This window comes from Symphalangus syndactylus, chromosome 19, assembly GCF_028878055.3.
Source record: "Symphalangus syndactylus isolate Jambi chromosome 19, NHGRI_mSymSyn1-v2.1_pri, whole genome shotgun sequence".
Lineage (NCBI taxonomy): Eukaryota > Metazoa > Chordata > Mammalia > Primates > Hylobatidae > Symphalangus > Symphalangus syndactylus.
This window is the reverse complement of record NC_072434.2, coordinates 29379151-29451239: the sequence shown is the minus strand read 5'-3', so window position 1 is coordinate 29451239 and position 72089 is coordinate 29379151. Positions and strand designations below refer to the sequence as shown.

At 38.7% G+C, this 72089-nt stretch overlaps 1 long non-coding RNA gene across 1 annotated transcript; it reads left to right on the top strand.

Moving 5' to 3' along the window:
* The first annotated feature begins 23900 nt into the window (after positions 1-23900).
* LOC129458775 (uncharacterized) lies at positions 23901-41356 on the top strand. The gene is made up of 3 exons (XR_008649730.2): positions 23901-24043; positions 26009-26144; positions 40222-41356. It is a non-coding gene; the product is annotated as an uncharacterized lncRNA (long non-coding RNA).
* Positions 41357-72089: the final 30733 nt, after the last annotated feature.

Below are 72089 nucleotides of genomic sequence, written 5' to 3'. Positions count from 1 at the left end.
TATTTATTCACAGTTATGATGGGTAGGAGTCTGAGCACAGTTTAGCTAGGTCCTCAGCTCAGGGTCTCACAAGTTTACAAGATTTCAGTCGAGTTGTCATCTGGACTTCATTTCCATCTGGAGGCTTGGCTAGGGAAGAATCTGCTTCCAAGTTCATTTTTTATTCATAATTTATTCCTGTTTTTGAGACTGTCTTAATTTCCACATGGCTCTTTCCATAAATAGTTTATAATATGGCTATTTGCTTCTTTAAGGCCATCACAAAAATATATTTCTGTAGTCTACTACGAAAAGTCATGTATAGTGAAACATTGTAGAGAGCTGCAAAGGGATTGTGACCAACTCAACATTCCACTGGAGGCTATATGATCAAATAGCAAACTGTTTATCATGAATGCAGGATGTGGGCAAACTTACTTCTCCTCCAGCCACCAGAAGGTTTGCTGAAGGCAATCACTTCCTGGCACCATGCTCCTTGAGGTTATCTACTGAGACACCTAGAGCCTATTGTTCAAAGAATGCAGTCTGGCAAGCCTGCTGTAAATCAAACTGCCAACCAATAATCACCCGACAATTACCCTCGCTTCTTGCTATCTCTTTTACCTAATAAATATGGAGAGCTGAAAAAGCTCAGGGCCCTTGTTCACTAGAAGCAAGGAGGGCCCTGACCCCTTCTTCCAAATATAATCTTGTGTCTTTGTCTTTATTCCCGTGTTCATCATCCTTTGTTCAGTCCAACAGGGATAGGGTCTACGGCAAAACATAATCACCTTTATGATTACATTTATAATTCTATTTTATGATGGGAGTGACATCCCATCACCTTTGCCATATAATGTAACCTAACCAAGTAAGTGACATCCTTTCATCTTTAGTTAGAAGCAAGTTACAGGTTCCATCTGCATTCCAGGAGGAGATTGACACAAAGAAGTGACTCACTGGGACCACTTGAAGGTTTATTCACCAAGAAGACAGTAGATGGGAGGGAAGCATCAGATAATTTTTTCCCTTTCCCTATGGGTCTGTCCAAAGACAAAGACAGCTATTGTTCTTATCCAAAGAAGCCGCTTGAAGTAGAGTAATCAGTGGCACTTGTTAAGAAGCTGTGTGCAGTTCAGTGTAGTACTTTCTGTTTTTAATCTCTTTCTCTATCTTCCATTCCCTCACTACTTAACCCTCCTTTTCTGGGATTGCATCTTATGACTGCGTTAAAACTTCATAAAAATTAAAAAAGCAGGCTCAAGACACTTAGTTACCCAGTTTTGGAGTGTTAGGAATGCCAGTGAGCCTTTACAACAGGAATAAAGGAGACTATTATTTCCTGTAGTTGTGAGGCAGACTTTTCAAAGGATCAGGTTTATTTATTTATTTATCAAATCGACTATTTTTGAAAAATTTACATATAAAGTTATATGCATGTATTCTGTACAACATAATGTCTTAAAGTACAGTCATGTGTCACATACTGATGTTGTGGTGAACAATGGACTGCTTATATGATGGTGGTCCCATAAGATTATAAGGAGCTAAAAATTTATATCACCTAGTGATGTTGTAGCTGTCATAATGTAGCACAGTGCATTACCTTTTCTATGTTTAGGTATGTTTGGATACACAAATATTTACCATGTGTTAAAATTGCCTACAGTACTCAGTATAGTAATATGCTATACAGCTTTGTAGCCTAGGAATAATAGGCTATACATATAGTCTAGGTATGTAGTAGTATATACCACATAGGTTTGTGGAAGTACACTCTCTGATGTCCATACAATGACAAAATTACCTAATGATGTATCACTCAGAACATATCCCTGTCATTAAGCAATGCAGGGCTAATTAAATACATTGTGTTATGGTTAAATCTAGCTAATTGACAAGTGCATTGCCTCATATTGTTATCATTTTTATGGTGAGAACACTTAATATCCACTCAGAATTTTTAAAGAATACAATATGTCATCATTAACTAGTTACCATGCTGTCCAATAGATTGTTTGAATGTATTTCTTTGATCTAACGATCTAACTGTAAATATGTATCCTTTGACCAATATTTCCCTACCCCACTCCCCAAGAACTCCAGCTTCTGTTAACAACCATTCTAATCACTACTTCCATGAAATCAGCTTTTTAGATTCCACATATGAGTATGATAATGTGATATATGTGTTTCTGTGCCTAGCTTATTTCATTTAACATAACGTCCCATAGTTTCATCCATGTTGCTGTAAATGACAGGATTTCCTTCCTTTTTATTGACTGAATAGTATTCCAGTGCACATTTTCTTTATTCATTCATCCACTGATAGACATTTAGGTTGATTTCATATTTTGGCTACTGTGAATAGTGCTGCAATAAACGTGGGAGTGCAGATATGTCTTTGACATACTAATTTCATTTCTTTGGATATATACCCAGTAGTGGGATTGCTGGATCATATGCTAGTTTATTTTTAGTTTTTTGAGAACCCTCCATACTGTTTTCCATAATGGTTGTACTAATTTACATTCCCACCACTAGTTTGCAAGAATTCCTTTTTTCTCTACAACCTCACCAATACTTTTTAAAATCTTTTTTCTTTTTGATAATAGACATTCTAACAGAAATGTGGTGCTATCTCATTGTGGTTTTAATATGCATTTACATGATGATTAATAATGTTGAGCATTTTCTCATATACCTGTTGAGTATTTGTGTGTCTTCTTTTGAGAAATGTTTCTTCAGGTCTTTTTCCCATTTTCAAATTCAGCTATTTGTTTTCTTGCAATTGAATTGTTTGAGTTCCTTATTTATTTTGAATATTATCCCCTTATTAGATGGATAGTTTGCCAATATTTTCTTCCATTCTGTATGTTGTCTCTTCATTCAGTTAATTGAGTCCTTTGCTGTGCAGAAGCTTTTTTAGTTTGATCTTCTTTGTTTGTTTTGAGACAGGGTCTCACTCTCTTGTCCAAGCTGGAGTGCAGTGGCATGATCCATGGCTCGCTGCAGCCTAGACCTGCTGGGCTTAGGCAATCTTCTTGCCTCAGCCACTGGAGTAACTGGGACCACAGATGCATGCCACTATGCCGAGGTAATTTTTTTTATTTTTTGTAGCAATGAGATCTCACTATGTTGCGCAGGCTGGTCTTGAATTCCTGAGCTCAAGCATTCCTCCTGCCTCAGCCTCCCAATGTGCTATGATTACAGGTGTGAACCCTGGCACCAAGCCAGTTTGATCTTACTTGTCTATTTTTGCTTTTGTTTACTGTGCTTTTGAGATCATATATAAAAAAATCATTGCCAAGGCAAATTTCATGAAACTTTTCCCCCTGTGTTTTCTTCTAGTAATAGCTTCAGGTCTTACACTTAAGTCTTAAATCCATTTTGAGTTGATTTTTGTATATGGTGAGAGAGAGAGATCTAATTTCATTCTCTTGCATGTGAATATTCGATTTTATCAGGACCACTTATTTAAAAACCAATCCCTTCCCCATTCTGTTTTCTTGGCACTTTTGTCAAAAATCGGTTGGCTATAAGATTGTGGACTTATTTCTAGGCACTGTATTCTGTATTATTGGTCTGTGTGTCTGTTTTTATGCCAGTACCATGCTGTTTGGTTACTATAGCTTTATAATATGTTTGAAGTCAGGTGGTGTGATGACTCTGTGTTCTTTTAGCTCAAGATTGTTTTGGCTATTTGGGGTCATTTGTGGTTTTATACAGATTTTAGTTTTTTTCCTATTTCTGTGAAGAAAGTCATTGATATTTTGATAGGGACTGCATAGAATCTGTAGATTGCTTTGGATAGTATGCACATTTTAATAATATCAATTCTTTAGATCCATGAACATGATATATTTTTCCATTTATCTGTGTTTTCTTCAATTTGTTTCTTCAATATTTTATAGTTTTAAGTGTAATCTCTTACCTCCATGATTAAATTCATTTCTAAGTAATTTTTTTTGCTGTTGTAAATAGGATTTTAAAAAGTTTTAGATAGTTCATTGTTAATTTATAGAAACACTGCTGATTTTTGTGTTGATTTTGTATCCTGCAACTTTACTGATTTTGTTTATTAGTTCTAATAGTTTTTTGGTGGAGGCTTTAGGGTTTTCTCTATATGAGATTATGTTGTCTGCAAACAAGATATTTTAGCTTCTTCCTTTCCAATTTGGATGCCCATTATTTCTTTCTCTTGTCTAATTACTTTAACTGAGACTTCCAGTACAATGTTGAATAGAAGTGGCAAGAGTGGACATCTTTGTCTTGTTCCAAATATTAGAGAAAATTTCAACTTTCCCCATTCAGTATATTCAGTATATGGGTTTGTGGTATATGGCCTGTATTGTGTTCAAGTACATTTCTTCTACACCTAAAGAGTTGAGAGTTTTTTTTTTTTTTTATCATGAAGGGATGTTGAATTTTGTGTAATTCTTTTTCTGCTTCTGTTGAAATAATCATATGATTTTCATTCCTCAATTCTGTTAATGCCATGTATCACCTTTTTGAATTACATATGTTGAACCATCCTTGCACCCCTGAGATAAATCTCACTTGATCATAATGAATGATCTTTTTAATGTGCTGTTGAATTTGGTTTGCTAGTATTTCGTTGAGGATTCTTGTTTCAATGTTCATCAGGGATATTGGCCTTAGTTTTCTTTGTGCGTGCGTGTGTGTGTGTGTGTGGCCTTGTATGGTTTTAGTATCAGGGTAATGTTCACCTTGTAAAATGAGATTGGAAGTATTTCCTTCTCTTTAATTCCTTGGAGGAATTTGAAAACAACTGGTATTCATTCTTCTTTGAATGTTGGTAGAATTCAGCAGTGAAGCCGTCAGGTCCTGGGCATTCCTTTGATGAAAGATTTTTAGGCCAGACATGGTGGCTCATACCTGTCATCCCAGCACTTTGGGAGGCAACAGCAGGCAGATCACCTGAGGTCAGGAGTTTGAGACCAGCCTGGCCAACATGGTAAAACCCTGTCTCTACTAAAAATACAAAAATTAGCTGGGTGTGGTGGCAGGTGCCCGTAATCTCAGCTGCTCGGGAGAATCACTTGAACCCTGGAAGCGGAGGTTGCCGTGAGCCAAGATCGCACTCCAGCCTGGGTGACAAGAGTGAACTCTCTCTCAAAAAAAAAAAAAAAGAAGAAGAAAGATTTTTATTACTGATTCAATCTTACAGGTTGTTTGTTTGTTGAGATTTTCTGTGTCTTCATAATTCAATCTTGGTAGGTTGTATGTGTACAGGAATGTATCTATTTCTTTCAGGTTATTCAATTTGTTGGTGTATAATTGTTCATAATCATCTCTTATAGTTTGTATTTCTGTGGTATCAGTTATAATGTCCCCTATATCAATCTGATTTTATTTATATGCTTCTCTCCTTTTCTTAGCTTAACTAAAAGTTTGTTGATTTGTTTATCTTTTCAAAAAACAGTACTTCATTTTATTGAGCTTTTCTATTGCTTTTCTAGTCTCTATGTTATTTCTGCTCTACTGTTCATTATTTCCTCTCTTCTACTAATTTTGGTTTAATTTATTCTGATTTTTCTAGTTCCTTAAGATTCAATGTTAGGTTGGTTGAGATCTTCTTTTCTGATGTACTGTACTCCATACATTTTGGTACGTTGTGTTTCTATTTTCATTTGTCTCCAGAAATTTTAAAATGTCCCTTTTAATTATCTTTTCATTGACCCATTGGTTGTTCAGTAGCATATTTTTATTTTTATTTATTTATTTTTTATTTTTGTTTTTTGAGATGGAGTCTCACTCTGTAGCCCAAGCTGAAGTGCAGTGACATGATCTTGGCTCACTGCAACCTCTGCTTCCAGGGCTCAAGTGATTCTCATGCCTCAGCCTCCCGAGTAGCTGGGACTACAGGCGTGTGCCACCATGCCCGGCTAATTTTTTGTGCTTTAGTAGAGATGAGGTTTTACCATGTTGCCCTGGGTGGTTTCGAACTCAGGCGATCTGCCCACCTCCTCCTCCCAAAGTGCTGGGATTATAGACATGAGCCACCGCACCTGGCCCAGTAGCGTATTTTAAAATTTCCATGTATTAATAATTTTTCTGAAATTCCTTTTGGTATTGATTTCAAGTTTTATACCATTGTGGTCAGAAAAGATAATTGATATGATTCCAATCTTCTTAAATTTTTAAAGACTTGTTTTGTGATCTAACATGGTATATACTGGAGAATGCTCCATATGCAGTTGAGAGAATGTGTATTCTGCAGTTGTTGGATAATAATGTTCTGTTATATATCTGTTAGGTTTATTTGGTATAAACTGGAGTTAAAGTCCTGTGTTTCTTCATTGATTTTCTGTCTGTATGATCTGTTAATTTCTGAAAGTGGGGTATTAAAGTATCCTGCTATTACTGTGTTATTGTCTATCCTTTCATATTTTAATATTTGCTTTTATATTTAGGTACTCTGATGTTTGGTGCATGTATATTTACAATTGTTATGTTTGCTTGCTGAACTGACCCTTATTATTATACAATGACCTTCTTTGTCTCTTTTTTCTGTTTTTGATGTAAAGTCTATTTTATCTGATTAAGTATAGCTATTCCTGCTCACTTTTGGTTTTCATTTGAATGAAATATATTTTTCCATTTCTTCACTTTCAATCTATGTGTGTCCTTATAAGTGAAGTAAGTCACTTGTAGGTCACATATAGTTGTGTCTTTTTTTTTATTCATCCCTTCTATTTTTTTATTGAATAATTTAATTCATTTACATTCAAGATAATTATTGATAGGTAAGCACTTACTAGTGCCATTATGTTTTTTCTAGTTTTTTTGGTAGATCCTTTCTTCTTTTCTTCTCTTTCTTTGTGGTTAAGTGACTTTCAATAGTTATTGTTTTGATCCCTTGCTTTTCATTTTTTGTGTATCTGTTATAGGTTCCTTATGGTTAGCATAAGGCTTACAGAAAACATAATTATAACTGGTTCTTTTAAGCTAATGACAGCTTAATTTGATTGCAAAAGTACCCTCTATACTTTTAGTCTACCCTCCCCCTTTTGAATTTTTGATGGGAAAATTTATATCTTTTTATTGCATATTCCTTAACAAATTATTGTAGTTATTATTTTTAATAGTTTGTATTTTAACCTCTATACTAATAATATAAATAATGTACACAGTGCCATTATAGTATTAGAATATTCTGAATTTGGCTTACTTCTTTCAGTGAGTTTTATATTTTCATTATTTTTGTGTTACTCATTAGCATCATCTTTTCTTTCAGGTAAATAACTTTTTTAGCATTTCTTATACGGCAAGTCTGGTGGTGTTGAACTTCCTCAGCATTAGCTTCTCTGGGAAAGTCTTTATCTCTCCTTCATTCCTGAAGGACAGCTTTTCTGGGCATAGAATTCTTGATTGGCAGGTTTTTTTTTTTCTTCATCACTTTGAATACATCAACCCATTCTCTCCTGGACTAAAAGATCTTTCTTGAGAAGTCTGCTGCTAGGCCTATTGAAACTTCCTTATATGTTATTTTATTCTTTCCTCTTGCTGCTTTTGGGATCCTCTTGACAATTTGAATATAATATGTCTAAGAGGTAGTCTTATTTAGATGGAATATTATTGGAGGATTTTGACTTTCCTATACATGAATATTTATATCTTTACCCAGGTTTGGAAAGTTTTCTGCTATTATTTCTTTGAGTACACTTTCTACCAATTACCTTTCTCAACTCACTCTTGAAAACAAATGACTTGGATATTTACTCTTTTAATGTTGCCCCATAAATCCCATATGCTTTTTAAATTCTTTGTTATTCTTTTGTTCTTTTTTCTCTTCTGCCTGTATATTTTCAAACAACCTGTCTTTGAGTTTGCAGACTCTTTCTTCTGGTCAATTCTGCTGTTGATACGCTCTATTGCATTTTTCATTTTGTTCATAGTATTTTTCAGCACCAGGATTTCTGTTGGATTTTTAAAATTATTTCAATCTCTCTGTTAAATTTTGTGTTCTTGTCACTTATTATTTTACTCATTTTGTTGAATTGTTTCTCTGTATTTGTTGAAATTTACTAAGCTTATTTAAAACACTCATTTTAACTTTTCATCAGATAGTTTATACATCTCCATCTCTTTAGGGTCAGTCACTAGCGCCTTCTTTTCTGTCAATTTGGACAAAAAATGTCATGTTTCTCTGATTGTTCTTGATCTTTGTGTTCATGTTGTTGTCTGCACATTGAAGAAGTAAATGCTTATTTTAGTCTTTGCAGTCTATTTTTTTCTGAGAATGCCCTTTAGTAGTAAGCCTTTTCAGAGATTTTAGACAGATCCTCTGTACTGGTCCCGAAGTCTGGCCTGTAAGCCTGCACTGCAGCCATTGCAGCACTAGGAAGCTTCCTAAGCCCAGTATCACCATGGATAGTGTAGTACCTGTCTGGAATTCTGTGTTCTCCAAGGCTAACATAGCATTGGAGTACGTGTGAATCTTATAGCAGACTTCTGAGGGCTGCCTTCTGTTAAGGCTTGTCCTGAGCCCAAGGCTGCTGTAGTTGTCCAGTGGTGATGCTAACTATAGATTGAGTCTGCTTGGCATGGGCTATGGGTTCCCACCTGGTGTTGGGACAAGTCTGGAGGTTCAGTCCATGGGTACTGGCCTGAAGTCAGGGGCTGTGGGAGTCTGCCCACTGCTGGATTTTAGTGTCGTAGGCTCAGTGTTGGGGGTCCAATGTAAAGTTCTATGCTTAATTCCCTATTTTCCCCCAAGCAGGTGGTATCTCTCTCCACACTATGCTGCCTGGGGTTGAGGGAGGAGTAACATGGGTAATGGAAAAGTGTCCTTTCTACCCTCTTCATTTGTGTCTTTTCTTATTATTATGATATAACCAGTTAATGTGATCTCTTACCTGGCTTTCCTAACTCTTATGAAGGTATTTTTGTCCATGGATAGTTGTTCTAATTGATGTATCTGTAGGGAGATGATTGCTGGAGAGTTCTATTCCACCATCTTGCTCTTCCCTCAACCAAAACTCAATTTTTTTTCAATTGCAGTGGTGAACTAGGCATCAAAAATTAGACCTTGATTACTCTTAAACCCATTGAAATATAGGTACTGCCATTCCCATCAGGAGGGTGGCTTTCTCTGGTATTCACTGTTACTTCCTCTAATTAAAGACTAACTAATTATTTACATTCTTGATCCCATAACCTCAAGTTTCCTCCTACTTTTTTCTATTTGTTATCCTCCCTCTTAACTTGGAGTGGAAGAATGCATCTCCCTTCTGTCTCCAGCAAAGAAAGGAGGTAATAGTAGCCCTTCATGACAGGTACTGAATGCCCCACAAGGCTGATGACTTGTTTCTCCCCAGCTTCCTTTTACATTATTGGAAGTGAGAGTGTTTGTTTCTTTACTGGGGCTGTTCTGATCTGATGCTGCTCAATAATCTCTGTGGGGATGTGAGTCTACTGGCAGTGGGCTCTATTTAGAATGTGAGGTACTTAGTATTTTTTGTTCTCTGCTTTGGGCATTAGCCTCAATTCCAGGATAAGATAAGATAATCTCACTTGACATTCTGTTACATAAGTATGTGCTGGTATATTAAAGTATAATATGGGAAATACTATAATAGATATATAAGAAAATACAGAGACATAGAAATTTTAGGATTTCTCATATCATCTTGCCCTTTTAGATGAACATTTTAGATCTTCATTTAGAAATGAGAAGAACAGGAAAGATATCCAGAAAAATGCATGCTTATGGTTTTGATTATATGTTTGTTTCCCTTCTGCATTTGTCTGCATTTAATCTGCAATTGGCCTAAGATTCAAAGCTAACATTTAGAGGCAGAATAGGGCTCCAAATACAGTAGGTTCAGTTCAGCTTCAGATATTGAGAGTGGGGCAGGGATACTAACAGGTCAGTATAGATGGATGTGTCTCCTCTTTCATTATGCTTAGCACCCTTGCTCTTGCAAGTAGAGAGTTCCAAGGTAGACCACTTAGATTAAAATCAAGGTAATTCAATAATGACTAGATGGAGCAGGCGAAGTCCTAGGATACCTAACTTGGGTATTCATAAGTGTAAAACTGACTCTTAGTCTTATCTATCAATTCTGTGAAATGTCCAGGGTCCCATCTGGACTTTAGTAGGTCCTAGTAATACATAGAAACCCACTTCCATAACCTCAAATTAGGGCTGTTCTTGATTGGGGTAAATGAAGAGACAATCGACATGAAGAGTTCCATGGACCATGAGAAGCTGTAAGTGCAGCCACTGCTTAAAAGTACCATGAACTTCTTAAGTTTGAGCTTGACTGTGCTTCATTCTGCTGCAAGTCCAGTATGAATGGTCTATGTTTGACCATTTGTAGAAAGTAGTTATTAAGAGTACTGCATGTGCTATGCCAGCTGTATGTAATTTTTAGAATATGGCTTTAACTCTCTATTTTGAGAAGACATTTTATTCATTCCCCAGTTGGTCAGCATTCCTGAGAGACACTCAATTCATCAGAGGTTACTTCCAGGGCAAGCCCAGTTGGGAGAGGATATGCACTGATTCTAAAGCATCACGAATGCAGTCCTTTCAAAGGGAAGCCGCTTTGTTTTAACTCCAGATGCCACCATGTTCTGTTAGACAGCAGCTATCATCCCACCGTTCAGATTTTTAAATATATTACTAAAAACCAATGTAAGGAATTCAAAAAGTACTGTGAGTTATTTCAGAGACATTTGGAATGATACTCTTTTTTTTATTTGAGAAACTTGCTTAGTAAAAACTGTTGTGTATGCTAATGAATGACACTAGGTCCAAAGTGGATAAACATTTCATTATAGGGTAACTTATAGCAAAAACACATTTTCTCCCTGTTATCTCAGATGCTGGTTTCAACATTCAGGATGGTCTATATTTACATTTTTAGCACAGAACAGAATTTGATAAAAACGAGCTTCTTTTTTATATTCCATTTTTATTGAGTTAGAATTTTCATACAGTGAAGTGTGCAGATCTTAAGTGTATGTACAATTTAATAAGTTTGATAAATATATATTCCTGTGTAAGTATCATTACAGTCAAGATAAAGAACATTTTCTCTTTCCCACTTCTATCCTCCCCATCCCCTATAGGCAAACATTCTTTTGCTTTTTCTCAGCATAAATTAGTGTTGTCTGTTCCAGGGCTTCCTATAAATACAAACGTATGCAGTGTGTACTCTTTTATGTCTAACTTATTTTGCCCAACATTATGCTTTCCAGGTTCATTCATATTTTTGTATGTATCAGTAGTTTTCTGAGTTTGTGGGATCTGTAAGTTAATTTTTTTTCACCAAATGTGGCAAATTTTTAACCATTATTTCAAGTATTTTTTTGTTACCCATTTCTCCTTCCTATATTTTTTGAAACTCCAATTGCATGTGGTTAGACTATTTGATATTGTCACTGAGGCTCTGCTTTTTTTTCCCTTATTTTCTCTTTTCCTCCAAATGAATTTCTATTGATACACCTTCAAGTTCACTAACTTTTTATTCTCTAATTTGCTCTTGCATTCATCCAGTGAAATTTGTACTCCAGGTATTATAATTTTCTGTTCTAAAATTTTCATTTAGTTATTTTTTATAGTTTCCATTTCTGTGTTGAAATTATTATGACTTATTTTTACTTTAAGTTCTTAAACATATTCGTTATAGCTTCTTTAAAGTCTTAGTTTGACAATTCCAACATATAGGTCATTTCAGGAACTGTTTCTACTGACTGCTTTATTTTTTCTTTGTTATGGGTCACCTTTACTTAGTATTTAAAATGTGAAGTAATTCAAAAAATTATATACACATGGCCAGGCGCGGTGGCTCAGCCTGTAATCCCAGCACTTTGGGAGGCTGAGTTGGGCGGATCACGAGGTCAGGAGATCAAGACCATCCTGGCTAACACAGTGAAACCCCGTCTCTACTAAATATACAAAAAATTAGCCAGGAGAGGTGGCGGGCGCCTGTAGTCGCTGCTTCATGGGAGGCTGAGGCAGGAGAACTGCGTGAGCCAGGGAGGCGGAGCTTGCAGTGAGCCGAGATGGCACCACTGCACTCCAGCCTGGGCGACAGAGTGAGACTCTGTCTCAAAAAACAAACAAACAAAAAAATTACATACACAACATTGTGTATGATGCATTAGGGAGACTAGACTCTGTTATCTTTCATGTGTTGATTGTTTGGTCTAGGAGTAATTCAGTTACTGGATTGTCACCTTTATCTTAGGAATGCTTGGTCTTATGCTTTGTTATAATACATTTTGGGAAAGGCCTTTATGTTTCTTGAGCTCCTCTAATTTGGTAGGATTCAAGCTCCAAACTTTGTCTCTCCATGGTGTACAGTAGATAAATTATTTGCTCAATTTTTTCAAACTTCTAGCTGTTTCTTTTTCCTGAGCTCCTTGGAGTTGTTCTTGATTATACACAGTTCAGCGGTTAGCCAAGAATTTTAAGATAATTTATATATAGATTTGGGGCTTTCCGGCCGGGTGCGGTGGCTCACGCTTGTAATCCCAGCACTTTGGGAGGCCGAGGCGGGCGGATCACGAGGTCAGGAGATCGAGACCACGATGAAACCCCGTCTCTACTAAAAATACAAACAAAAAAATTAGCCGGGCGTGGTGGCGGGCGCCTGTAGTCCCAGCTACTCGGAGAAGCTGAGGCAGGAGAATGGCGTGAACCCAGGAGGCGGAGCTTGCAGTGAGCTGAGATTGCGCCACTGCACTCCATCCAGCCTGGGCGACAGAGCGAGACTCCGTCTCAAAAAAAAAAAAAAAAAGATTTGGGGCTTTCTCCTTCTTTTTGAGGGGATTTCCTCCTCAAATTCTTGCCATTCTAGGAGCCACTGCACACTAACTTCTCAATTCGAGGACGTTTTATCTTTCTGCATGAGTTCTGTCTATCCTGCATTAAATGTGGACTGGGAATTACCCCTGAGGAAAAACCACAGAAACGTGGACCTTACCCAGTGAACATAATTTTGGTTTAGGTTTGTGCAAAAGTAATTGCAGTTTTCACCATTATAAGTAATTACTTTTGCGATGGTAGTTTTCACCATTATACTTTTGCACCAACCTGATACTTTCAGAAGCCTAATCTTCTGCAGTTTTTACCTGCTTATGGTTGCTCTCTGGTGCCTTCAAATGTTTTTGTTTTTTAAAACTTTGTTGAGAGGTATAATTGTTAGCTTTCTGAGGCTTGGTCAAATATAAATGACTTCATCATTACTAAAACTTGACTATGAGTTTCAGAATGAATACTTTGTATTGTACATATGATGAAGTATGAAATTTGGGAAATGATCAAATACGTGCTTAGAAATATTTTTTCTTCCTCTCTGGGGTTGTCTTATTTCCCCTTTTCCAGGAGATTTATTTTTACTACAGTCGGCCCTTTGTATCCATATCCAGATGCAACCAACTGAGGTTCGAAAATATTTGAGAAAAGAAAATAACAATACAACACCAAATAAAACATAAGAATAATATAACAAAACTATTTACACAGCACTTACATTGTATTAGATATTGTAAGTAATCTAGAGATGATTGAAAGTACACAGGACGATGTGCGTAGGTTATATGCAAGTACTACACCATTTTATATAAAGGACTTGGGCATCCTTGGATTTTGCTATCCTTGGGGGGTCCTAGAACAAATCCCCCATGGATACCGAGGGACAACTACATTTGTTTTCCTGCATATCTCAGTCTTTTAAGTCTGAAGTATTTTCCTCTGTCATTTCCAACATTTGCTCAGCACTTTTCCTGATTATAGTATTCTTCACAGTAAATTGTAATAATCAGTTAGTTGTTTCTAAACTCCTTTTGACTGCATGGGGGCATGAAGGCATTTCCCTGTCTTATATCTAGCTCTATGCACTTAACACATAAATATATTGAGAAATGAATACATAAATGAAATAATTAAACAAAAGGAACATATTGGAATGGAAATTAGAAACTCAGATTTTGCAAAAGCTCCATTTTTGGGGAGGTTTCAATTTTTAATTTTTGGTGAAATAATAAGGTGTTTAGTTTAAAATTTTTATTTTTATTTTAGTATACATTCAAGGGGTACATGTGCTGGTTTGTGACATGGGTATATTGCATAATACTAAGATTTGGGATTCTAGTGAACCCATCACCCAAATAGTGAACACAGTGCCCAACAGGTAGGTTTTCAACCCTTGCCACCCTTCCATCCCCCCTGGGGAGGCCTTTAAATGGTTATTTTCCTTTACTAAATTTTGTCATAAATCATCGATATTTTGGGTTCAGTTAATTCAACATTAAATGTTTACATTGGAAAATATCTAATTTTTATTGGAAAGCCCTAGTTGACTGCTTTACGCAGTTGGAATTTCAGAAGCAGGTCAACAGGGAAGAGGGGAGATGAAATCCTGAGCTTATCTGCTCTAAATTCTGTTAAACCATTACTCAGGACAGGACTCTGGAAAGATATTAATGCACTAATGCATTCCAGAAGAGTGGTGACAGTGGCTGCATGCCACTTTGTGTCACACAGTTTACATTTTAATCTATGATCAGGTAAGCTTTATTTTGCCAAGTAAGATGACTTGAACCAGCTTATACAGAGAATTGTAGTAAGATGACATACAAAGCTAATATTATAAGTAGTCTGCTTTTCTTTTTGAAATAAATGTGGTAAACATATTGCAAAGAGAAGTGTTTTTTGAGACAGAGTCTTGCTCCGTTGCCCAGGCTGGAGTGTAGTGGTGCGATCTCGACTCACTGCAACCTTTGCCTTCTGGGTTCAAGCAACTGTTTTGCCTCAGCTTCCTGAGTAACTGGGGTTACAGGCATGCACCACCACACCCGGCTGATTTTTGGATTTTTAATAGAGACGGGGTTTCACCATGTTGGTCTTGAACCCCTGACCTCGGGTGATCCAGCCACCTCATCCTCCCAAAGTGCTGGGATTACAGGTGTGAGCCACCGCATCTGGCCTGAAAAGAAAAGTTAAAGGAATTCTGGACCTATCTAGTCATCCACAAGCAGAAAGGGATTTAATGTAATTATTTTGCATTCTTCAATTTTACACTATCTAATAAACCCACTTAATCCCTCATTTATTTATTGCTTCATGCACATTCATTTTTTATGTAAATACTACATGCCAAGCATGGTACAAGGTCTTGAATACATACAGATGAATAAGACATATTCTTTCCCCACAAAGGCCTCACAAAAAGCTGTAATATACCTTGAAATGTGTAAGTACTTAGATATAGCAAAGTGCAATAAAAACCCGAAAAACGAATGTTTAGTTTTCTTGGAAATGTACCTGGGGGAAGTGCCTTATTAATTGGGACTTAAAAAACAAGGTCAAAGATTTTTACAGAAATAAGGTGGTAGAGTTGATATAAAGAAGTACTGTAATGAAGAGGGGAGAAAGGCCTTTCACTCATAGAACAGCAGAAGGAAAATCTTGGAACTAAGGTCTTAGAAGATAAAATGGTGATAAAGTTAATGTAAAGTAAATCAGTCTGCTAACATATGCACTAAAGTCCTTTGGTAATTAATATTTTGTCTAGTGCTTCAGTGCAGTATGTGGCTTTGGGCAGTTGCGTATAACTTTGTGGTAGGGTAGGTTTTTTTTTTTTTTTTTTTTTTTTGATGGAGTCTTGCTCTGTCACCCAGACTAGAGTGCAGTGGTGCGATCTCGGCTCACCGCAAATTCTGCCTCCTGGGTTCAAGTGATTCTCGTGCTTCAGCTTCCCGAGTAGCTGGGATTACAGGCACCTGCCACCGTGCCTGGCTAATTTTTGTATTTTTTAGTAAAGACAGTGTTTCACCAATTTGGCCAGGCTGGTCTCGAACTCCTGACTTCATGATCCACCTGCCTCAGCCCTCAAAGTGCTGGGATCACAGGCGTGAGCCACCGCGCCCAGCCATTTTGTTCTTCCTTATTACCAATGATTTAAAGATTAGTATAAAGCAACCTATGTTATGCAGCTATCCTTGACGGTACAACTGCTAATTTGGTGGCTTTAGCTTGTAGACATGTTTTATTTGTCCAGCACAATCAATTAAATTTTTTTTTTGAGTTTGAATGTACTTACCCAGTTTGTAACAACATTCTCACCTCTTTATTGGCCTTCATGTGTTATATCACAGACTTAGGTTTTCTTGCTGGCATTTTAGTGAGCAATCCTTAATCTAGATGCTGGTTTTATAATCATTTGCAAAACTTTCCAACATAAAACTCAGTATGAATAAATAATTGGATTAAAGTTGATTTCAGAAATTTTACTGTTTTGTGTTATGATTGAATCTGGGAACATTTTGTTACTTTGAACAGCATAATAAACAGTGTTGGTTTTAATGGGTGGATTATTGGGCATTAGTCCAAATTATCCAGCTAGAAGAGTTTAAATTACAAAGGCCTAGAAATTAGCTGGAGCATATGCCTCAGTGGTGACCTTAGGAATGCGGAGTTACTGAAGTTGGCAAAGGAATTGTTGTGTTGCACAGTATCATGCTTGTAGAAAAGAAAACAGTGATGATGAAACAATTATAAAACAGAGTTATTGCAAGGGAACTGTTTTACTTGGTAAAAACAAAATAAAAAGCCATCCAATTTTTGAGTGAGGGAGATCTTGGAACACAATCTCCAGAGGGGCAGTGAATGTGAATTCAGTAGTCTCCATTGCTTTCTCCCAGAATTGTACTTTTCCCCTCAATTTCTGTCATTTTGTCTCTGTACTGATGAACTAGCTCAGGCCTCAGGGATGTTTCTTTCTCCTTAGGAAACTCAAGCCCCTATTTGGATGGAATTCCTTTGTGTTTTCTCGTTAAGCATACCTGAGACAGAGAAATATTTACAAGTAATTTGATTACATATTAAGGGTTCTTTCTTGCTCTCTCTCTCTCTAAGTTTATATAAAACTTAAACAGCACAGTCTTTAACATTTTTTTCAGCACGACTTTATTTTATTTTATTGTGGTAAGAAGACTTAACTTGAGATCTACACTCTGAATAAACCTTGATCCTCAAATAACCCACTGTTGCCTCCAAGGGCTGACACAATCCACCTGGCTCCTGCTGAGCTCCTTTTTACCTGTATCCTTACCAGAATTACCAGACACCTCAGTCTCTCTGCCCTTGTAGGGTCCTCTCTAAGGACCAATCACTTTGCTGCTGACTTCCAAGAAGTTCTCTAATATCTCATCTGGTAGGGATCTTGACTCTTGTAAAACACTTTCCTTTTAAATCAGTAAGTCTATTTCCTTTCAATCTTGGGACCACTCTCTCCATCTCAAAGTATGAAAACAGTCTTTGTTTTCAGTAGATTGGCATCCCTGATATTGACATCTCCAGCATGTAATGATGGAGACTTTTTGATTTATAGATGACGAGCCACACTGATTTTTGAAGATCTCTAAAATTCATTCATTCAAAAGAGACTGTTTCTTCTTCTCCCATAGGGGTAGAACTTTATTCATTTTGGGGTTACTGTAGTTCCTAATCATACAGTAGAGCAAGCATTCATGAAATAATAGAAGGTTCTATGGCCATTTTCATCAAGAAATATATTCCATCAGCACAATTTCCTGTTTCTGCTGCCACTGCTGTGGCCCAGTTGACAGTACTTGGTAAGTGAATGTGATTGCACTCCTACGCTGGCACAAACCTCTAGACAGATCGTACAAAATATCCGTCGAAGCAGTTGAAGTGAGGTGTTCCTCCTAAACTGCTACTGAAACTGTTGGCACTTGCTGGACTCTCCTGTTTCTGCAGAAGCTGCTGGTGACTCCCATTTGTGTGTGTGCGTGTGTGTGTGTGTGCCCGTGCACACCCTTGTTTGAATTCAGGGAAGAATAGCTAAATAAATCATTACACTGAAAATCGATGAATAGTATCTATTAGCGTTTAAGTCCTTGCCTGGCAGGTGTCCCTTTATAAACTGTCAATAAGCTACATAGAAGTACATAAGGTGCTTCTGATGAGAGGTAGTTTTTTTTTTTTTGTAAATATGGATTTTGTATTAAAAGTATTGTATTCACTGTAAAAAAAAAAGCACTCTGGTGTTTCTGCTTTTACTTAAAACGTTTTAGAGACTTCTTTATAGAAATTGCCTTCAGAGCTTTAAGTAAAGTTTTCTGCATATTGTCGATAATGGTAATTTTTCATTATTTATGATTGGGTTTGATTTTGCACCCAGTCAAAAATTATTTGGTGTAAACTTTGGTAAATAAAGTGGCTGATCATGCTAGGTATTATAATTTTGGAGAAGAGAATAAAATTGGGTGTAATGAAAAATAATGAGATTTTCTTATGTAACTCAAGCTGGCTACCTGAGATCTTTCTCTTCTTATCTATATAACTGAAGAAGAAATGATTGTGTGAATATTGGCAGATATTGCTAAGTGTCTGAAAAGCCTCTGACAATTTGTTTCTTAACCAGAAGATTCAAACATTAAACTCTTTTATAAAAAAGTGAGCAAAACCTCTTTTTTCTACAGGTGCTTTACTGTAACTCCTACCATGAGATTATAGGTTTCGTGAAAGAAGGGACAATATCTTTTTTGTCACTTATGTATCTCTCATGCCTCCCATACTGCATGACACATAGTGGCATATTCGATACATATTTGTTGAGTTAATAAAACGTAAACACACCAACTTTCCTCTTCAATCAACACTGACCCTACCATTGGTGAAAGCAGTGATAGCAAGATAACTTTTAGACAATTATGAATTGCAAATGACATGTAAATAAGATTACACTATTAAATACAGACTATTTCTGCTTATATTACTATTAGGTTGGTGCAAAAGTAATGGCAAAACCACAATTACTTTTGCATCAACCTAATATATTGAAGAAGATAATGAGAATTATTTAATAATGATTATCTAAGATTATTTAGATTTTGGTATGGCCTCAGTAGAAAATATAGAGCAAGTATTCATATACATTATGATGATTTCCAAGAGTAATTTTGCTCCTCTACTGAGCAGGCAGAATGATCTAAAAGTTGGTCGGAACTCTCCAATCTTTACTCCAAAGTCTCTACTGGCTTCACCTGTACTAAGGTAGGCTCACTCCAAGGGGCTTTGGGCTGGCTCCTCCTGTTGCCTGGAATCCTCTTCCCTTAGATACCTGCCCAGCTATATTGTTTATTGTTTGTAGCTCTTGCTACAGATGATAGGATTTTACAAGATTTTTTTTCTAATTGTCATCGGTTTTATGAGTTTTTTTTTTTTTTTCAGGAGAAACGAAGTTTCATTTTTAAGTAACATAATTTGATATAGAATTAACTAAGGTAAAAAATGCAGAAATGATATTAATAGATAATTCTGTTGAAGTTACCACAGGTAGATTTAAAAGCTCATCTTCACTTTACAGAATTTCATGCCTTTCCAATGAAAGGAAAGTAAATGCAGAAACATGACGATTTTCTAATCTCACTTATTAGTGTTGGTTGATTATTGAACATTTTGGTTTTGGTTTTTAAGTACATTAATATCAGAAAGGGACAGATTAATAGACCTTCAGAACTACTGTCAACTTCTCTTTACTTTGTTATCAATTAAGCATGCATTCGATTCCATATTCCTACAGCAAGATTTGATTAATACACGTCTTCTAAGGGCAATGCTTCAGTGTTATTTTAAGACTGGTATACTGAACCAGAAGTAAATTTAAAAAATTACTATCTCAGTAGTTGCAGCTGAAAAATGGTGAATGCAGAGAGGTTTGCTACAGGACAAATATTTAGTCAACAGAAATTTCTTATTTCTGGTTGTGTCTGGGGATAGTAGGAAAATGGAGGAAATTTGCAAAAGATCTTGTGGAAAATATATCTTCTTGACTTTTTAAGTAAATATAAACTTTAAAATGAAAATACCAATATATACCCTTAAGTGTAGATTTTACTTCACAAAGATATGATTTTATTTAAGTGGGACATTAGAGTTTTATTTAATTCCTTTATACATTCCTTCATTATCACTCCATTTCCAATCAAGTTACAAGTTTCTGTTACAATGATTGAAATCTGATTCCAGTTTTTAAAATCCATGTCACTAATTTGGATTAAGCTATGGAAAACCTGTGCCGGCCGGGCGCAGTGGCTCACGTCTGTAATTCCAGCACTTTGGGAGGCCAAGGCCGGCAGATCACGAGGTCAGGAGATCGAGACCATCCTTGCTAACACAGTGAAACCCCATCTCTAGTAAAAATACAAAAAAAAAAAAAAAAAAAAATTAGCCAGCTGTGGTGGCGGGCGCCTGTAGTTCCAGCTGCTTAGGAGGCCGAGGCAGGAGAATGGTGTGAACCTGGGAGGCAGAGCTTGCAGTGAGCTGAGATGGCGCCACTGCACTCCAGCCTGGGCAACAGAGCAAGACTCCGTCTCAAAAAAACCAAAACAAAACAAAAAAAAAACCTGTGCCAGAAAGGAGATATGTCACACTACAGTTTTAGAGGAGAAGCTTTAGTACTGGGAATTGGAATAGGAGCTGTTTCAATACATTCTAATTTAATTTTTGACCAGGAAGGTAAATTTCAATGACTTCGGTTTGAGAGTTAAGCTGTAATTGGTACTAGTAATTGGACCAGTAATTTTTTTTTTGCCAGTATTTTATCAAGAGGGAGATTTGTAGAAGATTAGTAAGGTCAGAGAAGTTTAATTTTTGAATTAATTGTATCAAGTGTATGGCATTAAGGTAATGGTTGTTTGCAACTTAACTTTGGAAGGGGATCATCATTTATTAGTCCTTTTTGATATTGAAATTTTCTATTTTTTATAAAAGCATTATCATATAAATCAAATAGGAATCTCCCAGCTTTTTTGTTATATCTTTCAGAATATTACTTTTCTATTTTAAGCTTATAGTAAAAATGTGATTTCAGAGTGCCCGTGTTCCAGTACTCAACTATGTAGTTCTTCCTGAGGTAGATGAAATGTTAGGATCAGATTTGTATCAACTTCCAGATTATTGGTTTTCCTCTCACTTTCTTCTTTGACTTTGGAGAAACTGCTGCCAAGGTTGATTTGAGACCTTTTATGACTTCTCACTCACTCATAGACTCAACTATTTTAGCACTGACCTTTGTCCCTCTCTCAGGGATAGAGATAACTTGATACTACTAGTCACAGAGAATGAAATTGAACATCAAGGGGAGAGAGAAGTAAACTAAAGAGAAGTAATACCAGTGAATTTTAAGGCAAAAAAGAATGGAAATTCCCTCTGGGTATTTTCACACAGAATCAGGTTATAAAAGCAGATAAAATGTTTTATTGTTTTAGTTTCTTTGAAGACATAAAAAGAGCAACAGATACGGGGAGGGAGGATGGGTCATAAAGTCTTACTTGAAAAAGAGCTCTGATAATCTTGTTAGGCTGAATTTAAACTGTTACAGAATGTCTTTTTTTCTTTTTACCTCTTCTACTTGTAAATGCATTTATGGGCTCTTTCTGAATTTTGAGTATCTGTGTTTCACCTGAAAGCCTGCACCAGATAGAGCTGACAGATTGCCAGTTCTTTTGTCACCAAAACATTGTCCTTTTTCCACTCCCTGTAACTATGTCTGCCAAAATTAAGGTATATTCACGTGAAAGGAACATGCTTATAAGTCATTATCAAGTGCATGTGTGTTACCACCACGATTTGTTTTTATCATGACGTTCATAACTATCTGGCATATATGTGTTTATTTGTTTCCTTGTTATTTGTGTCGTCCCTTTGGATGGTAAGTTTTATAAGGAAAAATATGCATCTTATGAATTTATATTCCATCAGTTAGAGCAGTGTGAGGTACACAGTGGCTGTTAGATGTTGGCTAAACAAATGGATAAATGGTTCATCTTAGGCAGATATTTTTCTGCAGTGAAATTGTGCCCTGTCTTGACTTTGCAGAAATTTCTCACCACTATTTGGAGATACACACCTGTATGTCCAACTGCCTACTTGACTTTTCCACTTGAATGTCTAGCAGGAATCTCACATGTCCACAATATTCCTCCTTATTTTTCAAACCAAGTCCATTCTTAGTCAGATATATGTCATAGACATCTCAAGTAAAGATGCAAGTAAAGGGTTACTCTCCCTGTGTATATTCCTACAAGTTTAGACAGCTCTACCTCAAAAAAAGTTGTTTAACCTATCTACTTTTTCTTCATCTTTTCATTTTCCACTTGGACAAGCTACTACTGTTTCTCATGTGGACCTCTGCAATGACCTCTAAGTGGTCCCTCTGTTTCTAGTCTTGCCATTCTACCATCTATTCTCCACACTTGCAGTTAATGCGTTACTTAAAAATTATAAACCACTGTCGAGTGCCTTTCCTCTACCATTAGAATAAAATACAAACTCTTTACTATCGCCTTAAAGATTTCCACATTCTGGTTTCTGCCTTCTCTTCTACTTCATCTCATTCTACATTTCTTACTAAACTCCAGGCACAATGACCTTCTTCCCATTCATCAACCAGGCCAAAGTCACGTCTAAATCTAGGGCCTGTGGAACTTGCTATATCCTTTGTTTAGAATGCTCTGCTCCCTATCTTGTCATTGCCAGGTCATCTTGTCATTCAGAAATCAGCTCCAGTCTCCAAAGGAGTCCCCAGTCATGCTTCATTACATTCTCTAATTTATTTTCTTTGTAGAACTTAAACTATATAAAATAACCACATAAACTTCTTTTCTAGAACAGAAGCTCCATGAGAGCTGAAAGCAAGGACTTTGTCTTTCTTATTCCCTGTCCTATTCCTAGGGCCTAGAACAGTGCCTGGCATACACTAGTAGGTGCTCAATAAAATATCATAAGTATAGACATATCAATGAATATGTAGAGATATGTATTCACAAAAGTTCAAAAGATAGCTAAAATATCCTTGCTGTTTTTGTTGGATATGGAAATGTTTTAGACTTGCTAAAACTATCAATTGACATAGAGATAACGAAGGAAGCAAAAGACACGTAGTTTTTTGAGCTCTAAGCTTATGGAGCAGAGGCAGAGGTGGGGAAAAGCCTGTACGTTCAAGTGACTAGAAAAGCAATCCAGCGCATGTGAGTGGTTTTGTTATTAGGATGGACGTGCCAGTCTCCCTATTACTGCATCTTCCTGCCAGCTGCCATTTCTCTGAGACATTAGAGTGTCAACTTGAAAAGGCTGTGTTCCATAAATCTTACTTAAGGAGCCATCAATGCTTTTTCTTTTAAAAAGTGAGAGTTTCAATTAAGTTTTAGAAAGTAAGGTTATCTTTGAGATGTAAATAATATGTTAACATTGTGCTGGATTCTGAAAAGCTAAGTACATTAACTTGGAATGTGCTGAGCTGGTGGTAAATTGATATCCGGCCTGCAGTTGCCAGAGGAGAATTTTTGTCTTGTCTTCACAAAGAAGACAAGAAGAGAAAACGCAAGGGAGTCTGGGTCAATTAATTGCCTACCGGAGCACTGCCCTATCTATTTCGAGCAGGGAAAACTGAAGAGGGCTGACTGGTTTACTCTGTAAGTAGATTCTTGCTGGGGGAGCTCAGTTTCAAAATCCTAGAAACCATATGTGTTAGTTTAATCAGAGTTTGGCCCGGAGGAGAATTAAAATGAAAGGAAATTCCACAATTAGAAGGTGTGGAAGTAGAAAGCAGACTAAATCAAGCCTTTAGAGAGGCAGTGTGGGCTGGTGAGATTACATTCTTAGGGTGTGTAATAGGCCAAGGTTTTTATTTCCAGATTCTTTCACTTAAGAGCTTCTATGTCTGAATTCTAGTGGAATGGAGGCCTGTCTCAAGCTTTTTTTATCCTCTATTGTAAGGGCCTCACCTTTGTCATTTTTACCTACAAATGCAAAAAGGGATAGTGCCAGGTTGGTGTGAGGTCTAAATGGAATTTTGTAGTAAAGGCCTGGACTAGAAGCCTAGCTTTAAAATAGTTTTCTTCTTCCTTTCCAGCATGTATTTCCTATTCTGTCTGGTTGGCTTGCTGCTAAAAACTCGGAATAGAGAAGAGAAGACAGTCTTGTGGAGGGTCAGAGGAGCCACTGTTTGTAGTTATTTGGGATCTTTGAGGAAACCCCTGCTAAAATAACTTGATTGTAAGTTATGGATTGTTTATTGCTAATTAACACTGACATGTAACTGTGTGCATGGAATGTGGCCCAATTAAGTGGAATGGAGCTAGGGCAGAGCCTGGCTGCATTCCCAGTATGATGGAGAGAATGAAGAGCTTAGAAACTGAGTTTAGAAGTTTTGAGGATGAATGTATTTTTAGTCTTAGGAAACCCAGCACTCACAACCTTGTGAGAGGAACGTATAAAAAAATAAAAGCAGCACACAACAAAAGACCCAATATCCCACCAATCAGCAATTAGAAAATGGTCTAGAAATGATTTTATTTTTCACATATATACTGGCTTCCTCTACCTCCTTTAGGAACTTTATTCCAGTGTTCATTTCTTATACCACCTTCTCTATTTTCCTAAAAATACAGGACTAGCCCTTCAATTTGCAAATGATTTAAAGTGTTCCATTTTCAAGGTACTGGGGATAAAAAGATGAATACACCCATCTGCACCTTAAGAAATTTAATCTAGGCAGGTAAAAATACATGTAAATAAATTGAATTTTATACAGCATTTTAAGTATAGTAATATAAGTATCCTCAAGGGATACAGATAGCGTTGATTAAAAAAACTGCTTAAACTCATGTGAAGTGGGTGAGGTGTTAAGAATGAGATCTTTAAATGCATTTAGGAAGAGAACTGTCGAGGCACTAACCAGCTGACTGATTGCTGTATTATATTTGGCATGATTTTCTTTATTTATTAGAGGATGGAAAGGCTACTTCAGTCTAGATTTGTTCTATTCATTTCTTAGACATAGCCTTGTTAAGGAAAATATGGAATTAATGATAATGTTGTATTTATGTAACTTCAAAATGTTAACTAGAAGATAAGCTTTTAAAAAAGAATGTCAGGGATATAAAATAAGTCCTTTTTTGACACAATAAGTAAAAATGATTATCAACTTGGTTTTTTACATGGTTGGTCAGCTTCCATTCTTGTTTGTACATAAGTCTTCTTTTTTGATCTATAATCAGAATGTGTTTTTAAAATGTACCAATCTATGATACAATTTATTTTTAAAATGGACTTAAACCAGGTCTTCAGTGAGATGACTTTGTTCGTCTAAGCGACTTTGAACTCTAATTTTTATGTAGTACTTTGACTGCATAAGCAGGGAGTTATCTGAGAGTGGTACAATGAAACAAAAATGATTATCTTAAATCAAAACTATGTGTTAATTCATGTTGAAATTAGAAGAATTATCTTAGATTATCTAACTTAGATTATCTTAAATCAAAACTATGTGTTAATTCATGTTGAAATTAGAAGAATTATCTTAGATTATCTAACTTAGATTATCTTAAATCAAAACTATATGTTAATTCATGTTGAAATTAGAAGAATTTGAAGCGAGTTCTTCTTTTTCCTTTTATGCTGTAATGGCTTCAGTTTAAATTATGTTATTCAAAGGGTACTGGAGCTTTCATAAATTATTCATTTGCAAAGATTTAGCTATTTCAAGCCACTTCCCCCGAAACAGAAGGGGTTGAGCAAAATGGTTTCTTTTTGCCAAAGCATTCATAAATATCCCTTTGCCTTACTTCCGTAACTAATTTGGGTGTATGTTAGTTTAAGGGACACTTATTTCCCACTGTCAGGTTTTCTCATTTAATATTTCCCCTTTCTAAAACAACTTGGGAATGAGCTTTTTCTCATTCTGATTATCACACAAATTCAGAACTGAGAGAAGAATTAATACTATATATCTGGGGATTTCAGCAACTCTGGAATCTTTCTATGCAAGCTAGTCTTTTCCTTAACATTTGTCATGTCATGTGTTTCAGGAGAAGCAATAGCTGTTTTCTTTTTATGTCTACCTCTGTAGGTATCTATAGCAATATGACTATCCTCTGAGATATTCTTGTTCATGTATTTTTGTTATCGTTAGGATGACTATAAATTAATTACAACAATTTCTAAAATTTGTATTTCTAGGGAGATTTTCCTTAGTCTGGACCAAACCTTCCCATTATTGGACACAGATGGTCAGCTAGTAATCAATCATCTATAATTATGCTTTGGAAAAACCTCATGAGCAAAGACCCTCAACTTGTAGTCAAAGCTACAATTTGTAAGTAATTAAGCAAAATTTATATTCTGCAATCTCTTTGAAAGATTAACTCAGTGATTGAAAGATTGCTTCCCTTCCTGAGACAAGTATTATTTAGAATTATTAAAAGAAAAATTTTAGACAAATTAAATTTAACAGAGTTTAATTGAGAGAAAAAAAAAGAACCAATTTACCAATTGGGCAGCCGTCAGAATCAGAACAGATTCAAAGACTCGGACTGCCACATGACTGGAGGGGATTTATGGACAGAAGAAGGAAAGTGGCATACAGGAAAGGAAGCTGAAGTACAGAAGCAACTGGGTTGCTTACAGCTCAGTGTTTGCCTTGTTTGAACATGGTTTGGACAGTTAGCAGCCTATGAGTGGTTGAAGCTCAGCTGCTATGATTGGCTGAGACTCAATTATTGTTACAGAGGTATACTCCTAAGTTAGGTTTTCAGTTTGCTTACCTACTAACTTAAGTTACAGTTCCTACGTAAGAACTCAAGTATGCTAGTACAGGGCTTTCTCACACCAGATTTTCCTTTGATTTAACCATACAAATGATATTATTTATTGCAATATTTTCAAGCCTTGTTGCGTTTCAAATTGTGAGTCATTTACCCTTTTCCTTTGCTTCCCCTTTCCATGCTTCAAGTCCCCTAATTGCAGCTTCTGCCCTTGATTGACCTTGTGGTAAATAAGAATTAGAGCGAGGTGGAGGTGACGAATCAGACTGTGGGACATTTCTATAAGAATGGGTTGAGGAGAGCCACACTGGAAAAAGTAGTAGGTTCATAAAGCAATGGCAAACAAAGCCAGAGAGCAAAGTAAGGAAGAGTAAATGGGTGATAAATGGAAGCAACAAATGTAGAAAACTAATCTTGCAAGAAATATGGTAATGAAGTTAAAGAGACCAAAGGGTAGTAGCTACAGAGTGTATTAGAAAGAGGAAAGACTGAAGCTAGGACTTGAACATGTTTACCTAGAAAGAGAAGTGAGTGAAAATCGAGAGATTGATGATACAAAAGAGATAGCATCATTGTGAAAAAACTCTTGGAAGAGATACAAGAGGGGAGATTAAGAACTCACATTAGCAAGGAAGCAAAACATCTTTTGAGAGACTACAATTAAGAAAGAAGTATGAAGATAGAGATTTTGATGACTATGGTATTGGTGAAACACCAGTCTGGATTTTGCTGTGAAGGTACTTTTAAAGATGAATCAACATTCAAAGTAGTAGACCCTGAGTCGACCCATACATACATGTCCTGTTGCTTCTGTTTCTGTGGGGAATCCTGACTAATGCAGAGGTTCAGGATGAAGTGGAAGGATTTTGAAGACGCTCAGGTTAGTCATATCAACCTTTTGGTTAAATGAGAGACTAACATATGTGATGAAAGTGAGGAGTGGGCTTAAAAGTAGAGGTTTCTAAAGAACCTTTAAGTGGGTACCTGAGACTGTGACTTCTTCCAGAAAAGGGAGTCTGTCTTATTCATTTTATATCCTAAAATCATGTGCAGTAGTTGGCATTTTGAAAGTGCTCAACAAATGCTTGCTGTTTATCAAATAAGCTGAACGAGAGGCCTGGAAGGGTCCAGTTAAGACTAGATTCTATGAATTTATTATGGTGAACAAATTACCATGGCTCTGTAACATTTGTGAGAATACAAGTTCTCTGGAAGTACGGACAGAAAGAATAGACCATGGGAATCAGCACTATGAGAACTATTGAGGGTCAGGAGGTTGAGAACAACCAGCGTGACAACCAATGAACTATGAACTAAGAAAGTAACTGTGATGCCCAGGCTGAGTTGAAAAGAAAAAGGAGCCGCACTGGGATTATTGGTCTGGGAGAACAGGAAGGACAAAATGACTTAATGAAGACAGGGAGATTGTTTAGTGGGAGACGTGGGGTAGAGAAATGAGAAGAAAGGACATGTCCATTAATTTCATAACCCTCAGGATTTTGGTGGCAGAATAGTTCTGAATGGGAAAAGTGGGTGGGGGAGAAATATTGTGATTATTTTCAGAATATATTATTTTTCTATTTATACATATCTTAATTCCTTAATATATAATCCCTTAAAATATATAATATATAATTTAAGAAGGTTGTAACAAAGAAAAAATACAGTCAGTTCCTGCATAGCATTTCCTACTTTAATTATGAAAAATTATGGAGAGTGGCACATCTAGCACTGGCCAGCTGGTTTGTTAGGCTTTAGGTCTTTATATACTCCAAGCAGCTATTGAGTATAAAGAGCACTGAAGGTAGAAATAGGAGATCTTGGGCTGAACACGGTGCCTCTTGCCTGTAATCCCAGCACTTGGGAGGTCGAGGCAGGTAGATTACTTGAGGTCAGGAGTTAGAGAACAGCCTGGCCAACATGGTGAAACCCTATCTCTACCAAAAATTAAAAAAAAAAAAATTAGCCAGGCATGGTGATGGGCACCTGTAATCCCAGCTACTTGGGAGGCTGAGGCAGGAGAATTGCTTTAACCTGGGAGGCTGAGGTTGCAGTGAGCTGAATTGTACCACTGCACTCCAGCCTGGGTGAGACTCTGTCTCAAAAAACAAAAACAAAAACAAAAACCTTGGTATAAGCCCAGTCATCTGCTAGATGAATGAACTTGGGCAATTTACATCATCTCATAAAGGTGTTAACTTACAAAAGTTTAATGGTAATACCTTTTACTATTATTGTAAAGATTAAGTGAAATGTACAAATGTTCTTTTCAACTTTAAAGTTTAAATGCTAAGTAATATTTTATAAATATTGATTAGATATATTACTGTTCTTTGAGAGGCATTCCACTTGAACAAGATGTTTAAGGGTTCAATTTTAATTATAAAATGGCATAATTAAAATGTCTTCCAGTTTATTAGTTTAACATATTTAATAATTGCTCATATTTGACAGAACATTATCTATTTAATCCAAAATACAGACTTAAATGCACCGTAGTGCACCTTAAATGTTGTGACTTTCCTTGTTTACAAGGGGATAATTCTTATCATTTGTGTTGTTACCAATCCCCAAGGAGAGCAACAGAGCAGATTTTTGTGTGTGTGAACTTACTTTCAATAAAATAAATTCCTAGATGTAGAAAAGTAATTATAAATTGTATATACTCTGAATACAACTAAAGTTAACCAAAAGGATTCATTTCATATTAGAGTTTATGCTAAACATAAAGAAAAAATACTATGCAATTACACAATCTATGTAATTATTTTCTCACTAAATGTTAATTTATTTTTCTACAATTAATGCTTTAAGTCCTGAGATCCAAGCTGTTTATTGAATTCCTAGACTGGTATTAAAATTCTACCCAGAATTTACACGTCTTAACTTGAGTGTTGAGTCTCTGTGTAATCAATATAACATTTGGTATTAAAATATTTGAACAGTTAATACCCATCATTTCCTGTACCTAAGGTGATATTTAATGGATTGTACAGTATGAGTCATGACACTGTGCAACAAGAATCCTTTGGACTTTGGACTCTTACAGAGGAAGAAACTCTTTCCATCAACATGGCTTTAAATGACCCTGATGCTCTGGCCTCATTATCACAGAAAGCAGAACTCATATCTTGGCAGGACACAGGAAAGAGAATGAGAATGTAAGAACAGAACATTCAGGTTAGAGAGAAAAAGAGAATTTGGGATGCTTGAAGTCATTTCTGAGAGTATTAGTTAGGATATAAACTGGGCTGCTGCAACAAACCCCCTTCCCAAAAGACGGGGGTTTAAATGAGATAGAATTTTATTTCTCACATAACAGAGAGCAAGGTAGGTGAGCAGTTCAGGGCAGGTGGCATGTCCTGCTCGATGAGACCATCTAAGGATCCTGGATACTGGGACAGCTTTGCCATCATCCATCATCAACATGTGACTTCTTTCTCTAGATCTCAAGCAGCTCCATTAGATGTCCGATTTCCCAGCCATCAGGAGGAGGAAAGAGGGAATGAAGAACAAGCTTATTCCTATGGGTGTGACCCAGAGGTTGTTCCTGTAACTTCTATTCACATCTGCTTGTGTAGAACTTACACAGTCATACTGAACTGCAAGAAAGATTGGGCAACATAGTTTATAGCTGGGAGGATTTATGCCCTGAAATTGATGGTGTCATCTTTTCATCTTCCCTCTCTCACAATTAGCATGTAATCTGTAACTGAGTTTGAACAATCCAACTTCCAAATGATTTCCATTATTCTCCATATTCCTAATAACACTCTAGTCTAAAGCGTCCTCATCCTTGCCTGGCTTACTACAATAACCTAATTGGTCAGCGTGCTTCCATTCTTGCCCCACCAAGTCATTTCTGACACCATAGCTGCTAATTCTTAAGAATAGAAACCAAATCATCACTCTTCTTTAAGGCCTTTGGTGTCTATTTCCATAGAATAAAATCCATACCCTGCACCATGAGCCATAAGACCTGGCTATGACCTGGTTCTAGTCTACCCAGTGCTATCCTTGCACCATGCTTTCCACCAGTCACTATGTTCTGGCCTCTCTGGCCTCCACCTTTTTCTAGAACACATTGATCCTTTCCCCACCTCAGGCCCTTATCCCTGCTATTCTTCATCCTGTAAAGGTTTTGCTGGGATCTCCGTGTGGCTGGCTCACCCTCATCTCTTGGCACTCAGCACAAATGTCATCTATTTTGAGAATCTTTCCTGACTGCCCTTTGTAAAGCAGCATGTCTTGTTCCCAGTGACTCTTTATTGCATTACTTTATTTATTTTCTTCATAGCATTTATTAAATTATATAATAATCCTGTTTATTGATTGATTGATTATTTAATTTTCTCCTTTCATTAGAAAATAATCCTTAGGAGGGCAGTTTCTTTGGCTTATCCTGATTCTCAGACTCTGGCACATAAAAGGAACTCAAAAGATTGCTATTGAATGAGTGACTAAATGAGTTAGGTACACTTTATATATTTCTTACAATAAGAATCTGGTGCCCATTGTGGGAAAACCAGGTAAAAGGAACCTTACATAGATTTGCCTCCACTAGCTTTACTTCTGACTTGGGTGTACTGCATGTTACACCTAAGCCATGAATTTATCAACTTCAGATGATGTTTGAAGTTTTAGTCATTCTCTGTAGTAGGTTGAATGGTGGTCCCTAAAAGTTGTGTTCATGTCCTAATACCCAAACCCTGTGAATGTTACTTTATTTGGAAGGAAAAGTCTTTGCAGATGTAATTAAGAATCTCAAGATGAGATCATCCTGATTAACTGCATGGGTCCTAATCCAATGACAAATGTTCCTGTAAAGGCAGAGGGAGATTTGAACCTTAGAGGAGAATGTCATGTGAGGACAGAGGCAGAGATCAGGGTTTTATGGTCACATCCCAGGAATGCCTGAACCACCAGAAGCTGGAAGAAGCAAGAAAGGATTCTCCCTTAGCGCCTTCGGAGTGAGCATAGCCCTGCTGATGGCTTCATTTCAGACTTCTGGCTCCCTAAACTTTGAGAATAAATTTCTATTGTTTCAAGCACCTGAATAATCTTTAATATAAACAAGTCCCAAATATTACAGGGACTATACTAACAAATAATTTGTCGTTTACCTGAGATTCTAATTTAACTAGACATTCTGCATTCTTACTTAGTAAATCTGACAATCTTACTATAATCCTAGGACTATTTGAAAATGAAGAATTGACTGGGAATGATGTAGCGATTCTGCCAAGTAAGAACTGGCATCAAATAAAAAAATCAATATAAGTTAAAGTAAGTGAAATTGATATCACAGAAATTTTAAATATGCTATAAAGTTCTAAAATTTTGCCCGGAGAAGTAACTAAACAAAATGCCTAGAATTATAATGGATTTTAACATTTTAAATCTGATGTAAATCTTAGAAAATTTGTTTCATGTGACTGTAGAAAATAAGAACTAAAGTCCATCTGATCTTGACTTAATTTTTAGAAATCTGTAGAGAATTAAGATCAAATTTGGGACTGCATCATATTTCTATTACCAGCAGTTTATTAGATTCAGCTTGAAAACAGGGAAATTAAAACACAGGAGTTAAAAAAAAATTAGACTGAAAACAGGTTTTCATGAGGCACTTTAAAAGACAATCTTCCCCAAGGGCCTGCAGGTGTTTCTAGAAATGAGCAAGGAACCTCTAGAAACCCATTTTTCCTTCATATGCCTCAGGAGCAACTAAGACCACCCATGAGGCAAGATTCTGTTTTCCCGTTTAAATTTTGCATTCTTAATGTTTATAATCACTATCTTGTTTCCCCTTGTGAGGAAATGTCATGCAGGCTATTAAATAAGTAATTAAATCCACTTTAGGATGAGTTGAACAAGCAAATAGGGTGCGGAAAGGAATGAGGAGAGACAGAGGGGAGAGAGGAGAGAGAGAGACAGAGAGAGAGAGAGAGGGAGAGAAAAGAGAGAGAGAAACACAGCAACAACTCACCCCCCAAATCTGTGTGTTTCCTTAATGAAAGCCTAAGTAAATTGGGTAGATTTCACGTTTCTCACAAACAAGAATCAGGTGTCCGTGGTGGGAAAACCAGGTGAACCTTCTGCAGAGAGTTTCCTCTCTTGGCTTTATTTCGGACTTGGGTGTACGGAATGTTACACCTGAGCCAAAAACAACCTCCCTTCCTCCCTTGCAATTGAAGAATTTAGATTCTGTAGGAAGGAAAGAGCAATAGAGACAAAAGAAAGAGGGAGCCCTGAGTGTGAGTTGGAGGTGGAGTGCATGTGAGGTGCATGGGCAGCTGGGGGCAGTGAAGAGGGCAGAGACTTTTTAAAGAGGCTGTCACAGGAGAAAAACAGAGAATTTGAAAATGACTTCCCACCAAAGACAGAGTAATACAAGTCGCTGATCAGTCCGAAAGGAAGTTTCTGGAGGATCTGATATTCATTCATTAACTTATTCCTCAATTATGAATTAACTATTTAGTGTCATTGATTGTGCTAGATGCCAGGGTTTCTCCAAAGAAACAGTTTGTCTTTATTTGAAAGAGTGCAGTATATAGAGAAGAGGAAGATGTTAAAAAAGAAGTACAATAAAGACTAAGTGCTATGATAACAGAAATGTTTATAGTGTGTAGGAAACACACAAAAGGGAGGGAGGGAGCGAAGTGGAAGTGGGTATCAAAATCTTTATAGAGTTGGTGCCTAGGTTAAACTTTGATGATGTATTAGATTAGGGAAAGCTGTTCTCTGAGGTTAGGCACGGGTTTTAAAGGAGCTAGTGAAGATTCTGAGATTATTCAATAAAATAATCATATTTATGAATAGCCACCCTTTATCAAGTGCCTTCTACATGTCAGGAATTGTGTATACATTACGTTAAATCTTCACAATAACCTTTTGAGGAAGGGATTCTTATCCATGTTTTACAGATGTGGATACTTACGGTAATGGGTATGAAGAATTATATAGGTTAACACAGTGACCAAGCTCAAAAACAATCTTGAGTGCCATGTTTTCCATCTTGCCTTTCTGCCTGATTATTAGAAAGTACATATATTAATAATTGTTCTGAAGTGTGTCCTACTTAAAGTATTGAGGATTTGATAGTTAAATTTCAGTTGTTTCAATGGAGAGAAACCTATTTCCTGATAAAAGCAAAAGTTGATAGTCTCTGCTTTTAGTGGCTGTGCTCTACACCAGAGCCACGTACTCTGTGTAACATTCAAGGCTAGCTTTCACTGAAAATCTCTTAATTGAAACACAGTTATCAGAGAATGCAGTGCTTTGACTTAGCACGCAAATCAACAACATTATGTTTAGAACCCACTGGTGTAAACTGATTTGGTATTTAGGTGTCCTTCTATAACATCTGCCTTATGTCTTTAGGAGATGGCTTCTATTGGTGTCTTTTACATAGAATGACCATGGGTCAGTCGGGGCAGCTGCTCTAGAATGTGCTTTAGTGGAGTGCTCCTTAAACTTTAATGTGCTTTTTGGTCCCCTGGGGACCTTCTGAATCTGTGGGTCTGAGGTAGGGGCTGACATTCTGCTTTTCTCAATATGGAAGCTCCCACGTGGTGCTGGCGCTGCTGACCCACAGACCGCATTTTGAGTAGCAAGGGTTTAGAATAAATGAAGGCGATCTGCCTTGATTCCACAGTGCCATAAGATGTAAACAATTTATTAGAAAATAATTATTGGGTGCCTGCATTGTGCATGTACTGTGCAAAACACAAGATATGTTTATGAAAAATTACAATCTCTGCCTTTTAGACACTTGGATTCTTGATGTGCAGCCCTGAATGTGGGGTGGGGTAGGGAGGGGAAAATTATTATTTTTGTTTGCATTGTGTCACAAGTTATAATGAGTAACTTTGTTTGTAACTTAAGATTTTAAAAAGTGACTTTTAAGAGTATCTTACATTGTAGTAGGGAAGAGAAACAACAGGCAACATGTTAAGGCAATATTAAGTGTTACTTTGAGAGCGGGGTGGGGAAATCTCACTCCAGGACTTTTAATTTTATTCTAAAACAAATGAGGATCCAGTCAAAGTTATTTTTGGAGTTAATGGGGGACATGATTACAGTCTAAATAATAGTTTAGATTTTAAGTGTTTTCAGCACAAAAAATAAGTATGTGAGGCAATGCATATGTTAATTAGCTCCATCTGGCCATTCCGTAATGTATGCATATTTCAAAAACACCGTGTTGTACACAATGAATATACACAGTTTTTCGTCAATTAAAAATAAATAAAAATAAAATGATAATTTAGGTTTCAGATTGATATGCAAGATCTTCAAATCAGGTGAAGGAAGGTGATCTTCCTTCCTGGAGGCAGGAAGAACAGTTTATAGTTTATTACTATAAATGTGGGAAGTAGAGATTGAAAAAAGAGGGTGGATTTGAGAAGACAGAATTGGCTAGTAGTAGTTTGTATATAGGGAATGAAGAAAAGAGACACGTCCAGATGACTCCCAGTTTTTTGGTTTGGGCGGTTGAATGGATGTTGATCTCATTTATTGAACAGCAAGCATAAAAGGAGGAGACTTTGTAGTGTGAAGTGGGAATGGCCCTTCGAAGTTAAAATGTCCAGTGGATTATTGGAGATAGAGTTGTAGGATTTAGGACAGGTGCCTGGGCTGGAAATAATAGACTTGGATGATGATTGAAGCTCTGACACTAGTTAAGATCATCCAGGGAAAACATCTATTGTTGAGGCTTTTAAGCTAGATTCCCAGAGAGTACACATATGGGCTTCAATGAGTACTGCACCTTTACAGTTTGTATGAAAATTTTAACTTAACATTTACAGCTTGTATGAAAATTTTAAGTTTCATATTCATTTTCTTTTTCTGGAAATAATGGTTCAAAGGTTTCATGACTCTCAAAGGGGTCTTTTGCCCTGAGAAGTTTAAGAGCCACTAGAATAGAATGCGAAAAGAGATGAGTACTGAACCTGAGACACCAATAGGAAGGTGTGTTAAAAAAGAAGAATCACTAAAAAGAGAACTACCATTTGAACCCATAATCACACTACTGGGTATCTACCCAGAGGAAAAGAAGTTATTATATGAAAAAGATACTTGCACATGCATGTTTATAGTAGCACAGTTCACAAAATCCAAAAATGTGGAACCAGCCCAGATGTTCATCAATTAATGAGTGGATAAACTGTGTTGTGTGTGCCACACACACTCACACACACACAATGGAATACTACTCAGCGATAAAAAGGAATGAATTAATGACATTCTCAACAACCTGGATGGGATTGGAGACCATTATTCTAAGTGAAGTAACTCAGGAATGGAAAACCATACATTGTATATTCTCACTAATATATGGGAGCTAAGCTATGAGGATGCAAAGGCATAAGAATGATACAATAGACTCCGGGGACTCGGGGGAAAAGGTGGGAGGGGAGTGAGGGATAAAAGACTACAAATCAGGTTCAGTGTGTACTGCTCGGGTGATGGGTGCACCAAAATCTCACAAATCACCACTAAAGAACTTAGTCATGTAACTGAATACCACCTGTTCCTCAAAAACCCATGGAAATAAAAAATTTTAAAAAATTAAAAAATAGGCCGGGCGCGGTGGCTCATGCTTGTAATCCCAGCACTTTGGTAGGCCGAGGTGGGCGGATCACGAGTTCAGGAGATCGAGACCACGGTGAAACCCCATCTCTACTAAAAATACAAAAAAATTAGCCAGGCGTGGTGGCAGGCGCCTGTAGTCCCAGTTACTCGGAGAGGCTGAGGCGGGAGAATGGCGTGAACCCGGGAGGCAGAGCTTGCAGTGAGCCGAGATTGCGCCACTGCACTCCAGCCTGGGCGACAGAGCGAGACTCCGTCTCAAAAAAAAATAAATAAATAAATAAAAATAAAAGTAAAAAAAAAAAGGAGAATCAAAGTCTCAGAATAGAATCTTGGGGAAATGTCAATGCCAGGGAAACCTTAATAGGTTTCGCCAGGCTCTGCAACTTCAAATGCCTCTTACATTTTCCCACATTCTTCCTGGTATAGATTCTGGGGAAAGAAAGGCCCAGGGTCTGGAGGATTTGAGTCACAAACACTGATGGGGCTTGGGAGAGGAAATAACAAATCAGGAGTGACAAGGTGGGACTAATGAAGAGGAATAGTAAGTGTTTAGTTGAACTTCAGGCCTAGGGCTTTTTGGAGGTTCTTCTTAGAATTTTCTTAAGCCTAAAAATTTCTAGTTTCATCTTTGGTAAGGAAAATAAACATACTTCCTTCAGTATAAAGAATTCTTGTCCATGGAACACATACCTGGCTTTTTATTCAGTTGGCTATGTGGAATAAGATGAAAGGAGAGTCCAGCATTAGCTTTATCTGGTAAAATTAAGATAAAGCATCAAATGCCCTTTGAAGTACAAATAGAATATTCCTTTCTGATTCATGTTCCTTGCAAATACTTTATGTTTTGGAAGCCTTTCACACACCAACTGGGCTAAGAACAACTCGAGCTTGATCCTATGTCTGTTTTTTTATTTTTTTAATTTTAGCACTTAACACTATCAACACCTTTGTTCTCACAACTCAATTTTCTGCTTATTTTTATAGGTTTAGAGCAGAAACTTAGGAAGTTTGTTATAGTGCTAAAGAAATAGATGATACTGTAATCAGGACAGGGAAGATACAGGGCAGACATAGAGCTCTCTATTACTAATAGATTTGTGTCTTGAGTGTTTACTTGGTGGCCAAATACTGCGTTTCAACCCTGGCAGGTCATCTTTATATTGTTAATTGCATTAGTTTTCTATTTCTGCATAACAAATTACCCACAAGCCTGGATTTTAAAATAAGCAGTTATCTCATGTAGTAGGCCTTAGTTCCTCATGATGTAAACTTCGTTATAAGGTTGTTTGAGTGTCCTCATGACATGGTGGCTAATCATTCCTCCAGATGGAGTGATTTAAGAAAACGAGATGGAAGCCTTGATGTCTTTTATGACCTACCTTGGAGGTCAAACACTATCATTTCTGCAACATCCCATTGGTTATACAAGTCTGTTCTGTGCAATGTGGGAGAGTACACAGGGTATGAATAGGAGGCAAAAGAGGCATACCAGGAGGCAGAGATTGTTGGGGACCATTGTGGAGGCTGGCTGCCACCGTAATGAAAACTATTTTCCCAAATAAGTATTCTCCTGGACAACTGAGATCATGAATTCCATTACAGCTATCTCATCACCAACATCACCAAGTATGCTACTTTAGGGGTATTCCAAAGAGCTGCAAAATCACTCCAGAGACACAGGTAGGCCTAGAAATAAAGATACTGTCAATAATATCACTTCAGTTATGAAGAACACAGTGCCTATGAATTTTTACTTCTGTTTTAAACGCATCCAGTGGCCTCTAAGTTGAGGACTTTAGGTCTCGTTGTGAATCAACTTTAATGGATGGTAGTGCCAGGTAAAGTTGGGGTTCAGCAAAATAGTTAGCAAATATGTTTTCAGTAGATTGAACTTGGATAGGTACCAGTTGCTTTTAGTCAAGAATTTCTCCCCAGGAGGATTATGCCCTTGTTTCATGGAAAACGATTGCTCCATCTCCTTCTATTCCATACAACCTATAAAAGGCTACTCTATGAAAAGCATTCATGTACAAAGAGTTTCATGATCCCTTAAAATGTCTTCCCTGTTTCCCTTCCTTTCCTTTTGGGCATCCCCAAATGCCATTCCTTATTTAAATATGATTAAATTCTAGGATAACTTGTGCCAAATTGTAAACTTGGAATTAATATAGGTTGGGAACTTCATAAGATGCCTTTTACATGTCCCATTGGAGATTAATGAGGATGTGAAGCACCTAAGGGAAAGTCAAAATAGGATGCAATATAGATCAGGTTAGACCTTGGTCCATAATCTGTCTCCTGCAGCTCCGTTTGGCTGCCTGAAGGGAGTTACTCCATGTAGTGAACATGAGAATCACTGCCAGGAACCAGGGACAGGTATGGAGATCTTTCAAACTGAGTTAATTTCATCTTTCTGGATTCAGAGAAAGAAGCTGGCCTGAGAGTGTGTGGGGAGAGAAGTTGTTTTTGGAGATCACTGCTAGCTTTTATGATACTGGGTATTAAGGAATATGCTTTTGAAATTTAGACAGGAATAGTGGCTATGATCTTATTTTAACTTTCTGTTCTGTCAAATAATTTAAGTGATAGTGTTATTTTAGAGCAGTTTGATTTTACCCCCTGAGGAATAAATCAAGAAAAAGGGAAAATTTTAAATGGGCTATGTAGGGGGATAGCAGGCTTAACTAAATCATTAGCACTCTAGTGACTGCTTATATTGATTCCGGAAAGTAAAGATGCAACTAAATTCACGTTAACTTCAAATTATTACCCAGAAATTTATACCTGTTTTTATATCTTTATTGACAAAATAATGCAAATGTGCCACTTAAATTCTAATGGGGACCTGACTCCTTTTTCAAGGAAATTACTGCTTATTTTGTGGGTAAAATTTGTGTGCAATTCACAGAATACATTGCCTTAGTAATTATTAGAGCATATGGATAAAGTAGAAAAGTGGGAATCACGAGTGGTCCCATCTGGACCTGTGGGCCATTTAATCAAGGTCACATGTTATGTGACGACTAAATCTGGAAGTACAATTTGTAAATAGCCTTGATGTCCAGTTTTCTCCATACCATTAGACTGGCCATTCATTTATTCATTTTTAAGATAGGCAAAATATTAATATCCCTGATGTCTATTTGAATAAACTAAATAATACTGCAGTAACAAGCAATTCTCAAATCTTACTGGTTTAAAAAGACCAAGGTTTGCTTTTTGCTTAGCCACATGTCATTCACAGGTCTGCATGGGTTTAGATCACTGTCACTTTACTCCATGATACAGACTGATGGAACAAAGTCTGTTTAAGATATTGCCTGTCTTAGGACAGAAGGAAAGGAAAGCAGCGGGAATCCATGAGCTTGCCTTTAAAGATTTTGCCTGGAAGTGTGTTACTTGAGCCCATATTTCGTTGGCCAAAGCAGGTCACTTGGCCAATCCTGGTTTCAAAATGCAGGGATGTACAATCCTCACTTATAGAGGGGCCCTGCAAGCACCCAGGCAAGCCCACTATCACTAGGGTGGGGAAAGATAATTCTCTAGGGAAGGCAGCAAATACATGAAACACTAATACAATCCACCAAACTCACTCAAGGAGTATTTGTAATGAGACTAGCATAAGATGTAAATGTGATAGTGCTTGTAAATTTGTGAGAAAAAATTATAGAGCACTGTATTTATGTCATTATTGTTATTAGTAGTAATAGACTGATAGTAATATATAAGGAACCATATGAGTTAAATATTTGTTGAATGAGAAAGCATAAGACAGTAGCTTTAAAGAGACTGTTGTCTAGAAGGGGAGATAATATATGTGCAAAAATACAAAAAAGTGCTAAAAGACAATTATAAAACTTTATGATAATTCAACAGAAGAAATAATTTCTTTTATAATTGGAGAATTTTGGAATCATTCAGGTTAGTCGGGTACATTAAACTTTTCCCCAGCAATGCTCAATGGCTAAAAACCAGCTGCAGGCTTGTTCAGGTGACTAATGATTTAATACATTTCTGCACTTTTGAACCTAGGACATTTCCCAGGATTGGACGAGGCTGGTAAGGTGAAAGAGTAGAGGCCTGAAGATTCCAGAGAGCTAGTGACAACATCACTGAAGTGGCTGAGATCCACAGTGTGTCAGGAGGTGTTTCTAGAGAGGTAAAGTAGATGGGAAATGAGAGGACAAGAATTCAGTAAGCTCCTTAACCTCCTGCCTCATTTATCAAATGGGTCTGATGAAAGTGATATATGTGAAAGCACCTGGCATAATATTGGTCAGATTGTGGTGCTTGATGATAGAATGGTGCATAAATAAATAAACAGAGGCTCTCAATCAATGTTGGGTGAATGTGAATCTGAAAAGGGCCTTTACTGAGTGGGATAATAAAGAAGGACCAAAGGAACAAATAGCATTGTAAATGAGACCAGGGTCAAAGAATTGAGCTAGCGGAAGGGATCAATAGAAGGTCATGGTCATTGCAGACTTTTTCTCTTACATATTAGGACCTCTCTTAACCTTGCTCCTCCTGTTTCACTGATGCTTTTTATTCCCTCCATGAATCTTACTGCATATAAATCCAGTGTGTGCATATATTGCACACTCACGATTAGGAGACTAGTCTCTAGCAATCTGTGACACGTTTGCTTTCCTCTTTTAAATCTGTCTGCTTACAGAAAGCATGGCATTTTCCCCCAAATCTTTTTACATCAGTTGCACCTGAAATGATGTAATTTAAATAATACATAAACAGATAACATATAAATGCAAAAAGAAGAGAACATTGTTGCCATGAAAATTTGAGTTGAATGATGTGTAGAGATGCAATAAAATTTAATTGCTAAAAATATTGCTCTCCAAGTAGACGTGGGCGAGAAACATTGAGGACTGAAAAATAATGTTGGCCAGGCGTGGTGGCTCACACCTGTAATCCCAGCATTTTGGGAGGCCAAGGCGGACAGATCAGGAAGTGAAGAGATCGAGACCATCCTGGCCAACATGGTGAAACCCCATCTCTACTAAAAATAGAAAAATTAGCTGGGCATGGTGGCACATGCCTGTAGTCCCAGCTACTTGGGAGGCTGAGGCAGGAGAATCGCTTGAACCCGGGAGGCAGAGGTTGCAGTAAGCCAAGATCGCGTCACTGCACTCCAGCCTGGCGACAGAGCAAGACTCCATCTAAAAAAAAAAAAAAAAAGAAAACTAATGTTGAAGCTCTCTACACTTGCTTTCTCCCCAGCCCCTGCATGGTAGAGCATCATAGAGAGGATAAAACTGTGGACTCTGGAGCCAGACCTGCCAGGATTGGAATCTGGCTTTACCCAGTTGGCAGCTGAGTGACCCTCAGTGCCTCAGTTCCTTATCTGTAAACTGGGGATAATAAACAATCCCAAACTCATTAGGTCATTATGTGGCTGCAATGACTTCCCTCACAAACTATTCAGGGTTAGGGAAATTTCACAGGTTAAGGGCATGGTGCTCTATAAGAGTCCTCTCACTTTAAACACCAGCCACAGGCTTGGTGTCCTCAGAGCCCCCTGGCTTCTGATGAGCTGCCTAGAAATTGGGGGTTTCTACTGTCCAATCAGCCTCAATTATTTGCTAGAATAATTCACAGAACTTAGGAAGGTGCTGTGCCAACATAACTTGGAGATATTTCAGGTTTGGTTCCAGCCCACTGCAATAAAGTGAGTCACACAAATTTTTTGGTTTCCCATTGCATATAAAAATTATGTTTACACTATATCATAGTCTATTAAGTATATAATAGCATTATGTTTAAACATGTACATACCTTAATTTTAAAAATATTTTATTATTAAAACATGCTAAAAATCATTTTCCTATGAGAAAATTAATATTGAAATTCATTTGCTGTTACTACACATACTAATATTATTATAGTTATTCAGGTCACTGATGCCTGTAGTAATAGTAATCATGGCATCATTATAATAATGGTGAGTATTGAAAGAGATGGTGAAAATGCTGTGAGCTGGTAAAATTTGATGGCTAGTAATATTTTTATCTTGTTTTCATTGTTTTTTAAAAAAATAGGTTGTATAATATTTGTTATTCAATGATGATTTAATATAAATTAATAGCTAGCACTTATTGACTGTAAGATACATGCTGGCTTCTATTCCCAAAAAGACTAAGACAGAAACCCTAATACCTAAATCTACATCTACTCCTGCATCTATCATCTACTTAGCTATAGAATAAGTATAAAATACTGGGGCATTAAAAACGCATGCCAAAATGTCTTGTGAATATCCAAGGCTAAGAAATGGCATGCAGCACTTTCCAGATGTATTTGCCTATAGAGTCCTTTTCTATTAGAATTCCCATTAATGCCTGAAAGAACGCCAAACAGGGCAACCGCCATCCCCTACCAAACAAAAACCCCAAAAACCCCTTCCCAAAATAAAAATTATGTCTCAAAGCAGTCCCTAACCAAAGGCAAACACGGTATTCTTGATGTTCTTATGCAAAAATAGTTTGGCCTGTTTTTCAAGTAGCTGTTAATACTTTGGCTATTTCATGTTCTAGTTAATTGTTTTTGAAATACTCTTGTAGAATAGAAGTAGTATGACATAATTGTAAAAAGCAAAAATGTTAGCAGCGCTTACCAAGAATCTAATGCTGAATGAGGAAGCAAGAACACAAGAATGTTGCACAGACTGTACAAATAGATGTTCATGACTATGCCATTAAGATGTTAAATTATGTATCTATTCTTTAAGAATAAATTTTTGGAATGATACCTGTAAAAAATAATTTTAAAACCCCTTGGTTTAAAATTTTTCTTTTGCTCGAAAATTTATCAGCAAAATTAATTTATACAAAGCATCTTGTTTCCTAACAGATTAATGGATGGAAGAGGGGGCTGTGCTTTGGAAGAAGGAGGTCTATGATCAGGACCGCTTAGCAACTTTGTGGATCAAGTTTTTCAATTTCTCTGAACCTAGCATTTCTCAGATGTAAACTAGAGATGGCAATGTCTGCTTCACAGGATTATTGTGAAAGTAAAATGAGACCAAATACATGAACTCATCTAGCACTTGCCTAGAAGACTATTATAAAGCTTCTTTAAAAATAATTTACTATTGTTATTCAAAGTCTAGAAAGCCCTGAATAATTCAATTTTCCTAAGACTATCTGCTGATGATATAGCAAGTTTGGAGTTTTTTTTGTTTTGTTTTGTTTTTGTTTGTTTGTTTGTTTAGTGAACTTACAGTTAACAGGGCCAAACACTGGAGGATGGTAGTGTGTCTGGAATTGGTGGGTTCTTGGTCTCACCAACTTCAACAATGAAGCCGCGGACCCTTGCGGTGAGTGTTACAGTTCTAAAGGCGGCGTGTCCGGAATTTGTTCCTTCTGATGTTCGGATGTGTTCGGAGTTTCTTCCTTCTGGTGGGTTCGTGGTCTCACTGGCTCAGGAGTGAAGCTGCAGACCTTCGCAGTGAGTGTTACAGTTCTTAAGGCGGCGCGTCTGGAGTTGTTCGTTCCTCCCGGTGGGCTCGTGGTCTCGCTGGCTTCAGGAGTGAAGCTGCAGACCTTCGCGGTGACTGTTACGGCTCATAAAAGCAGTGTGGACCCAAAGAGTGCGCAGTAGCAAGATTTATTGCAAAGAGCGAAAAAACAAAGCTTCCACGGTGTGGCAGGGGACCCCAGCGGGTTGCCACTGCTGGCTCGGGCAGCCTGCTTTTATTCTCTTATCTGGCCCCACTCACGTCCTGCCGATTGGTAGAGCCGAGTGGTCTGTTTTGACAGGGCGCTGATTGGTGCGTTTACCATCCCTGAGCTAGACATAAAAGTTCTCCACATCCCCATCAGATCAGTTAGATACAGAGTATGGACACAAAGGTTCCCCAAGGCCCCACCAGAGCAGCCAGACACAGAGTGTCGATTGGTGCGTTCACAGACCCTGAGCTAGACACAGGGTGCTGATTGGTGTATTTACAATCCCTGAGCTAGACATAAAGGTTCTCCAGGTCCCCACCAGACTCAGGAGCCCAGCTGGCTTCACCCAGTGGATCCTGCACCAGGGCTGCAGGTGGAGCTGCCTGCCAGTCCTGCGCCCTGCGCTCGCACTCCTCAGCCCTTGGGTGGTCAATGGGACTGGGCGCCGTGGAGCAGCGGGTGGTGCTCGTTGGGGAGGCTCGGGCCACACAGGAGCCCATGGAGGGGGTGGGAGGCTCAGGCATGGCGGGCTGCAGGTCCCGAGCCCTGCCCCGTGGGAAGGCAGCCAAGGCCCTGTGAGAAATCGAGCGCAGCGCCGGTGGGCTGGCACTGCTGGGGGACCCAGTACACCCTCTGCAGCCGCTGGTCCCGGTGCTAAGCCCCTCATTGCCCAGGGCCGGCAGGGCCGGCCGGCTGCTCCGAGTGGGGGGCCCGCCAAGCCCACGCCCACCCGGAACTCCAGCCGGCCCGCAAGCAGGGCGCACAGCCCCTCCGGCTTGCGCCTCTCCCTCCACACCTGCCCGCAAGCCGAGGGAGCTGGCTTCCGCCTTGGCCAGCCCAGAAAGGGGCTCCCACAGTGCAGCGGTGGGCTGAAGGGCTCCTCAAGTGCCACCAAAGTAGGAGCCCAGGCAGAGGAGGAGCCAAGAGCGAGCGAGGGCTGTGAGGACTGCCAGCATGCTGTCACCTCTCAGTAGGATGATGAGGTGTGAGAAAGGTAACTGAATTTTGCAATTACCGATGACTTTCAAGAGAGCAATTTTTTAGAGTGGTGAGGGTGGAGGTCTGAAGGCAGGAATGCTTGTATCACAAGGAATTCCTTTAAGATGCTGGGTGGAAAAGGAGAGAAAATGGAGCTATGGCAGAAGGCTGAAGACTTAGAAAAGGGAGTTATTCCCCCCCTCAGAAGATGACATCCTTAAGTTTCTTGAAGGTCAGCAAGAATTACAAGGAAGACAGTGGAAAGGCTACAGGTTTAATCAGATCTGTTTCCAGTTCCAGTTCAGTCCCCAAATTACAGTGTGATCGTGGGCATGATCCTTAACTTCTTCAAGTCCCTGTGGAACTTATACCTCCCCCATCCTCCTTATGACTTTAGGTTGAAGATTATTTGAAATTAAGCCTGTAAAAACACTTTGAAAATCACAGAGGATGTTATCATACTAAATAAATATGAAACAATCCTTTCAGAAGATGGTCTTTCCTTGTTCAAGATGCTTATTACCTTTATGGCTGCTGCTATGGAAATTTTGTCTATTTATGAAGCATAGGTCTGGCTCTTGGAGAAGTGTTTATTGGACTGAATTGAAGAGTGACAGCACTAACATGGCAAATGCACTTGGAGATTGCAAGGCAAATCCCTCCTCCCCATTTATAAGCTAAGAGCTCTTCCCCAGGTCTCTTTGGATATTCTACCTCACATCTTTTTTTTTTTTTTTCAAACTTACCAACTGCTGTGCAGTCTGTCAGTTCTGTGTTCTTCATCTCACACAGTTTAATAATATCTCTCAGCAGTTTTCTGACTGAAAAACTGCCTGCTCTTTGTTTTCATCGAGGTAAAACGGTACCACATAAGGCCATTTACACAGGGAGGAAAAACGCCTGGAAACCCAATGTCAAACATGGTTTTTCGAAGCATGTTATGTTTTGAACACTATGGTATCAACAGTCAAAAGTTAATTTTTTTTTTTTAATTTTAAGCTGAGAGACTATAAAAAAAATCTGGAGTGTGAGTTTTATTTTAATTAATTAATTAATTAATGTCATGAAGTCTTGCTCTGTTAGCCAGGCAGGAGTGCAGCGACGCAATCTCAGCCCACTGCAACATCCGCCTCCTGGGTTCGGTGATTCTTCCACCTCAGCCTCCTGAGTAGCTGGGACTATAGGCGTGCACCACCACGCCCGGCTAATTTTTGTATTTTTAGTAGAGATGGGGATTCAGCATGTTGGCCAGGCTGGTCTGGAATTCCTAACCTCAAGTGATCCGCCTGTCTTGGCCTCATAAAGTGCTGGGATTACATGTGTGAGCCACTGTGCCCAGCCTGGAGTCTGAGTTGTAAATATAACTCCTTAAATTCTGATTTAGTTTATTTTTTAGCTTCTGAATTTATTTTTGGCACAGTTTGTATTACACAGGGCCAAAGGGGAAAAACAAAAGACATTTTTCAAGAATTGTAAACACTGAGCAAGAATTGTAAGCACCTTAGAAGGAAAAATTCCATACAGATTATAATGGTTTGTTCCCTGATTTAGAGATTCATTCCTCAAACAAGCATAATGCTAGACCCGAGAAGATAAACATGAACAAGGCAGCACGTATGTTATTCCCAACAAATTTTGACATATAAGAAAGTAATTGCAATTCAAGATAATGGATGCAGAAATAGATCCGAACATATATGAAAAATTGGTTTTTGGCAAAGGTGCAAAGGCAATTCAGTAAAGAAAGGATAGTCTTTTTCAATAAATGGTGCTGGAACAATTGAATATCTATTTGGAAAAATAAAAATATTTTTTAAAAACTCAGATCCATATCTTATGCCATATTAAAAATATTAACTCAAATGCATCACAAACCTAAACATAAAACCTAAACCTATAAAATTTATAGAAGATAGAAAGCCTCTGTGATTTTGGCTTAGGCAAAGCTTTCTTATATACATCAAAGGCACAGTCCCTAAAAGAACAAACTGATAAATTTGATTCCAGATTCAGAGTATCATTATATAGTATGTGTAGGCTTAATATTTTAAGAAACTGCCATATTGTTTTTCAAAGTGGTTGTACCATTTTACATTCCCATAGCAGTATATGAGAGTTTAGTTCCTTCATGTTATTGCCAACAATTTTTATGCTTAGTCTTTTCAAATTTTAGCCATTCTAATTGATGTGTAGTGGTATATCACTGTGGTTCCATTTTGCATTTCCCTAATAACTAATGATATTCAGCATCTTTTTATGAACAAATTTTCATCTATATAAATTCTCTAACATCTCATGTACCCTACGAATATATACACCTTCTATGTGCCCACCAAAATTAAAAATAAAATAAAAATAAAATCTAGTGGTGGCATAAGGGAGAGTCAGGGGAATCGTGTAAGGGGAATCGTGTAAGGGGGAGAGGCAGCCAGTGGTCAGTTGAGAGGATTAAATGGCAGCACCTCACATACTGCTTTCCAGATTGGAGGCTTGAACAAGTTGGTAGAAACTGCTACCAATATAAAGTCCAGGGCTCAGAGGGTCAGTATGATAGGATGATTTTTTGTTTTCTTATCAGGCTTTAGTATTTTTTTTTTTTTTTTTTTACAGCTTGATTGGGATAAAATTGACCTACAACAAATTACACACACCTAGGTACATTTGACACATGTATGCACCTGTGAAATCATCACTACAATCAAGAAAATGAACATATCTACCACCCTAAACATTTTCTTGTGTAGCCTTTCCCTTTTCTCTTTTCCTTTTCTTTCTTTATCCTTCCTTCCCTTCCTTCACTCCCTCCCTTCCCTCCCTCCCTCCCTCCCTCCCTTCCTCTCTCCCTCCCTCTCTCTCTCCCTCCTCATTCAGGTAAATAGCAGGGAGTGCAGTTGCTGAATTTGATGTATGGGTATGTTTAGTTTTGTAAGAAACATCTACACTGTCTTCCAAAGTGGCTATAAGATTTTGCATTCCCACAAGAAATAAATAAGAGTTCCTGTTGTTCCACATTTTGCCAGCATTTGCTCTTGTCAGTGTTTTGGATTTTCACCATTATAATAGGTGGGTAGTGGTATCTCATTGTTGTTTTAATTAACAATTCCCTGTCACTTATGTATTAGTCATGGTTCTCTAGAGGGACAGAACTAATAGGATAGAGGTATATATGAAAGGGAGTTTATTAAGGAGTGTTGATTCACATGATCACAAGGTGAAGTCCCACAATAGGCTGTCTGCAAGCTGAGGAGCAAGGAAGCCAGCCCCGGTTCCAAAACCTCAAAAGTAGGGAGGCTAACAGTACAGCCTTCACTCTGTGGCCAAAGTCCCAAGAGCCCCTGGAAAACAACTGGTGTAGGTCCAAGAGTCCAAAAGCTGAAGAACTTGGAGTCTGATGTTTGAGGACAGGAAGCATCCAGCACAGGAGAAAGATGAAGGCCAGAAGACTCAGCAAGTCCGCTCTTTCCAGCTTCTTCTGCTTGCTTTTTGTTAGCTATGCTGACAGCTGATTAGATGGTGCCCACCCAGATTAAGGTTTGGTCTGCCTCTCCCAGTCCACTGACTCAAATGTTAATCTCCTTTGTCAACACCCTCACTGACACACCCAGGAACAATACTTTGCATCCTTCAATCTAATGAAGTTGACACTCAATATTAACCATCACAAGCCCACCCCTTGCGAACTTGAACCCATAGACATCCCCTAAAATCATACATAATCTTCAAATAAAGACAATTAGGTCATAATTATGCCGAACATAATACAGCTATCCTTTGTACAACCAGAAATGCAATAAACCTAAATGCTCTTACATAAAGGTAACAACTCTTAAATGCTGAAATGAAGTCAATAAATCTTATGTCACATGATAAAGGAAAAAGAAAGGAAATACAATGAAGACATTCTCTTAATACAAGTGTATACATGCACGAACATGTTTTTAACAAAATAAGGAGGAAAACTCATGACAATGACAGTCCTCATTTCTGTAACTTGTCACATTGTGGTAGCTGGTACTGATGACTACCTTTTTTGACTATCCATTCTGTATCATTCTGTATTCCGCTTGCCTTCAGCAAGCACCTCAGCAGGTTGTGGTTTTTTTACCTGGTAGAGTGACCCAAATGTTCATTCCTGAAGGGCCTGGACCATTTGTAGTTATGCCTGGATTGGGTTGTTGTAGTTTCTCATTGACCTTAATCACAGGGCATGATAATACTAACAGATGCCCTAAGGGATCTCTTGTATTCCATGCATACTCTTCCTTACCTCCATTGTGGAGTAGTAGACTGATTTCATCTTGATAGTCTGGGTCAATCATCCCAGCCAACATTGTAACTCCTTTCTTAGCCTGTTGACTTAATGGTAGGAGGAGACCAAAGTGGCCAGGTGGCAATCTTAACTTCCAGTTTAAAGGAATCATTGTTGTGTCTTCTGGTGGCAGCATTCCTCCTTCTGAAACTAAGACCTCTAGGCCAGTAGAACGTAATGTCGCGGGAACAGGAAGCAAAAGTTTTGCTAGTGGATCACTAGGGGTGATGGTGAATGGTGCCACTTCCACTTCCACCCCTTGATTCCTCAACCCATGAATTCTGGCCATGGGAGAAATAGTACCATATATTGGATGCTGATTCAGGGCATACACAGCCTTCTGGAGAACTTTGTCCCAGCCCTGCAAAGTATTGTCACCTAGTTTGTGTTGTAATTGTGATTTCAAAAGGCCATTCCAGCATTCTCTCAATCCAGCTGCTTCAGGATAATGGGGAACATGGTAAGACCAGTGAATTCCATGACCATAACCTCACTGCCACACTTCTTTAGCTGTAAAGTGAGTGCCTTGGTCAGAGGCAATGCTGTGTGGAATACCATGATGGTGGATAAGTCATTCCATGAATCCATGGATGGTAGTCTTGGCAAACCCATAGCTGGAGTAAGTGTATATTCCAGTGAGGACAAACCATTGCCCTTTCCATGATGGAAAAAGTCCAGTATAATCAACCTGCCACCAAGTAGCTGGCTGACCACCCCGAGGTATGGTGCCATATCGAGGGCTCAGTGTTGGTAACTGCTGCTGGCAAATTGGGCACTCAGTGTTGGCTGTAGCCAGGTGAGTCCTGGTTAGTGGAAGTCCATGTTGCTGAGCCCATGCATAACCTCCATCCCACTTTGTTCATGGGCCCACTGGGCGATGACAAGGGTGGCTGGCAAAAGAGGCTGAGTAGTGTCCACAGAATGAGTTATCCTATCGACTTGACTATTAAAATCCTCTTCTGCTGAGGTCATCTGTTGGTGAGCACTCACATGGGATACAAATACCTTCACAGTTTTTGGCCACTCAGAGAGTGGCCATTACTGTAAGTTTCCTGAGGCCTCCCAAGCCATGCTGAACTATGAATCAATTAAACCTCTTTCGTTTATAAATTATCCACTCTCAGGTATGTCATTATAGCAGCATGAGAATGGACTAATACAGTAAATTAGTACCATAGAGAGGGGTGCTGCTATAAACATAAGCAAAAAATATGGAAGCCACTTTGGGAAATGGAGTAAAGGTCACTCTTGCTATGTAAAGAGACTGGTGGCATTTTGCCATGGCGCTAGAGATCTGCGGCACTTTGAACTTGAAAGAGATGATTTAGGGTATCTGGCAGAGGAAATTTCTAAGTGGCAAAGTGTTCAAGGGAAGCAGAGAGTAAAAGTTTAGAAAACTTGCAGCCTGATGATGCAATAGAAAAGAAAAACCCTTTTCTGGGAAGAAATTCAAGCCAGCTGCAGAAATTTGCATAAGTAATGAAGAACCAATTGCTAGTCACTAAGATAATGGGGAAAATATCTCCAGGGCACGTCAGGGACCTTCATGGAAGCCCCTCCCATCACAAGCTGGGAAGCCTAGGAGGGAAAAATGGTTTCATGGGCCAGGTCCAGGGTCCCACTGCTGAGTGCAGCCTAGGGACTTGGTGCCCTGCATCCCAGCTGTTCCAGCTGTGGCTAAAACGGACAATGGTACAGCTCAAGCTGTAGCCTTGGAGGGTGCAAGCCCCAAGCCTTGGCAACTTCCATGTGGTGTTGAGCCTGCAGATACATAGAAGTCAAGAATTGAGGTTTGGGAACTTCTGCCTAGATTTCACAAGATGTATGGAAACATATAGATCCCCAGGCAGAAGTTTGCTGCAGGAGCAGGGCTGTCATTGATAACCTCTGCTATGGTAGTGTGGAAGGGAAATGTGAAATGGGAGCCCCCACAGAGAGTCTCCACTGGGGCACTACCTCGTGGATCTGTGAGAAGAGGGCCACCATCCTCTGGACCTTAGAATAGTAGCTCCAACAACAACTTGCACCATGCACCTGGAAAAGCCACAGACACCCAACACCAGCCAGTGAAAGCATCCAGGGGTGGGGCTGTACCCTGCAAAGCCACAGAGGTGGAGCTGCCCAAGGCTGTGGCAGCCCACTTCTTGCATCAGCATGACCTGAATGTGAGACATGGAGTCAAAATAGATCATTTTGGAACTTAAAGGTTTAATGACTCCTATTGGATTTTGGACTTGCATTGGGCCTATAGCCCTTTGATTTTGGCCACTTTCCCCCATTTGGAATGGGTGTATTTATGCAATGCCTGTACCCCCATTGTATCCAGGAAGTAACTAACTTGCTTTTGATTTTATATTCTCATAGGCGAGAGGAACTTGCCTTGTCTTAGATGAGACTTTGGACTTGGACTTTTGGCTTAATGCTGGAATGAGTTAAGATTTTGGCAGACTGCTGGAAGGGCATGATTATGTTTTGAAATGTGAGGACATGAGATTTGGGAGGGGCCAGGGGCAGAATGATATGGTTTGGCTGTGTTCCCACCCAAATCTCATCTTAGACTTTAGTTCCCGTAATTCACCTGTGTTGTGGGAGGGACCTGGTGGGAGGTAATTAAATCATAGGGGCAGTTACCTTCATGCTATTACCATGATAGTGAATGAGTTGTCTTGAGATCTGATGGTTTTGTAAGGAGCTTTTTCTCCCACATCACTCTACACTTCTCCTTGTTGCTGCCATGTGAATAAGGACATGTTTGCACCCCCTTCCACCATGATTGTATGTTTCCCAAGGCCTCCCCAGCAATGCTGAACTGTGGAGTCAATAAAACATTTTTCTTTTATAAATTACCTAGTCTCAGGTTTGTCCTTATAGCAGTGTGAGAACATACTCATATGCCAATTTTTTTTTGTCACCAATTTTCCAATCATCCTTCTCCTAAGTCTCTGACATCCACCCAAACCATTGGTTATAGCCCATGAATTAGTATCCACTTGCATATCTGGCCATTCCTCCTTCCAATCAAAGTGTACAACCAGGTGCACTGCTCAAAGTTCTGCCCACTGGGAAGATTTCTCTTCACCATTGTCCTTCAGGAATGTCCTAGAAAGGGGCTGTAGTGCTGCAGTTGTCTGCTTTCAGGTGGTGTCTGCATATTGTGCAGAACCATCTCTGAACAAAGGCCTAGTCTTCTCTTCCTCTGTCAATGATCAGAGGGAAATCCTCATGAGGCCATCAGTGCAGGCTGGGGGAGAGAAGGCAGAGTGGCAGAGTAGAGACCATGGACATTTGAGCCACTTCCTCATGCAACTTACTTGTGCCTTCAGGACCTGTTCAAGCCCAGTTACATGTATAACACTTCCATTCGATGATGGAATGCCGCTGTGCATGCCCAACTTTATGGCTAGATGGGTCAGAAAGCACCCAATTCATGATAGGCAGTTCAGGTCACATGGTGACTTGATGACCCTTAGTCAAACGTTCAGTTACTACCAAAGCCCAGTAACAGGCTAAGAGCTGTCTCTCAAGAGAAGAGTAGTTATCTACAGAGGATGGCAGGGCCTTACTCCAAAATTCTAGAGGCCTCCACTGTGGTTCACCTGTGAGGGCCTGCCGAAGGCTCCAAACAACATCCCTATCTGCCACTGACACCTCAAGCGTGATTGGATCTGCTGGGTCATATGGCCCAAGTGGCAGAGCAGCTTGCACAGCACCCTGGACCTGTTGCAGAGCCTTGTCCTGTTCTGGACCCCACTCAAAACTGGTAGCCTTTTGGGTCACTTGATAAATGGGTTGGAGTAACACACCCAATTGAGGAATATGTTGCCTCCAGAATCAATAGGCCCACTAGGCACCTGCCTCTTTCTTGGTTGTAGGAAGGACCAAATGCAAAAACTTATCCTTCACTTTAGGAGAAATATTTCGACAGGCCCCACATCACTGGACTCCCTAGAAATTTCACTGAGGTATAAGGCCCCTAAATTTTAGTTGGATTTATTTCCCATCCCATGGCACACAAATGTCTCACCAATAAGTACAGTGTGTTTGTTGCTTCTTGCTGACTAGGTCCAATCAGCATAATGTCATTAATGTAATGGACCAGTGTGGTATCTTGTGGAAGGGAAAAGTGATCAAGATCCCTCTGAACAAGATTATGACACAAAACTGGAGAGGACAGTGAAGGTATATTGCTGGCCTTGCCAGCTGAAGGCAAATTGCTTCTGGTGGGCCTTATGGACAGGAATGCAGAAAAAACCATCTGCCAAATCAATGGCTGTATACCAGGTACCAGGAGATGGGTTAATTTGCTCAAGCAATGAAACCACATCTGGCACAGCAGCTGCAATTGGAATCACCACTTGGTTAAACTTGCGATAATCCGGTGTCATTCTCCAAGATCCACTTGTCTTCTGCATAGGTCAAAAAGGAGAGTTGAATGAGGATGTGGTGGAAATCACCACCTCTGTGTCTTTCAAGTCCTTGATGGTGGCACTAATCTCTGCAATCCCTTCTGGGATGTGATACTGTTTTTGGTTTACTATTTTCCTAGGTAAAGGTAGCTCTAATGGTTTCCATTTGGCCTTTCCCACCATAATAGTGTTCACCCTATAAGTCAGGGAGCCAATGTGGGGGTTCTGCCAGCTGCTAAGTATGTCTATGCCAGTTATGCATTCTGGAACTGGGGAAATGACCACAGGATGAGTCCGGGGATGCACTGGAGCCACTGTAAGCCTCCTTAAGTCCCTACTTTAACTGGAGGACCACAGTGACGTTTTGGGTCCCCTGGAATCAACATCAGCTCAGAGCTAGTGCCAAGAGGTCTGATCATTCCTCTTTCCCCAATGCAAAGTTACCCTGGTAAAAGGCCAGAGGTCTCCCTGGGGAAGGACGGGAGAAATATTAACAGTATAAATTGTCAGTAGCATAGTGGGGTCCTTCCTCAAGTGGACCTGAACCCCCTTCATTCAAGGGGTTCTGGGTCTGTAAACTGGTTCATGTCTGAAAATTGATTGAGAGGCTGTGATTCTCTATTTTTATAATTCAAATTAATCTTTTGTCCACTACATCTGAAAGTTTTCTGCTTATACAAATTAAGTAAGAATGCAGTACCCAGCACTTTGGGAGGCCAAGACAGGCAGATCACGAGGTCAGGAGATCGAGACCATCCTGGCTAACACTGCGAAACCTTGTCACTACTAAAAATATAAAAAAATTAGCTGGGTGTGGTGGCGGGTGCCTGTAGCCCCAGCTGCTCAGGAGGCTGAGGTAGGAGAATGTTGTGGGGGAGGCAGAGCTTGCAGTGAGCCGAGATAGCGCCACTGCACTCCAGCCAGGGTGACAGAGCAAGACTCCGTCAAGAAAGGAAGGAAGGAAGAAAGGAAGGAAGGAAGGAAGGCAGGCAAGCAAGCAGTAGGCTCTTTTAGGAACACTGTGATTACTTAGCCAATGCTAGAGCTCTATACTAAGACTATTTTGATTGCTGCTCTGCCTCTGCTGTTCATTAAGTAACTACGCCCACCTTGCTTTCGATGGTTGAGTGCCGCCACTTGGCCTCTGCCACCTTGGGATCCAATTATTTTCATTTCATTAAAATTTTATAGCTGAGTGACTGCGGTTCCCACCGTCAGATCTGGCATACAGAGAAGAGCAATCACAGAGCTCTTCAAAGATGCAGTTGCTCCCCTCTCAATCGATTTCACAAAATATTGGTGAAGGGTATGTCTTCTGGACCCTCCCAGCAGGGATGAGTAGGTCTAAAATGACTAATCCACCCTATCATCTCAACCTCCTTAAGCCTTTGGATTTCTTCCTCTACATTAAACCAAGGGAGGTCAGGCATTTTTAGCTCACTCACAGTGGGCTATCTTTTGATCCATGTTTCATCTAACCAAACAGGTAAACTATTAGCATATTTTTTAAACTCCCCGAACTGCAACATTAAATACCTAATCCCTGCTCAGTGGGCCCCTATCAATAAATTCAGCCTGATCCAATTTATGGATCCACCATTATCCCACACCCTTAATATCCATTCCCATGCCTGTTCTCCAAATTTCTGCTTATATAAATTAGAAAACTCAAGTAGTTTTTTTGGAGTGTAGTGCACCTCCTCATGGATCACACTCTGAACCTCACCTCTAGGGGCCTGCAGGGATTTGAGTCTAGTTATAGGTCTAGAAGCAATAAGGGGTTGTTGGGGGTGGGTCCTGAGGAGAATCAACATTGTTTTGCCTGGCAACTACCTCAAGGGAGGCCATCACTGTTGCCTCAGGTGGTGCATGGTTAATCTCCATGTTACCACCACTGGGAGTTTGGAGGCTGTTTCCTCTGGCAAAAAAGTCTCATCAGAATTTAGGAGCCCAGTGACCACAGCCTTATCGGGTCCTCCCACACATACCCATTTCAAGTTGTAGGGTCCCATTCTTTGCCAAACAATGCACTCGTTTTAACAGTAGATACCTGGTGAGGCTGTGCATGAACCTTTCATTGCAGGTCAGCCACTCACATAAAAGCTTGTGTCTGATTTTCCACAATTTCAGCTCCTTCCCTACAAGAGATAAGACTCTCACTCAGGGCAATCTTAGAAAATTTGAGGCTCAGTATGTGCCTCTGATGCTAGGAGTTAGAATCCCTGAGTTCATTGTTTTTTTCATCACTTTGTCCAGTGATCTTAGGAGCAACCAACCAACTTCATTATATTCCTTGGCTCTCCACATATGGTCAAAGGTATTATATATAAACTCACTAAACTCCTTATATTTCATAAGCAGTGAGTCTGGAGTATTTAATGCATTTATTTCACATAACTCTCTAAACAGTTCATGGTGAAAGACTATCTGTGTTCTCCATATTATTAGAAGTAGAGTCCTTAGCATTTTGGGGTCTAAGCAGATTAAGCGGCCAACTCCAGAAACCCCAAAACCAAATAAAGAAATTCATCCTTAAAATTCTGTTCCTGTAGAATCACTCCTGGTACCAAAATCTGTATTAGTCAGGGTCCTCTCAAGGGACAGGACTAATAGGGTAGATGTATATATGAAGGGGACTTTATTAAGGAGTATCAACTCACATGATCACAAGGTGAGGCCCTACAAAAGGCCGTCTGCAAGCTGAGAAGCAAGGAAGCCAGTCTGAGTCCAAAACCTCAAAAGGAGGGCTCAGTCCAAGACCCAAAACCTCAGAAGATAGTGCAGCCTTCGGTCTCTGGTCGAAGGCCCGAGGACCCGTGGCAAACCACTGGTGTAAGTCCAAGAGTCCAAAAACTGAAGAACTTGATGTCCGATGTTTGAGGGCAGAAAGCATCCAGCATGGGACAAAGATGAAGTTCAGCAGACTCAGCAAGTCTGCTCCTTCCAACTTCTTCTGCCTGCTTTTTTTTTTTTTTTAGCTATGCTGGCAGCTGATTAGATGGTGCTCACCCAGATTGAGGGTGGGTCTGCCTCTCCCAGTCCAATGACTCAAATGTTAATATCCTATACCAACATTCTCACAGACACATCCAGGAACAATACTTTTTGCATCCCTTGATCCAATCAAGTTGACACTCAATATTAACCATCACAACTTATGATGTTGAGTATGTAATCATTTGCTTGTTTGTCATGTGTATATCTTTTTTGGTGAGGTGTCTGATGAGACCTCTTGCATGTTTTTAATGGGGTTGTTTCCTTTCATAATGTTGTTTTTAAGGGTTCTTTGCATATTTTGGATAACAGTCCTTTATCAGGTATGTGCTTCGCAAATATATTCTCCCAGTTTGTAATTTGTCTTCTCATTCTCTTGACAGGCGACTTTCAGACAGCATACATTTTAAATATTACTAGAGTTGAATTTATTAATTCTTTCTTTCATGGATCATGACTTTGGTTTTATAACTAGAAAAGTCACTGGCAAATCCAGGATCATCTAGATTACCCTTTACGTTATCTTCTAGAATTTTTTTTTTTTTTTGAGACAGGGTCTCTCTCTGTCACCCAGGCTGGAGTGCCACAACATGATCTTGGCTTGCTGTAGCCTCTGCCTCTCAGGTTCAAGTGATTCTCGTGCCTCAACCTCCTGAGTTGCTGGGATTACAGGCATGCACCACCACACCTGGCTAATTTTTGTATTTTTAGTAGAGAGGGGGTTTCACAGTGTTGCCCAGGCTGGTCTGAAACTCCTGACCTCAAGTGATCTGCCTGCCTCAGTCTGTCAAAGTGCAGGGATTACAGGTGTAAGCCACCATGCCCAGCTAGTTTTTTTTTTTAAGGGACAGGGTCTTGCTCTGTTGTTGAGGTTGGAGTGCAGCGGTGTGATCATAGCTCATGGCAGCCTTGACCTCCTGGGCTCAAGCAATCCTGCTGCCTCAGCCTCTCAAGTAGCTAGGACTACAGCACGCACAACCACACCTAGGTACATTCTTTTTCCTTTCTTTTGTAGAGATTGGGTCCCACTATGTTGTGCAGGCTGGTATCCAACTTCTGGCCTCAAGCCATCCTCTGGCTTTGGCCTTCCAAAGTGCTGAGATTACAGGTGTGAGCCACTGCACCTATAATTCATCTTAATTTTTGCAAAGGGCGTAAGGTCTGTGTCCAAATTCATTTTGGAGATATGTCTATTCAGTTGTTCCAAAACCATTTGTTGAAAAGATTATCTTTGCTTATTGTATTGCCTTTGTTCCTCTGTCAAAGAGCAGTTAATTCTATTTATGTGGGTCTATTGCTGGACTCTCTATTATGTTCCACTGATTGATTTTTATATATATATTCTTTCACCAATATCATACTGTCTTGATTATTGCAGCATTATAGTATGTCTTAAAGTAAGGTACTGCTAGTCCTCTGACTATTCTTTTCCTTCGATATCTTGTTAGCTACTCTGGGGTCTTTTGTCTTTCCATAGAAACTTTAGAATCAGTTTGTTGATATCCACAGAATTATCTACTCTGGGGTCTTTTGTCTTTCCACAGAAACTTTTGAATCAGTTTGTTGATATCCACAGAATTAACTGGTTGGGATTTTTATTGGGATTTCATTGAATCTATAAAGTTGGGAAGAATTGACAGCTTGACAATATTGAGTCTTCCTATCCATGAAGATAGAATATTACTCCATTTATTTGGTCCTTTGTTGATTTCAGGCCTTTAAAATATATATTAGAGACCAGGTGCCGTGGTTCAGGCCTGTAATCCCAGCACTTTGGTAGGCCAAGGAAGGCAGATTGCTTGAGCCCAGGAGTTTGAGACCAGCCTGGCCAACAAAGTAAAACCCATCTCTACTAAAAATACAAAAATTAGCTGGGCATCGTGGTGCACGCCTGTAGTCCCAGCTACTCAGGAGGCTGAGGCAGGAGAATTACTTAAAAGTGGGAGGCAGAGGTTGCAGTTAGCCAAGATCGTGGCACTGCCCTCCAGCCTGGGCAACAGAGTGAGATTCTGTCTCAAAAAAAAAGTATATATATATATGTATTTGTTTATATGTATACAATGTGTCATGATTAAATTAAGCAGGCCGGGCGCGGTGGCTCACGCTTGTAATCCCAGCACTTTGGGAGGCCGAGGCGGGCGGATCACGAGGTCAGGAGATCGAGACCACGGTGAAACCCCGTCTCTACTAAAAATACAAAAAAACTAGCCGGGCGTAGTGGCGGGCGCCTGTAGTCCCAGCTACTCGGAGAGGCTGAGGCAGGAGAATGGCGTGAACCCGGGAGGCGGAGCTTGCAGTGAGCCGAGAGGGCGCCACTGCACTCCAGCCTGGGCGACAGAGTGAGACTCCGTCTCAAAAAAAAAAAAAAAAAAAAAAAAAATAAATTAAGCTAATTAACATATCCATCACCTTGAATACCTATCATTTTTTGGTGAGACATTTGAAATTTACTCTTATTTTGAAATATATAATATATTATTATTGACTATGGTCACCCTGCTGTGCAATAGATCTCAAAAGCTATTCCTCTTGTCTTTCTGAAGCTATTTCTCCTGACTTTCTTTTTTTTATGTCATTTGACTAACTACTCCCCATTCCCTCCTTCCCCATCCTGCAGTCTCCATTAACAATTCTCTGTTAATCAGTCTCTGTTCATCAATTCTCTATTAAACAGTCTCTGTTAATCATTCTAACAGGTATGAGGTAATATCTCCTTGTAATTTTAATTTGTATTTTCCTAATGATTAGTTATTCTGAGCATTTTTTCATATACCTATTGGCCATTCTTCTTTTAAGAAATGTCTTCTCAGGTCTATTGCTCATTTTTAAATTGTGTTATTTGTTTTCTTGCTATTGAATTGTTGGAGTTCCTTATATATTTTGGATAGTAACCCCTTATCAGGTGTATGGTTTGCAAATATTTTCTTTCATTCTATGGGTTGTCTTTTCACTTTGCTAATTGTTTTGATTGCTCTGCATAATCCTTTTAGTTTGATTCCATCTGATTTGTCTATTTTTGCTTTTATTGACTGTGCTTTTGGGATCATATCCAAAAAATCATTACCCGGATCAGTACAGTGGACCTTTCCCCCTGTGTTTTCTTCTAAGACTTTTACAGCTTCAGATCTTATATTTAAGTATTTAATCCACTTTGACTTGAATTTTGTATACTGTGTAAGGTAAGAGTCTAATTTCATTTTTCTGCATGTGGACATTCAGTTTTCCCAACACTATTTATTGAAGAGACTGTTCTTTCTCCATTGCGTGTTCTTGGCATCTTTGTAAAAAAATCAATTGACCATAAATGCAGCATGGGAGAAAGATGAAGGCCAGAAGACTCAGCAAGTCTGCTCTTTCCAACTTCTGCCTGCTTTTCTCTAGCTGTACTGGCAGCTGATTAGCTGGGTTTATTTCTGAGTTTTCTATCTATTCCATTGGTCTGTGTGTCTGTTTTTGTGCCAGCACCGTGCTTCTTTGGTTACAATCATTCCATAATATGTTTTGAAGTCAGGGAGTGCGATGCTGCCGTCTTTGTTCATTTTGCTTAAGTTGTTTTGGCTATTGTATCAGTCCGTTCTCACCCCGCTATAAAGAACTACCTGAGACTGAGTAATTTATGAAGAAGAGGCTTAATTAACTCACAGTTCTGCACGCTTACTAGGAAGCATGACTAGGAGGCCTCAGGAACTTACAATCATGACAGAAGGCGACGGGGAAGCATGCACATCTTCACAGTCATGGAGCAAGAGAAAGAATGGAGGGGGGAGTGCCACACTTCCACACACCCTCTGAAGCAACAGCCCAACCTTGGCCCCTTTTAGCCACCGCTGGGCTGGAGCTGCTGGGATACAGGGCAACAAGTCCTGAGGCTGCACAGAACAGCAGCTGGGGGCGCTAGGCCCAGCCCATGACACCATTTTTCGCTCCTATGCCTCAGGGCCTGTGATGGGAGAGGCTGCTGTGAAGATCTCCGACATGCCCTGGAGACATTTTCCCCATTGGCTTTTCATTGCTTATGCAAATTTCTGCAGCTGGTTTGTATTAGCCAAGTATTTTTTTTTTTTTTTTGGAGACGGAGTCTCGCTCTGTCGCCCAGGCTGGAGTGCAGTGGGGCGATCTCGGCTCACTGCAAGCTCCGCCTCCCAGGTTCACGCCATTCTCCTGCCTCAGCCTCTCGGAGTAGCTGGGACTACAGGCGCCCGCCACCACGCCAGGCTAATTTTTTGTATTTTTTTTTAGTAGAGACAGGGTTTCACCGTGGTCTCGATCTCCTGACCTCGTGATCCGCCCGCCTCGGCCTCCCAAAGTGCTGGGATTACAAGCATGAGCCACCCCGTACAATGTCAAAAAGGAATAGTGAGAGGGGACATCCTTGCTTTTTTCCGATCTTAGTGGGAAAGCTTCTAATTCTCACCATTAAGTGTGATGTTAGCTGTAGATTTTTTGCAGATTTTTTTTTTATTAAGTTGAGAAAGTTTCTTCTCTTCAAGTTTGCAGAGTTTTTAATCATAAATAGGTGCTGGACTTTGTCAAATGCTTTTTCTGCATTTATTGATATGATCATTGGTTTTTCTCTTTCAGCCTGCTGATGTGATAGATTTATTATTATTATCTGAGATAGGGTCTTTCTCTGTCATCCAGCCTTGAGTGGAGTGGCATGATCATGGTTCACTGCAATGTTGACCTCTTGGAGTCAAGTGATTCTCCTACCTTAGCCTCCTGAGTAGCTGGGACCACAGGCCTATGCCACCGTGCCCAGATAATTTTTTTTTTCTTGGAGACAAAGTCTCACTATGTTGCTCAGGCTGGTCTTAAACTCCTGGGCTCAAGAGATTCTCTGGCCTTGGCCTCCCAAAGTGCTGGGATTATAGGTGTGAGCCACTGAGACTGACCAGATAGGTGATGTTAATTGATTTTTGAATGTTGAACCAGGCTTGCATGCTTGGAATAAATTTGACTTGATCATGGTGTATAAATTTCATTCTAATTGTTTGTTGCTAGTATATAGAAATACATTTGATTCTTGTCTGCTGATCTTGTGTATTGATCCTGTAAACGTGCTAATCTATCAGTTCTAGTAACTTTTAAAAGAGTCCATTGGATTTTCTATGTAGAGAATTATGTCAGTACTGGTGAGTACTCAGCTGAAGACTTGAGTGAGATGTATTATCTTAGATCTTCAGAGCTCTCTTTCTATTCCTCTCTCCCCTTTATGGTACTGTACTAGCTGTGTTAGCCTCCCATGCTCCCAACTCTGTCTTAAATCAGGGGCATTAACGAGCCCCATCTGGGTCCCTGAATTCTAAACCATGACCTGGAAATGCTCTTTAGGTATAAGGTCATAGAGCTCACCTCATTTCTTACTCGTCCCTCAGGATCACTGTCTTTCATTACCTGACATCTAATGTCTTGAAAATAATTGTTTCATGTATTTTGTCTGTTTTTTTAAAGGAAGCACTATATTTTGTGTATGTGGTGTAAGTTATTCAATTATTCTCCTATTGATGGGTATTTAGGTTGTTTCTTTTTTTTTACGTTAGGAGTGAGATGTCTTGAATGTCCTTCAAATATTATCTAAATTGCACTGAACTTTGCCCAAACAATGAATACTTATTGTGATACTTACAATTATATAAAACATAGGAAAATTGAGTGCCTAACATATACCAGAACTGTATTAAGCAATGTATATAATTCCATTGAGAATTCTTATTTAAAGGTAAGATGTTGAAAATAATTACAGCATAAAGTTAAAGAATGAGAATTCATAGTCACACTCAGCTTATTCTAAGTCCTAAAAAGAATTAGACATTCTGGTTAAATGACATTTTTGGACACCTGAAAGGTAAAATATTGAGCTAAAATGCAATGTGATCTCAACCTAATTATATGAAAATCCTGAAAACCATATTATATATTTTCTAACTTTAAGGAATAACATTAAATAATTTAACATCTTGATAATTCCAAAACATCCTTATAAATATAAACATTTATATTCTGATGTAGATGTGGAACGTTGAGATGAATCAGTATTGGCAAATGCCTTTAGGGTTATAGAAGTAGAATGATCATGTGTTTTAGCTGACTAAATGGTGGAATGATTATTTTCTTCCTAGTAACCTCATAGTGAATGTTTTAACTTTAGCTCTATATCAGTTATCAGAGTCTGTGTGTTCAGAGTGTTTTATATTCATGTGACTTTATTCCTTTGGATTATTAGTTCCTGGAGGGCAGGGACACTGTGTTCTTTATGTTTTTAAACCCCAAAGCACGTGGATAAGTATTGGATATGATTAATTAAATCAGGCACTCAAAGGACTCAGAAGGGTAAGAAATGTCAAACCCCTCTTGGATAAGTTGGGATATAATTAAATACATAATTTTAAGAACAATATTGAAAATACCAACAGTCCAATATTAGAGCAAGAGAAACAGTCTACATCTTAATTGAAAATTTCTCTCTGTACATGTGGGGAGTGTAGTGATGTGTATGTACATGGACCTGCAAGAATGCAAACAGAGAGACAGAAATGAATAAAGTAGAAAAAGGAATCTTTCCAGTAATGCTAAGGATGAAGGATAAGTTTTACCTTTTGGAAAAGGAAGAGGAAAAAAGCTTCTTTATGTTTCAGAAGAAAGAGGAAAAAAGCTGAGGCTTGAGTGTTTTGTGTCCACTTTCCCATCCAATGTGTTTTCATGAAGCCAATGAAAGAGTGAAATCCTTAAAAGTATTTAATTAAACAAATACATATATTAAGCACTTACTATTTGATTATCACTTTGCTAGGGAAATTCAGAATCTACTTTTTGTGTGTTTAGTGTCTAACCATAGTTTATTTCCCCTGAAGTGAAACTTTCCTTTGGGGTCAAGAAGATAAACTCCAACAAAGATTACTTGGAAATTAAACTGTAAGGCACTTCTCCAAGTCTTTTCTTCATGCTATAAATCGTTCTGGCTTTGGCCATTTGAAAACTGAATATGGAAAAAGAATGATAGCAAGCTGCTAGTTTGAGAAAGAGAACTTTTAGGAATATTTGGATATACCTTTGCAGAATTAACTTCTGCATTTAAAATTTTATTTATAATTTATGATTGCTACTCCTGCCCACTTTCCAAGCAAGGTAAAACTGAGAATGAAATATTTGTCTTCCTCTTGTCTCTTATGTGTATTGAAACAGTTGTATCATGAAATTGAGAAGTACAAAGCAGGGCTGGATCTTTATTTTCTATGGGGATGGCTTATGCATCCCAGAGAGTGGTTTGAAGTAGGTTATGGGAAAGATGTGCCACAGAAGGAAAAAAGCATATTGAGAAGCATGTCAATATTTTTTCCACGCTTTTGGCTGCATAGTTTGGCAAAAAAAAAAAAACAAAAGATCTTAGAAAAATAATAGAGAATACTGCACTCAGTACTGTTTTTCTAATCTGCTAACTTCTTAATGCAAAAGATTCTATTTTAGAATACATCTTTCCATAACAAGTTTTCTTCCCTGATACATTTGATGTGTGGTTAATTTTATAAATTACTTAAAATGTAGCATCTATTTTGGTAACTCATTGAAGCCATTTGGTAACAATTGAATCTAGGCCTTCAAGAAAAGGATAAGAAAGACAGGGTGGATTAAGAAAAAGTACCTCAAATGATGGAAATTGTTTATTTCGAATGTCGTATTTCTGTTACAACACATTCAAATAGGCATATCCAGATTTTGATCTTCTGAAAAAGTTATGGAGAAATAAAGCAACAAGTGCTATAGACATTTTATATGTGTATGTAAATGTGTGTGCACGTATAAAAGCTTTTTAGTGGTGAATGATAAAAACAGTAATTTAAATATTTATTCAATTATTTTTCATAAGAATAAAGAAACATGGCAACTAACATTTTAAAACGTCAAATTATAGTTTTAAAAAGTGGTGATATTTTATAGTTTTAAAAAGTGGTGATGGATTAAATCATCCATCAGTAGGTAATATTAAGATGAGCAATTAGGTATTATTTTTAAATAAAATAAATATTTTTGTTAATTAAGAATATGTAAATTTTTAACCTGTCACATAATGAGCATCATGGCTAATATCATCTAGAGTGTCAATCAATGTCAGTGGCATCAAGTTGCTCATATATCAGGTCAATGGAGATCACTGGCTTTCAAACGATGGTCAGTGGGTTTATGTGGTTGTGGCTCAGATGTCACCAGACGGGAGCAGTAAGAGGCCAGGTGGGCCTTGGTCTCCTGCCCAGGATTTAATTAGAGCAGTTCCATATTTACCTGCTTTATATATTAGAGTTCTATAAAAATCTTCCTTTTCTGAAAAGTTTTCCTTTACAAAGAAGGTATTTGAAAACCCATGTTAAAGATGCATTTCTTATGCTTTTTAAAATATCTATTTCCTCTTTCTTATTAAAATTCATCCATGGGTAAAACTAAAATGAAAATAGAAACAACTACAAAATTAGCCCCAAATGTACTACAATAATTCATAATTGCTATAGTTTTAATGACATGTCATTAATGATAGCTTACTAAGGGTTGTAGCAGAGGAAAAATAAATTATAGGTTATGTCTAATTCTTCTACCTGCAACTTCAACTATTTCTTCCAATTTTAGAAAGCAGTTAGGAAAGCAAGTGAATGAGAGAGAGGTACTATTCAAAGGATAACCTCGAATCTATTCTAATTTATAAAAGAAAGCAAATCATTTGGATGATTGACATTCTAATTATTACTATAAAAATTATTTCACCACTCCTCATTACTAATGACATCACACTGGTTGAAGATTTTCTAAGCTAATGAGCTGAGATCAGGAAATCATTGCGTTGATTTTAGAATATAAAATTCCTAATTGCATAGGATACATTCTTTTGAGAACACCTTAGAGTTTTGTGGTGAAACAGTTCTTATTCTATGTTTACTTTTATCTCAACCAAAGAAAGTTTGCATAGCAAAAAAGAAACGTCTTTGGAGGATGACTGGTAATTCTGTCTCACAGGACTGGTGTCATAATCCAATCCTTTAGCTCCCCGTGAATGGTGCCCACAAAGGAGCTGGCATTTATCTGCTGGAGTGAAAGGGAGGAGGCATAGCTTGGAGAAACAAGAGTCTGGCCAGTGAAAATGGTGGGGCCTGATGAATAAATTAATTGAAGTGAAACTAAATGGCATGTTGGAAGTACCGTAATCCTAAAAGTAGAGTTTTCTGGGAAATCAGTAGAAAAGTGAGATTTATGATGGAAATATAATTAGGAGGATAACAAACCTGTAATGTTGCTAGAACTTAGTAGGCCAAGGCTGTGCATGTTCTCTTCAGGAATAACTCATGGATTCATGAGTGATGTACTTAAACTAAAACTGTCACAGGCTAGATGTACCAGCAAGCTGTGCCAACATTGAGTGTGGGCTAGGTCTGGGAGTATAGTACATGGGACAATGACAGGAGAGGAAGCCTCTTAATAATCTGACCCACTTTCCTTTATTTTAATAGGGGGTTGGTGTCAATGAGCTGGGCAGTGGTGAGTGGAAGTGGAATGTCCACAAAAGTAAACAATTTAGAGATGAAAATGCTCAAGAGGGAAAATGCTTCTAGACCTCCTGTCTTCACAACCGGAATTTCTGAAAACTTCCTGGGTTGTTACTTTCGATGGCACAAGCAGAAATCCAAATAGTCAATCCAATAAAATTAGACATGGTAATATTCTATCTGTATCTTTAGAAATCAAAACTTTTTAAAAGGAATATTTAAGGGTTGAGAAACTGCAAGCCACTGATACTACTAACAGGGGTTCCAAGACCTCAGCAGAAATTTTGCTTTAAAGTCTGAGGAAAATTGCCTAAGACATGTTTTACCAAGTGTAGGGTGTGCCTCAAAGAGAAGAAAATGCCAAATACTGAACTTGAGAGCATTCATGGACCACGCCAAAAGAGTGAGGTGAGAGGCTTTTTGCTATATTTGAATCAAGAAGAAATATCTCCAATCAGTTAAATCATTAGTTTCTCCTGTAGGAAAGCAATATTATGGTTAAAGAACTGGCTCTGTAGTCAGACACATCTGGGGTTGAATTCTTAATTAGTCATACAGTTTGTGACCTTGGATAAAGAATTTAACCTTGATAAACTTCACTTTCCTTATTTCTAAAATGGCATAATAATGATAATTTTCTCAAGGTGAGGGTTAAATAATTGAAAGCTTGCAAAGTTGCTGGTCACTCTTATTTTCATTATTATGAGTAATATGCAATATGATATCCAGATCATTTAAAGTTCCTGAAATGTGAGCAGTCACAAAATACAAATGTGATTCCCATCATTATTTTCAGTGACTTGGGCAGAAGGAGGAAACGTGAGAGATCAGGGGCCCAAGGAGGGCTTTCTCTAAGGATAACCCACTGTCTCTCTTATCAAACTCTCATTAGTCAAATTTTGGAGAAATAAAAATGTCAGCTTGAGTTTAAGACAATTTCAATTATCTGGAAAACTAGTGTAGCTAACTGTTGAGAGACCTATTTGTATGGGTGCGAGGGACTTCTGGGAGAGAAGGAGGAAAGAATGATCAAAGTATGGCTCATCTGGCTTACTAGCAATGCTTGTTTGTGTTTTGCTTGTCAGGGTTTGCATTTTACTTTCGAGAGACTGAATATGGAAACAGACAATGGCCAGAGCATATATGACAATAGAATTCTGACATACATAAGAAGCTCAGAAACTAAACCCCAACTACTTTAGCAACCAGTCCAATAAGCCAAACCACAACCTTTTCAGCAACAAGTCTAGGGAGCCAAACCACAACTGTTGCAATAAATGGCCCCGCAGTGTGAGGACTTGGTCAATGACTGCTAACTTCCCTCTTTTTGTTCTAATTTCCAACTTAGGACCTGCCAGGTCTGTCCTGCAGACCCTGGCCGACAGATGAAATAAGTACTCAGACACAGGTATGCACTGTAAGAGCAGCTATGTGACTGCCTGGCTCTAGCGGCCAGAGAGGAGCCCCAAGAAGCTGGAGCTGCTTGCTTTTATTTAGTGCAGGCACAATACGGAAAACCTGGAGCCAACACAACCTGTAGGTAATTAACATTTATTGTTCCCCTTTCAGGGAACATCACGGCGCTGGAAGATCAAAGGTCAGTTCCTGGTCAACATTAGTAAACAAGCTTGTTTAACATAAATTCCCCCAAACTCCCTTGTACCTACTCCTTGCCCTCTGCCTCAGAGTTATAGTACAGCTGCCTTCAGCTATTCTCCCCTGGGGCTCTGCAGAACCTTCCGACCTTTCAGAAGGTTTGTGTCCTTTCCCTATAGTTTTTCCCGCCACTCTGACCGATTCCCCCACAACGACCAACCAGAGAGAGCCAAATATGCTCTTTAGATCACTCACCTAAGAGGCTCTGTTTCTAGTTAGACTGCCTCCAATTTCTCCATGGCAAAGACCTCCTTTAATCAGAGTGTACCTGACGCCTTCTCTTTTTCCGTTACACAATTTTCCCACTCCACTGTCTGCCTTTCAATCTCTGCCAAACTGAAATGGTGTGAGTGGACTCCCTTGCCCACATCAAGGGAGTATCCACAGCAAACTCTGAATAAATATCCCATTTGTTCTCATTAGAGTTGTTTTCACTTATTACCACATTCTCTAGTGTGCATGTTTGTTTTCATGAAACAGCAATGTTTAACATTAATGCATTAAGTTACCAGTGAGTGAAACAAATGTCTCACGGTGGCACTGTACCCAGAGTATTCTTAGCATATTACTTGAAGAGTAAATCAGATGGGAAATCAATTGGAAAGTGCAAGTGAGGAAAATAATCCGGTACCCCTGGATGTTTGTAAGCCCTGCTTTGAGAAGCCCTGACTTTAGGATCACAGGATCTTTTTAAATAAAAACAATTTTAGTGAGGTATAATCTATATACCACATAATTCCCCCACTGGAGGTGTATGGCTCAATTATTTTTAGCTAATTTATATGTTGTGCCACGATTATCATAATCCAGTTTTAGAAAATTTCTGTCACCCCAAAAAGTTCTTTTTTTTTTTTTTTTGAGACGGAGTCTCGCTCTGTCGTCCAGGCTGGAGTGCAGTGGCACAATCTCGGCTCACTGCAAGCTCCGCCTCCCGGGTTCACGCCATTCTCCTGCCTCCGCCTCTCCGAGTAGCTGGGACTACAGGCGCCCGCCACCACGCCCGGCTAATTTTTTGTATTTTTAGTAGAGACGGGGTTTCACTGTGGTCTCGATCTCCTGACCTCGTGATCTGCCCGCCTCGGCCTCCCAAAGTGCTGGGATTACAAGCGTGAGCCACCGTGCCCGGCCTCCAAAAAGTTCTTTCCTGACCATTTGTAGTTATCTCTACTCCCACAGTGAGTAAGCTACCTAGGACATTGCTTGTAAGTACTGTGTTAGATAGCGCTGCCTACCAACATTTCTAGAAATACTGAAGGGAGGGGAATGCACTTAAGAGGTGAGATTAACAAACTAGTGTGCAGAAAAGAGTAAGCATAGCAGGCTTCAGACTGTTATCCTTAGAAAGTCCTGCTCACAAAGTTGGCTCTTGGTTAACATCTGGGGTCTTGAATTTCAGGAGGATTCTGAACATTCTAATTGGTAAGAGGTACTCATTCTGCCCCTTCTGTTTACATAAAAAATGTGGTTTATGCAGAACAACTGTTTTCCTACAGGGAATTTGGAAACTTGGTAGGAGCTAGGCAGAGGGTACCTACATGATCATTCCTTGATAAAAACCTTGGGCAGTGAATATCTAATGAGCTTCCCTGGTAGGTGGCACTTCACAAATGTTGTCACAATTCAACTTGAAGGAATTAAGTGTGTCCTCTGTGATTTCACTGGGGAAAGACTCTTGGGGGCTTGTACTTGCCTTCTTCTGGATCTTGGCCCAATCTACCTTTTCTTAAACTTTGTTGATTTTATTTTCTATCCTTTTTGCTGCAATGAATCTTGGTTATGAGTATGACTACATGCTGAGCCCTGTGATCCCATCTAGCAAATGGCTGAACTTTGGGGAGATGTCGAGGACCTCCAACACATTAATCACCTGGGGATTTTTATAAGAAATGGGACCTAATTTAAACCCATGGTCTGGTTGCAGGGACAAGGTTATAAAAGAGACAGGTTATGGTCAGTTTAGGGATTGTCACATCCGTAAAAACTAAAGAACAGAGAATTTCTGCTTATCTCCCACAAAACTGTGAAATAACAATAAATAAAGCAGTACTGAATTTGAAGTATGAACTGATGAGGATTCTTAGTATATTATTTGAAGAGTAAATCAGATGGGAAATCAATTGGAAAATGCAAGTGAGGAAAATAAAAAAGAAACTAAATGTGGAAATTTTTGGAATTGATCATTAAAAATAAGAGTAAGTGTTGGTTGGGCGCTGTGGCTCACGCTTGTAATCCCAGCACTTTGGGAGGCCGAGGCGGGCGGATCACAAGGTCATGAGATCGAGACCACGGTGAAACCCCGTCTCTACTAAAAATACAAAAAATTAGCCGGGCGTGATGGCGGGCGCCTAGAGTCCCAGCTACTCGGAGAGGCTGAGGCAGGAGAATGGCGTGAACCCGGGAGGCGGAGCTTGCAGTGAGCAGAGATTGCACCACTGCACTCCAGCCTGGGCGACAGAGCGAGACTCCGTCTTGGGGAAAAAAAAAAAGAGTAAGTGTTTTCTGGCACGAGTTCTGTACCTTCATTAGACGTAAGGTTGTACAAATAGGAATATCTTTAAGATCCTCAAAGCAATTTATATCTTCAGTTGGAAGAAGGAAGACTTTTATATTAACGTTGAAAAAATGCTTTAGGTTTAAAATGATCATTTTCAAACTTTAACTGTCTATAACGAAAGACTGCTAAGTAGGGAATACATACTCTACTTAAAAGAAAATGTATACACTTTATAATATATAGTGACATTTCTATTTTATAGGCTTTCATGGAGGGAGAAGAACTGTAAATATTCAGGTGCATGTAATTTTTTAATAAATTTGCAAGGATCAAAGGAGATATTTATATGAAACTACAAATTGTCAAACAAATATAAGGTATTGTTATTATTCTCCAGTTATTGGCTATAGGTAGATAAAGGCAGAGATGTAATGTCCACTCCATAAAATAGAGGAATGTTTCATCTGGTTAATTTTGTGTGTTTGTTGCCTTTCAGAAAAGTGATAAAGTACTCTTAAGATAAAATCAACATTTGTTTGGTGCTTGTTTATAAGGACATTTCTGTTTACAGTTTTACAGTTGTCAATGTTAAAGTTTTCTTTCTCTATAAATCTTAATATTTGGGGAAGGGCTTTAGAACTGCTGAAGATTAGTTAAAGGAATTCAATATTGGTCACATTTTGATTCAGATATCTCAGAAAATTGAGGCTAAGAGATTAGGAATTTGGATCAATCCCAAGAGGATTTTGTCTATAACTGTAAAGAGTAACGATGAAGGATTCATCACCCTTCCCTAGTTATTGGAAACATAAATTCTATAGAGGGAACAGAAAAATATATTGAAAAATATGAATGCATATTAGAAGAATAATTAATAACAGTAAAGATGACATTTTAAATGACTATTGAGTTTTTCATTGAAGTTATGTTATTTTGAAATCACCTAGTTTGTAGATAATTGGTTTTGATTTCTGATGATGTTAGTTTGTGAATTAACTCAATAATTGGTTTATACTTTTTAAAAAATTGATGACATGTTTTCATTGATATTAAATGGCAAATTAGAGCCCAGAGAGGCGAACTTCTTTCATCTCTAATTTGACTCATTCTCACAGATAGTCTAAGTAAACTATTTCTTCAATAAGATTTACCAGAAGATCTTGGAAAGCTATTTCTTTTATTTTCTTCTTTCTACATTCTTTACTAACATCTTTGACGTCTCTACAGAATCATTTCTCTTCATTCTCCAACATGTTCTTTTCTGCTTTTTCCCTCCAATGGAGAAGTGCTCCTTCAACATCATACAAACTGTCACATCTGCTAAAGTATATCCCCCAGTGTTTCATTGAGAGGAGCAGAAAAAAACTAGAATTATCTCCTTACTGAATAAGAATTTAATATTTCTGTAATCTGAAAATGATTGGAAATGTTTAAAACAGAAATATACATATATATGTTTCTGTTTTAAACATATTTATATATACATATATACACATATATATACATATATACACATATACATACATATATACACACATATATATACATATATATACATGTGTATTTTGCCAAAGAGAGAGAGTAGTGGTAGCAGTTTTCTTTTGTATAAACATATATAGTGCTCAGAGTAATCTCTGTGTGTGTGTATGTATATTCACACACACACACGCACACACCCACATATATTTAGAATACAGCTGATGATGAATGGCGGGAGAGTGATGCCAATGATTGACTAACAACTCACCAGCTGACCGACATTTAAGGGAAAAGGTAAGATGTGCCTTTTTGAGCCTGCCTATTAGAAGTTCCAGTAGTGTACAAGAAGCCAACTTTGTTCTTCTTATATCT